The sequence below is a fragment of the Salvelinus namaycush genome, chromosome 27, assembly GCF_016432855.1.
Source record: "Salvelinus namaycush isolate Seneca chromosome 27, SaNama_1.0, whole genome shotgun sequence".
Lineage (NCBI taxonomy): Eukaryota > Metazoa > Chordata > Actinopteri > Salmoniformes > Salmonidae > Salvelinus > Salvelinus namaycush.
Genome location: NC_052333.1, coordinates 16,826,141 through 16,898,229, shown reverse-complemented (window position 1 = coordinate 16,898,229; position 72,089 = coordinate 16,826,141). Strand labels below are relative to the sequence as shown.

The 72,089-nt window shown below is 43.4% G+C and overlaps 1 protein-coding gene across 4 annotated transcripts; it reads left to right on the top strand.

Moving 5' to 3' along the window:
• The first annotated feature begins 15,262 nt into the window (after positions 1–15,262).
• Positions 15,263–64,557, top strand: LOC120022070 (growth factor receptor-bound protein 10-like). 4 transcript variants are annotated; one of them, XM_038965878.1, is made up of 17 exons: positions 15,263–15,311; positions 19,589–19,703; positions 23,561–23,651; positions 33,403–33,646; positions 33,777–33,903; positions 51,587–51,743; positions 53,101–53,216; positions 53,763–53,837; positions 55,184–55,321; positions 55,473–55,583; positions 58,203–58,301; positions 58,411–58,488; positions 58,592–58,708; positions 58,827–58,893; positions 62,893–62,980; positions 63,108–63,201; positions 63,339–64,557. In XM_038965878.1, exons 2-17 carry the CDS (start codon positions 19,653–19,655, stop codon positions 63,483–63,485), a joined length of 1,800 nt encoding a protein of 599 aa, XP_038821806.1. In that variant the 5' UTR covers positions 15,263–15,311; positions 19,589–19,652; the 3' UTR covers positions 63,486–64,557. The 4 variants fall into 4 exon arrangements, with proteins under 4 accessions (XP_038821806.1, XP_038821805.1, XP_038821807.1 ...); XM_038965877.1 differs by lacking the exon at positions 15,263–15,311 and adding an exon at positions 15,728–15,983; XM_038965879.1 differs by lacking the exons at positions 15,263–15,311; positions 19,589–19,703 and adding an exon at positions 20,708–21,221.
• The last annotated feature ends 7,532 nt before the right edge of the window (positions 64,558–72,089 follow it).

Here is a 72,089-nt window from a genome sequence, read left to right as displayed (position 1 = left end):
TTTCAGTGTAGATGAGAGAAGGGCAGGTTCAAATAAAAACATGGCAGCCAGACAAGCCAGTGTATCAAATGGATTTGCATTTGAATGGAGTGGAAATTAGCTGACTTTGTGATCTGTAAGGTAAGTAACTTTAATGTGTCAAGCAGATGACACATTTTCTTTGCCATTTCTGAAACGTAGCAACAGGTAAGACATGGATTTCATGTTGTTATGTTAACAAGGTACCCAAACGTAGTTTGAAGTAATGTTTTCATTTTATTAACTAAACAAAACTTGTTTAAACAGCGAAATTGTCATGGAAATCAACCTTGTTTGCATAGCGATGATGAAAAGAATGTAATTTAGGCTGTAATAATCTCAAAAATTCTAATCATTAGGTCATCACACCGTTGATATAGCAACGGACGCTAATAGTTTATTGAAAACCATTATGATGCAGGGGGACACACTTTTTGGCTGGGGGACATTATTTGGCATGACAGGCCCCCTCGAGGTCAGGGCCCCTGGGCACGTGCCCTGCATGCCCGGCCAGTATTCGGCCATGATTACTACAAGTTTAGATAACTGGCTAGACTACCTTACCAATCTAAACATTGTTAGCTGACATGGCTTATTGAGTTTATTTATTTAACTAGGCAAGTCAGTTAAGAACAAATTCAAATTTACAATGACGGCCTACCTCGGCCAAACCCTAACCCGGACGATGCTGGGCCAATTGTGCACCACCCTATGGGACTCCCAATCACGGCCGGTTGTGATACAGCCTGGAATTGAACCAGGGTCTGTAGTAATGCCTCTAGTACTGAGATGCAGACTGCTGTGCCACTCTGGAGCTTGCACCTTGTGTATTCTACTATTCAAACTCTCAACAGTAAGTTGAGACCCCAACTGAATTTCTAAGTGAACGCTTATGTCCCTAATGCCTGGAGCCGGTCCTGGTCATTGTAACATGTTAAGTAACCTTGACTGAGACCTGAAGACTTGCATTTGCTCCAAAGCTAAGGCTTAGGCTTTAGCTAAGCAGAGGCTAACAGTATTGTGGTGTGCAGGACTAACCCAGTCAGTAACACAAGCTATCATTGGGCTCACTCCCACCAGATTCTTGTGTTATGAATGCGCTATGTATACCCCCTTCATATAAAGTGTTACTTTTTAGGTCTTGATTCACTAAACCAGAGTTAGGCCCCCGCCATCAGGGACTATGAACCCACCTCATTGAGGTTTACTACTATTGATACTTCATTTATAAGCTTCAATGCCATACAACACTCCTTCAGTGGCCTCCAACTGCTCTTAAATGTAAGTAAAACTAAGTGCATGCACTTCAACCGATCGCTGCCCGCACCTGCCGGCCCATCTAGCATCACTACTCTGGACGGTTATGACTTCGAATATATACAAATACCTAGATGTCTGGTTAGACTGTAAACTCTCCTTCCAGACTCACATTAAGCATCTCCAATCCAAAATTAAATCTAGAATCGGCTTCCTATTTCGCAACAAAGCATCCTTCACTCATGCTGCCAAACATACCCTCGTAAAACTGACTATCCTACCGATCCTTGACTTTGGCGATGTCATTTAGAAAATAGCCTCCAACACTCTACTCAGCAAATTGGATGCAGTCTATCACAGTGCCATCCATTTTGTCACCAAAGCCTCATATACTACCCACCATTGCGACCTGTGTGCTCTTGTTGGCTGGCCCTCGCTTCATATTTGTCGCCAAACCCACTGGCTCCAGGTCATCTATAAGTCTTTGCTAGGTAAAGCCCCACCTTATCTCAGCTCACTGGTCACCATAGCAGCACCTACCCGTAGGACGCGCTCCAGCAGGTATATTTCACTGGTAATCCCCAAAGCCAATTCCTCCTTTGGCTGCTTTTCCTTCCAGTTCTCTGCTGCCAATGACTGGAACGAACTGCAAAAATCACTGAAGCTGGAGACTCATATCTCCCTCACTAACTTTAAGCATCAGCTGTCAGAGCAGCTTACAGATCATTGCACCTGTACATAGCCCATCTGTAAATAGCCCACCCAACTACCTCATCCCCATATTGTTATTAATTTGTTTTAATCCTTTGCACCCCAGTATCTCTACTTGCACATTCATCTTCTGCACATCTATCACTCTAGTGTTTAATTGCTAAATTGTAATTATTTCACCATTATAGCCTATTTATTGCCTTACCTCCCTAATCTTACTTCATTTGCACACACTGTATATAGACTTTTCTATTGTGTTATTGACTGTACGTTTGTTTATTCCATGTGTAACTCTGTGTTGTTGTTTGTGTCGCACTGCTTTGCTTTATCTTGGCCAGGTTGCAGTTGTAAATGAGAACTTGTTCTCAACTGGCCTACCTGGTTAAATAAAGGTGAAATAAAAAATGTAACAATAAATTATATCACCTGCGTGTGAAAATATCTCACAGTACACCTGGTACGCGGAAGTTGTGAAAGATGTCTTTGGCAATGCCACCTGATATGGATGGAAATGTATTGTCTAGGCTGCCTAGAACATAAATGATTGTCTGTCAGATAACATAGAGATCTGTGAGTTATTGTCTATAGGTAGGTTTCCATCAGGCCTGTCCTGACATTGGATGGAAGCCTGGCTATTGTAATTCTTTGCAGGGTGCATCCTCAGGTCAGGAAAAAAAAATAGAATGAGGAAATACTGAGTCTATGGGTATAAATTACTGTCTATTCATGCTGCATTAGTGTTCCAAAGAGCACAAACAAAAAAGATGATTCTCCTCACTTCAATACAGTTGACACTGGTAGGTTGTGTCAACTCAATACAGAGAAAGCAGCTGAAACAGGCGTTAATTAAATAAGTGAATGAAAAATATAAACGTGTGTCAGGCCGAACAACGCCATTTCCCTGTGACTGTATTCATGTTACAGCATTGCCTCTTGTGCCTTATATGTCAGACATGTGTTCTCGAAAAATGTGGGTCAGCAAATTCTACGAAAGATTGTGGATTAATCAAAGATTAACTAAGGCCGTTAACCATTGAAAATGTTTTCCATTTCCGGTCTACTTAAGGGGTAGCTCTCCCATAGACACTAATGGGATAGCAGCTGTGCCTGGTCTACTTAGTTTATTGACTGTATATGAACCAGAAAAAAATGAGGGAGAGGGATGTCTCGCTTACTCTTTCGTCTCTGATTCTACAAGATGAAAAGCTGAAATTAGTATGACATCCTGGCAATTAAAGCATACTAAATGTTAGATATTACTCACATGGCCTACTATAAAACTTATTTTTGGGGAATACCCAAAATGCCTAGGCTTCTATTTAGAATGCAAGGACGGGTGTTCGGACATGGCTGTCCCAGGCCACTATTACTCATAATGAATTAGTATGTGATCTCTTCACCTGAGCCAGGCACAGGACTGTTGATGCTGTTCAGTTTGAGTAAAGGTCTAAATAAGATTTTCTTTTCATTGTAAATAAAGAATTTGATCTAAATCTGTTGCATTGCCCTTACTGCCCTTACTGCCCTTACGGCTGCTACAGGGTCCTATTCTACAACAGGCGGGGGACTTTCAGAGACTAGTGCATCCTGACTGATAATCAATCACTCAATCATATCAACACCATACGTATTTCACATTTTTGACCTTCTGTAACATTGCCCCCTTGTGAAAAACTGATTGAACTTCAACCAGGAACTATGAAGCTTGTCTGGTGATTAGGGCCCCTATCCACAAAGCGTATCAGAGTGCTGATCTAAGATCAGTTTTTCCTATTAGATAATAATGAATAAGATTATATGGATCCTAGATCAGCATTCCTACTCAGAGATGCTTTGTGGATACGTGCCCAGTTCATCACCCCAGTCCCTTCACATGGCCATTAGACCACCAGGTGGCGGTGTCACTCCAGGCAATATCCCCTGCAGAATAATGCTCAAACCCTACATGAAGACTGAATTTGTGTGTGCATGTATGTTTAAAAATATATATATTTAACATTTTTATTTAACCTTTATTTAACTAGGGAAGTCAGTTAAGAACAAATTCTTATTTACAATGACGGCCTACCTAGTGTCTGTGTGTGTGTGTGTGTGTGTGTGTGTGTGTGTGTGTGTGTGTGTGTGTGTGTGTGTGTGTGTGTGTGGTGGGGGTGGGGGTGGGGGGGGCAAAGGCTGCGCTGTCCCACAGTGTGTTACTGTAAAGGGAGAAGAACAACAAACGTCACCTCTGTTCTGTCCTGGGGTGTTATCTCCCCACTCTGACAGACTCCCCACCTCCCAACAAAGACAGGAAGCTCCCTGTCTCCCACTTCCTGAAAGGATGACTTCCTGTCCTTGCTGGGGAATGTGGGAAAAACAGAGAGAAACAGGAAGTATCGATAAATCAGACCTGTAGTAGATGCTTATTGTTGCTGATTTCCCCTCTGCCACTCTACTGTAAGAAGTGATGTGCCCAGCCAGCCACCACTTGATAGAGAGATTGGAGAGGTGAGCGGGTTGTTGGTGGAGAGTGCGTGTGTGTGTAGGCATGTGTGTGTGTTTGTGTTATCACTGTGAATCAGTGGGCTTGATTCACCACAAAAAGCCAAGCACTTAGGAGAAGCACTACAGTGTGGTGTGGTGACTGATGCTAAAAGTGGTTTATTTTGGGGGTGTGGAATGGCTGCGTCATTCAGGGCCGTCCTGTCTGTCTTTATCTTCCTTCCTTCCTGTCTCCCTCCTGCCTCTCCATCAACATGTTTGTGTTCAGGGTCGCATCCCAAATGGCATCCTATTCGGTATTTAGTGCACAAATTTTGACCAAGGATAGGGCTCTGGTCAAAAGTAGTGCACTAAATAGGGAGTAGGGTGCCATTTGAGATGCATCCCAGGCCTAGTTGCGACTGTTACCAACCAGGAAATCCTGTGTGACCTCTCACCCCGTTCTCCCCTGAAAACACGGTCTGCCTGTCAGTGACGTTCAGGAGGTGGAATGTTCATCTGTGTTGATGAACTCCTTACGTAACGTACCTCGGCTGCTAATCAGTGTTTGAACAGGCCATCTGAGGAGGTGGTGGAGGTAGTAGAAACATCAGCAGGACTTAGCCAGGGTATTGATGGAATGGAAGCCCTGTGACACAATTCAATACATCAACAGACAGTAACATACAGTGCACACACCCGTTCCATCTCATTCAAGCATGCATGCACGTACACACACATGCGCACACACATGCACAGACTCAAGCACAAGATGGCGCCGACAGAGTGACTTTTATTGTGTTTAACTTTACTTTTTCTTTACAAAAAGGTCACACAATTATCATATATTATGACCGCCAAGCACTTCTGGACATCAGATCCACAGTTACTAACCTCGATTTCAACATCAAATACGACTTCAACTCCAACTCAGCTGTTCCACTGTTCATATGGGCCCTATTCCTTTGTTCCATGGGATACCAAAACGCCGCAGGCATAGACGTGTGAGACGAGGTGGAGTCCTGGTGAAATTGAGGCGAAGAGAAAACTGAAAAGGTGCTCCCCTCCGTTCATTTGGCAAATGTCCACTCACTCAAGAATAAGATGGATGAGCTTCATTCGAAAGTCTCCTATCATAAAGACTTGACAAGCTGTAATATTTTGTCTTACTGAAACGTGTCTGGATGATGACGCTATGCATGTAGTACTCAGTGGTTTCTCCATGCAGCAGCAGGATCAGACGAAGCCTTCGGATAAGTTTAGTTTTTTTTATAAATAGCAACTTGTGTGCTGCTTCAAGTGTGAAAGAAATCTCCAGCTTTTGCTCACCTGATATAGAATACCTCATGGTAAGCTGCAGACCCTTTTATCTACCAAGAGAGTTGGTGGAGACTTTTTAACGCTGGGAGACTTAAAACCATCCTACCTCACTTCTAGCAACACGTCTCCTGCCCCACTAGGGGCCCTAAAACTATAGACCACTATTATTCTACACACAGAAACACATACAAAGCCCTTCCTCATTCTCAAATCTTTTATTCTACACACAGAAACGCATACAAATCCCTCCCTCATTCTCAAATATTTTATTCTACACACAGAAACACATACAAAGCCCTCCCTCATTCTCAAATCTTTTATTCTACACACAGAAACACATACAAAGCCCTCCCTCATTCTCAAATCTTTTATTCTACACACAGAAACACATACAAAGCCCTCCCTCATTCTCAAATCTTTTATTCTACACACAGAAACACATACAAAGCCCTTCCTCATTCTCAAATCTTTTATTCTACACACAGAAACACATACAAAGCCCTTCCTCATTCTCAAATCTTTTATTCTACACACAGAAACACATACAAAGCCTCCCTCATTCTCAAATCTTTTATTCTACACACAGAAACGCATACAAACCCTCCCTCATTCTCAAATATTTTATTCTACACACAGAAACGCATACAAACCCTCCCTCATTCTCAAATCTTGCGCAGACCAGCTGGCAAGTGTCTTCACAGACATTTTCAATCTCTCCTTGTCCCAGTCAGTAATCCCAACATGTTTAAAGCTGACCACCATTGTCCCTGTTCCCAAGAGCTCCAAGGTAACCTGCTGTCACGACTCCCACCAAAGGTGGCTCCTCTTCCTGTTCGGGCGGCACCGGTCTACTAGCTGCCGCTGATCCCTTTTCCCTTTTCTGTTGGTTTTGTCTTATTGGTTACCCCTGTTTCTTGTTTAGGTTTTTGCTCTTTTGCTCTTTGTGCAGGCTTATTTTTCCTCTGTGTATGTGGTAGTGCGTTTCCCTTTGTTTTTCCTCCGGACTGGTTGGGTCCTGGTTTTGGGCCGGTCTTGTATGTGCGCTCGGTATTGGCGTGAACATTTTTTCTCTGTGCCGGAATAAAACATTGTTCTGTACCTTCTGCTTCCTGCGCCTGACTCCGCACCACTACGCCTTAAGTGCTTTACACCTGCCTTAATAATGACTATCGCCCTGTAGCACTCACATCTGTAATTATGAAGTACTTTGCAAGGCTTGTCATGACACACATCAACACCATCATCCCAGACACTCTAGACCCACTCCACTGCACCAACACCATCATCAAGTTGGCTGAAGACACGACAGTGGTAGGCCTGATCACCGACGGCAATGAGTCAGCCTACAGGGAGCAGGTCAGAGACTTAGCAGTGTGGTGCCAGGACAACAACCTCTCCCTTAATGCCAGTAAGACCAAGGAGCTGATCGTGGACTATAGAAAAAAGATGGGAGAGCAGTTCCTTGGCGTCCACATCACTACTAAACGATATCATAACCGCCATCGATAAAAGACAGTACTGTGCAGCCGTCTTCATCGACCTGGCCAAGGCTTTCGACTCTGTCAATCACCGTATTCTTATCGGCAGACTCAATAGCCTTGGTTTTTCTAATGACTGCCTCGCCTGGTTCACCAACTACTTTGCAGACAGAGTTCAGTGTGTCAAATCGGAGGGCATGTTGTCCGGACCTCTGGCAGCCTCTATGGGGGTACCACAGGGTTCAATTCTCGGGCCAACTCTTTTCTCTGTATATATCAATGATGTCGCTCTTGCTGCGGGCGATTCCCTGATCCACCTCTACGCAGACGACACCATTCTGTATACTTCTGGCCCTTCCTTGGACACTGTGCTAACTAACCTCCAAACGAGCTTCAATGCCATACAACACTCCTTCCGTGGCCTCCAACTGCTCTTAAACGCTGGTAAAACCAAATGCATGCTTTTCAACCATTCGCTGCCCGCACCCGCCCGCCCGACTAGCATCACCACCCTGGACGGTTCTGACCTAGAATATGTGGACAACTAAAAATACCTAGGTGTCTAGTTAGACTGTAAACTCTCCATCCAGACTCATATTAAACATTTACAATCCAAAATCAAATCTAGAATCAGCTTTCTATTTCGCAACAAAGCCTCCTTAACTCACGCCGCCAAACTTACCCTAGTAAAACTGACTATCCTACCGATCCTCGACTTCGGCGATGTCATCTACAAAATAGCTTCCAATACTCTACTCAGCAAACTGGATGCAGTCTATCACAGTGCCATCCGTTAACAAATCACCTTATACCACCCACCACTGCGACCTGTATGCTCTAGTCGGCTGGCCCTCGCTACATATTCGTCGCCAGACCCATTGGCTCCAGGTTATCTATAAGTCAATGCTAAGTAAAGCTCCGCCTTATCTCAGTTCACTGGTCACGATAACAACAGCCACCCGTAGCACACGTTCCAGCAGGTATATCTCACTGATCATCCCCAAAGCCAACACCTCATTTGGCCGCCTTTCCTTCCAGTTCTCTGCTGCCAGTGACTGGAACAAATTGCAAAAATCGCTGAAGTTGGAGACTTTTATTTCCCTCACCAACTTTAAACATCAGCTATCTGAGCAGCTAACCGATCGCTGCAGCTGTACATAGTCCATCTGTAAATTGCCCACCCAATCTACCTACCTCATCCCCATACTGTTTTTATTTTATTTACTTTTCTGCTCTTTTGCACACCAGTATCTCTACTTGCACATCATTATCTGCTCATTTATCACTCCAGTGTTAATCTGCTAAATTGTAATTATTCGCTGCTATGGCCTATTTATTGGCTACCTCCTCATGCCTTTTGCACACACTGTATATAGACTTTCTTTTTTCTACTGTGTTATTGGCTTGTTTATTGTTTACTCCATGTGTAACTCTGTGTTGTTGTCTGTGTCACACTGCTTTGCTTTATCTTGGCCAGGTTGCAGTTGTAAAGGAGAACTTGTTCTCAACTAGCCTACCTGGTTAAATAAAGATGAAATAAAAGGACTTAACATGGTCCACACACACCCACAAAGTCGTGCAGAGGGCACAGCAGCACCTCTTCCCTCTCAGGAGGCTGAAAAGATTTGGCATGGGCCATCGGATCCTCAATAAGTTCTACAGCTGCAACACCGAGAGCATCTTGACTGTCTGCATCACCGCTTGGTATGGCAAATGCACCTCCCTTGACTGCAAAGTGCTACAAAGGGTGGTGCGGACAGCCCAGTACCTCATGGGGCCCGAGCTCCCAGCCATCCACGACCTCAATAACAAGTGGTGCCAGAGTTGTCTGTGAACAGGTTATTATACACAATTATACAATTATACACAACATAATGCACATTCACATTCACGCAAGCACACACGCGCACACACAGACTGTGACAGACAGACAGTACCTCCAGCACCTCCAGCACACTCCCTTACCTCATATGCCTCCTACCCCTGCCCCTGATAGGTTCCCCTGCTTTTTCTGTATCGTTCACAGGATGTTTTCTCTTCACTGATTGGGCCACAAGCTTGTCTTCCCTGTTTCTATTGGCTCTTGGCCAGAGTCCCGGTCTATGGCTACGAGATAAGAAAATCAGGGTGGCCTTGTCAATCCTGGGGTTATCAGGACTACTGTTTATTCAACCCTAACTTCAGCTGCCACTCAAACCCTGCTAACTCTTTCTGTGTGCGTGCGTGCATGCGAGCGTGCGTGCGTGCGTGCGTGCGTGCTTGCTTGCTTGCTTACATATATGTGTGTGTGTGTGTGTGTCACTCTACCCTGCCCTTGTTGTTACTATAGGAAACAAACCATCACACTGCAGTGTATCACAGGGTGGACCAGGCTATCAGGCACTGGGCTCACTCTTGCATACTACACTCCAATGAGAACAGTCATACTTCCCTCCTCTTTCTTTCTTTTTTTCTTTCTTGGCTTGCTCAGAACAGATGTGTCAGCGTCTGGACCACTGCTAACTGCTCAGCCCCCCGTTCCCCATTCCCCTTTTACTATTCTCTCTCCCTCCCTCCTCCTCTCCCTCATTCGTTTTGTTCTAGTTGTTCTGAGAAAGGATATGTTTGATGTTTTAAACGGAATGTTCCATAGCTCCTCAGTGGGGGTGTAGGAGTGGGGGTTAAGAGGTTGCAGCGATGCTCTTGTCATGGACATCAGCGTGTTCATGGAAAGCTGAGCCTTTCAGTGGACAGTCTGATATGGAAAGGTACTGTACGTACCATATGCTGAGAGGTGTGTGTGTGTGTGTCCTGATAGCACAGCACATAAGGCAGACAGAGAAAACTAGACACAGGTTATCAACTGATGGGATAGGAAAACAGCATATCCTCTGGAAGCTATACACTCTTAGAAAAAAGGGCTCCAAAATCGTTCTTCGGTTGTCCCCAAAGGAACCCTTTGAAGAACCATTTGGTTCTAGGTAGAACTCTTTTGGGTTCAATGTAGAACCCTCTGTGGAAAGGTTCTATCTGGAACCTAAAAGGGTTCTTCAAAAGGTTCTCCTACGGGGACAGCCAAAGAACCGTTTTAGGATCTAGATAGAAAAAAAGGTGCTAAGTGTAGGGAGGGAGAGACGGAGGGAGAGAAGGAGGGAGAGACGGAGGGAGGCAGGGAGGGAAGGATGGACAGAGGGAGGGGTTTGGGGGAGGGTGAAAGAAAGAGGGAAGAAGAAGGAAGTTATTCTTCTAGTATCATGCTATCCATCCCTGCCACAGCAGGATTCAAACCAATTTAAAACTAGACTAGACTTGCTCAGTATAACAACCGGCCATGACCGGGAGTCCCATAGGGGGATGCACAATTGGCCCAGCATCGTCTGTGTTAGGGGAGGGTTTGGCCAGGGAGGCTTTATTTGGCTCATCGTGCTAAAGCGACTCCTTGTGGCAGGCCGGGCACCTGCAGGCTGACTTCAGCCGTCAGTTGAACATATTTCCTCCGACACATTGGTGCAGATGGCTTCCGGGTTAAGTAGGCGGGTATTAAGGAGCGTGGTTTGGCGGGTCATGTTTCAAACTCTCTTAACATACTGTATCATAACTCAAATCTAAGGGAAATATTGCTACATGTAATTGGGTTTTGGTTTTAAGTTTAAGTTTTAGTTAACAAAGAATGGGTAGCGCCAAAACATGTGTAAAAAAGTCATGTTGATCTCAGAGAACAGACATGACAGCAATTAAGTACTCTTTGCATGTGCTTATAGTCATGGATTGCATTTGCTCCATTCATTGTAAAAATGTTGTTAGTCTGGCTTGATGGTGCACATATTGACTTGTTGCTCTGTTGACTAGGGCGGTTGCCTTTGAGTTGCGTGCCGTGCAGAAAGTTGATAGACCGATTGAAGCAGAATAGAATGCATTTCATTACATCTAGACTAACTTACTGTAAGTTTTCTATACACTCTGTATCGGCAGTTTGGTATTCATAATTTGTTTCACATGACATGAATATGCTTGTTTTCAATCCTAACAAAGCTGTTAGATTCCATCGCCTTTCTCTTGGTGAAAACCCATCTGCATCCAGTGTGTTTCACACATTCCAATTCATTCCGTCTGTCCAGTCGAGGCTATATCTAATTCCTCCACTGATTATTGCTCAATGTATTTTAAGGAGTTGCTGGAAAAAGAGAGGACTTGCAGGTTCAGGAAAAGGAAAATGGGAGAAATGGAAAAAAAGGAGAAAGCAATCCTTTATAGTTCTGTTGAAAGGAGAATGATGTTCTTGTGTTTCTTAGTGTTCTATTCCAGTAGTAGGTATTCCTTGTGCCAGATGGGAGGCTGGTGTTCCAACTCAAACATCTACAGCGGTCTACAGCGCCTCTACACCAGACTCTGGGAGATGGAACACAGGCCAGTTTAGCCTTTTAGAACATAATGAGTAAGATTACATGGTCTAGGTCCCAAATGGCACCCTATTCCCTATGTAATGCACTGCTTTTGACCCTATGGGCCCTGGTTAAAAGAAGTGCACTAAGTAGGAAATAGAGTGCCATTTATGACACAACCACGGACATGGGTAACCTCGTCCTCAGGCTAAATCCTACCACACAATACAGAAGGCTAGACAAAGGGGTATACAGCTGGTGGACGAGACTTTAGAGATAGGGGGAACCTGATCCATGATCAGCAATGCTACTCTAAGACCGTGGAAGGTGGATTGCTGTGTGTGTGTGTGTGTGTGTGTGTGTGTGTGTGTGTGTGTGTGTGTGTGTGTGTGTGTGTGCGTGCGTGCGTGCGTGCGTGCGTGCGTGCGTGCGTGCGTGCGTGCGTGCGTGCGTGCGTGCGTGCGTGCGTGCGTGCGTGCGTGCGTGTGATGTAGCAGCCAGACGTGATCTACTGTATGAGAGGAATGTTGTAGTGAATCAAAGCTTCTGTTCTGTTCTCAGTATTATAATCTACACATCAACCTCTGACCTCATAACTGTTCTGTTCTCAGTATTATAATCTCCACATCAACTTCTGACCTAACTGATTGATTGACTGACTGACTGACTGACTGACTATAGGAGGAAAAAGAGACACAGCACACACATACACATGCACACACACGGGCACACACACACATGCACGGGAATGCATGCACACACACGTACACACACTACAGACCTGTTAACAACCAGCCAAAAAAAGGTCGGATTTGGAGCATATGTGTAAAGTTCATTGCGTAAAGTTTTTAAAAATCTGACTCCCAAATCTGTGTGTTCGGGGGTTTATTATGTTGATACAGTACCTCAGTACAACCAAATCCATGTTAAACCAATGACTGAATCTCTTCACACAAAAACAAGATTAGGCCATTTTCTCTTGCTAATTTAGGCCACAGAGATTACCAGGTGATTTATACAATGATGCATGGTTACATTCGCTTTTCAGAAAACAATAAGCAGAAGTAGTAGATCACTACAGTTCTCAGAGGGTTAAGCCTCCACTTCAAAGAATAAAGGTTCAATGCAGCCGTTTTTATCTAAATATCAAATCATTTCAGAGTAAAAATAAAGTACCTTACTATGATTGTTTTCAGTTAAAATGGTCAAAAAGAAACAAGAAAAACTTTGAAAAATGCAATTTGTCAAGCAAGGATTTTACTAGGACTGGGAGTGGTCTGAGAGAGGGGCCTAATTGGAGGAGCCTAATAGGAGGGATGTGTAACCTGAAAACTAGCTGTTGTCCAACATTTCCTCATCTCCCACCCCTTCTAATGCGACTAGCCCTGATGCTCCTCCCTCTTTTTCCCCTGCCCCGCTACAAAGTTTCTCCCTGCAGGCGGTCACTGAGTCCGATGTGCTAAAGGAGCTCCTTAAACTTAACCCCCAAAAAACATCTGGGTCAGATGGTTTGACCCTTTCTTCTTTAATGTTGCTGCCCCTATCATTGCCAAGCCTATCTCTGACCTTTTTAACATGTCTCTCCTCTCTGGGGAGGTTCTCATTACTTGAAAGGCAGCCATGGTGCATACTTTATTTAAAGGGGGAGATCAAGCTGATCCTAACTGTTATAGGCCAATTTCTATTTTGCCCTGTTTATCAAAAGTGTTGGAAAAACTTGTCAATAATACAGTGACTGGCTTTCTTGATTTTTTATAGTATTCTCTCTGGTATGCAATCTGGTTTCCGCTCAGATTATGGATGTGTCACTGCAACCTTAAAGGTCCTAAATGATGTCACCATTTCCCTTAATTCTAAGCAATGTTGTTCTGCTATTTTTATTGACTTGGCCAAAGCTTTTGAGAGAGTATGGCTAGACGGTACACTGTCCTTCTCTCAGCACATATCAAAGCTGCAGGCTAAGGTTAAATCTAGACTTGGTTTCCTCTATCGTAACCGCTCCTCTTTCACCTCTTTCACCCCAGCTGCCAAACTAACCCTGATTCAGATGACCATCCTACACATGCTAGATTACAGAGACATAATTTATAGATTGCCAGGTAAGGGTGCTCTCAAGCGGCAAGATGTTCTTTGCCATTCGGCCATCAGATTTGCCACCAATGCTCCTTATAGGACACATCACTGCACTCTATACTCCTCTGTAAACTGGTCATCTCTGTATACCCGTCGCAAGAACCACTGGTTGATGCTTATTTATAAAAACCTCTTAGGCATCACTCCCCCCTATCTGAGATACCTACTGCAGCACTCATCCTCCACATACAACACCCGTTCTGCCAGTCACATTCTGTTAGAGGTCCCCAAAGCACACACATTCCTGGGTTGCTCCTCTTTTCAGTTCGCTGCAGCTAGCGACTGGAACGAGCTGTAAAAAAACACTCAAACTGGACAGTTTAATCTCCATCTCTTCATTCAAAGACTCAATCATAGACACTCTTACTAACAGCTGTGGCTGCTTCGCCTGATGTATTGCTGTCTCTGTTGCCTTTGCCCAATAATGTTTGTACCATGTTTTGTGGTGCTACCATGTTGTGCTGCTGCCATGTTGTGTTGCTACTATGCTGTGTTGTCATGTGATGCTGCCATGTTGTGTTGCTTCCATGTTGATGTCATGTTGTGTTGCTACTATGCTGTGTTGTCATGTGATGCTGCCATGTTGTGTTGCTTCCATGTTGATGTCATGTTGTGTTGCTACTATGCTGTGTTGTCATGTGATGCTGCCATGCTATGCTGTTGTCTTAGGTCTTTCTTTACGTAGTGTTGTGGTGTCTCTCTTGTCGTGATGTGTGTTTTGTCCTATATTTTTATTTTATTTTTTATTTTTAATCCCAGCCCCCGTCCCCACAGAGGCCTTTTGGTAGGCCGTCATGGTAAATAAGAATTTGTTGTTAACTGACTCGCCCAGTTAAATAAAGGTTATATATATATATATATATATATATTTTTTTTAATATATTGGCAGAGGAAGGCATACTCTCAGGTGGTCCAAAAACCCCACCCAGCCAAACAAGCTGACATTTCAGGCTGTCTTTTCAAACAAGTCTTAAACTAAAAGTGCATTATCATAATTTTCCCAATTTCACAGTATTGTTCCAACCTCATAGTGTGGAAATATATATAAAACACAGAAAAATCACGTTTTAGACTGCTCTGCCCCTTTGAAGGCACAGTCTGCAATATTGTTTCCTGCTTTTCAACAGTAATTTCAACTAATTAAAGATAAACCCATTGAAAGAGTTTAACTTGGCCTCTCAAGTGGCGCAGCGGTCTAAGGCACTGCATCGCTACAGACCTGGGTTCGATTCCAGGCTGTGTCACAATTGTCCATGACCGGGAGTCCCTTAGGGCGGTGCACAATTGGCCCAGTGTCGTCCGGGTTATGGGAGGGTTTGGCCGGGGGGCTTTACTTGGCTCATTGCGCTATAGCAACTCCTTGTGACGGGCTGGTTCCCCTGCAGGCTGATTTCGGTAGTCAGTTGAATGGTGTTTCCTCCAACACATAGGTCCAGCTGACTTCCAGGTTAAGCGGGCGGGTGTTAAGAAGAGCGGTTTCAGAGGACGCATGACTCAACCTTCGCCTCTCTGGAGCCCGTTGGGAAGTTGCAGTGATGAGACAAGATCGCAATTCGATATGACGAAAAAGGGGGTAAAAAAAATCTATAAATGAGTATAACTTGTAAAAAAAACTTTAAAAAATGAGTATGACTTATAAATGCCTTATGAGCTTGTCTAAACATACTGTATCATATCTCAAATCGAAGGAAATTATTGCTACATGCAATTGGGTTTTTGGTCATTTAAGTTTTAGTTAACAACGGATGGGTAACTTCAAATCATGTTTAAAAAAAGTAATGTTGATCTCAGGGAACAGACATGATAGCAATTAAGTGATCTTTGCATATGCTTATAGTATTGGATTGCATTTGCTCCATTCGTTGTAATAATGTTGTTAGTCTGGTTTGATGGTGCATATATTGAAGACGGTGGCTTTATTAACGAGAGGGATTCCCTGTATGGGGCGGAGTCTGCTGCATATGGAGGCGGTTCAGGGAAGAGTTTTCCTTCTTGTGTGTGTTAAACTTGTGGCAGTCAGCTGTTGGATGTGCAGTGTTAAATGTGTGTGAGTGGATGTTGTGTGTGACTGTGTACCCAGCTCAATAGGACAACGTGAGAGATAACTACAGGAGATTTTCCCATTTGTTTGGTGCTTTTATCTAAAGGAATAGCCTACCGACACCGATTGTCACGCGCCCCGCTCTCTTGGCGCCCTGTGTTTCAGCTCCGTGCGTTTCTGTGTGCTAGTCCAGCAGGTCTCGAGGTGAGTCGTCCTTTCTTTACCTGATCTGATCTGATCCGATCCGTTATGTTTCTGTTTGGAGAAGTACCGCAAAGACTACTTTCTTGGAAAACGTTATGTTGTTTATGCTTACTTTACATATGTCATGCACTCAGATAGAGGGAGAAGGGGGGGGGGTGTACATTGTAAACATGCCCCCTGACAGCCTGGCCTATAGGACCAACTCACACATACTGTTGAGCAGACTAGTCTACCAGTTCCGTAAAGCAGAAGTCGCCTACAACAACAACACACTATGCATCTTTACCTAAGTCACAGACTAAATCATAATAATATGTTTTACATTTTATACAGTGTGTAGAGTGGACCTCAAATCATGGTTGCATCAGGCCAGAGTCTGAGGTTCTGTTAGTTTATGGCAGTAAGTAGTTACTTTTGTTTGTCTGCATGGCTGACTGTCATAAAGACCATGACTTATTATACATAGACATTACATAATGTAATCTGCACCTTTTATGGTCTCAGCTATCTGACTGGCTAAGCTGCACTGTCACTGAGTCATCTGTCAACCCTCCTCTCTTGTGCTCTCTCTCTCTCTACTAATCAGCTGTGCCTCTAGATATTGAATTGCAGGATCAGGTGTGTTAGTGCAGAGAATTTTGCGGAATAAGCAGAATTTACTTGGGATGGGGGCCTTCTCAATAAAACCACACACACACACTAGAGGAGGCTTGTGGGAGGAGCTATAGGAGGACAGGCTCATTGGAATGGAATAAATGGAACAGAGTCAAGCGTGGTTTCCATATGTTTGTTTGATACCATTACATTTATTCCATCCATTACAATGAGCCCATGTTCCTATAGCTCCTCCCACCAGCCTCCACACACACACACACAGACACACAGGGCCCTGACATTATTAAGTTGCTCTTTGTTCCAGTCAGCTCTCTGGTCCTCTCTGTATGGCCAGTTAATCAGTTTCTCTCTCTCTCTCTTGCCCCCCCCCCCTTCTGAAACACAAATGTCAGAAAATGTCAGAAAATGTCAAGTGGGTTGTGTTTCAATACATCAACATGGTTATTAGATGGACATGGCATGTTATTAACACCCATTCCCTGTCCAACTAGAGGCCAAATAACATGAAGCTAGTTAGTCTCTCTCTCACATGAAGCTAGTTAGTCTCTCTGTGTGTGTCTGAATGAATGAAGGGGTCAGTGTGATAAGACAGGAGAATGGGGTAGCTGTTAATAGCTGGCTTCTATTTTCAGCTTATCGAGTTAGTGAGTTGGCCCAGTCATGTTTCTCCTAGCGTTAAAGCTCAGACATACCGGTAGAATTGTCAAACGTTTTTCTGCCGACAGTACTTAGCACCTCTGAACAGAGTGTCGGCAGTCAATCTCTTTTGTGTTCACACAGCAACGACCTTGGACGTCTTCAGCCACTCAGCCTTGTTAACATACTCCAAACCAGAAGGTGGCAGTAGCGTTGCTTGGCAACGCATGTCCATGCGTATAGCTTGGAAGCTAGACCATAAGCAATCTGCGCCAAAGTTGCTTTTTTTGTAGAAAGCCATTGTTGATACTAGCCAGATGCCCACAGCTAAATAACTACCTAGCAAAGTGACAAATAAACAATTTAATTCACTTTCCATAATTACATACTGCCAGTGCTAGCCCATAGCCAAATGTTTAGCTAGCTTGCTGATGTTAGTGTATTCGCTAGCTAGCACAACATAGCTAGCTAGGTAGCTAGGACACTGCACTAACTTGGCAGTTGTTTCAAGGATACTATCCATTGTGATTGAATTATAATATCAGTACTAGCTACAGAGGTTTCCTAGCTTGTAGGAAGTATTTAGTGTTGTGTGCATTGCGTCTGTGCAATTAGCTAGCTACCATCCCATATCCTACATTGCATATGAAGTGTGACTGGCTTATCCGTGGATATATGGATGCTGCCCCATGTGGGGGATATTGCTCTTTGATTAGCTCAAAGTCAAGTTGTTGGCCACTGATGAGCATTGTGATTCTACAAATAGAATCGGTAGGTTCGTCGCTACCGGGTCGGCATACAGCAGGTACTGTTTTTGTTCTAGCAAGATGAGGAACGACCTTCCACTGATAAGAACCGGTGAGATTCTCTATGTGTTCCATGCTTTACAGTGAGTTAGCCCAGTCAGTGTTTCTCCTAGCGTTACAGTGCTGCGGCAGCCCACCGAAGATTGCCTACTAGCAATGTCCAAGGTGAAAATGTTAACTTCCACTTAAATATAATTTTCGCGTGCTCTTGGCCATCAGCAGTTGAAACAATAACAAAGTGCTTTTCCCACCCCTGTTTCTGTAAAAAGCTGAGGGATGGTGCTGGAGAAGTGTAACCAGTCTAATTCATAGACAGCGCTAAGGACTGATTGATCATCCATGATATAAAAAATATAGTTTTAACCATGTTTAAAGTGCTATATAGTGTTTGTTTACATTTCTTTGTTTACAAACATTGGAGTAAAACACGCTTATATTTTGGGTTCTGATGGGGTCTGACAGTTGAACTAAGCTGAGGCATTTATAAGTTATATTCTTTGAGAATCAATGGTTACATATCATTCATTTATAAGTCCAAAAATGGATGTAGCAACTGCAGATTGCCTATTTTTTTTAAAGTGGAAGTTAGGATTTGTCCCAGGGGAGAGGAACTGCCCCCTCTCATTGAACCACAAGTTCAAGGCCGACCGCCCTGTGGGCATTGTTAGCAGGAAACAGGATCCCCATTTATAATGAATGAAAAAATATCAATATTTGTGTAAAAAAAAAAATCAAAGACAATCATGGTACCAATAATTTTATTCTAATACAGCTAGCTAAGGGCATGTATGTCCTTGAACCAATTATTTTAAAATCACACACAGAAGAAGTTTAGTTGCTAATGGCAACCTGCAGTGCCACAGTCAGCCTTCAACTTGAGTTACACAATGAGAGGGGGCAGCACTGAGCTAGCCTGCAACATCACTTCCTGGAGTAGCTCAAACTGCACGTCTCCATAAAATGCCATCTTCACCAACCTAATTTGTCTCCAATGTGCTATTGAGTCTTCACATAGGAATAAATGTATCATGTGATCGATGGCTTTGTCCATTCATATACTGTATATACAGTCATTGATTTGTCCCCAAGCAGGCAAGGTTAGGATAAGCTTCATCATGGTACGGTCAGGAATGTGGCAGTGAGTTATCTGGGACCAGTGTGCTTAGTCAATGCATGTAGACCAATTTAGACACTCTTAAGACTAGCTCATATTAGATAAGAAAGAAGACTTGAGTACTAGACCAAGAAGCACTTTTAATGGAGATTCTCTTTTGAGCATACTTTTTAGTTCAGGACTATAGGCTTACTTTTTGTCTGGGAAACTCGCCCTTAGTCTGTCACTCTCCTCTCTTTTTCTTTCTCTCTCTCTTTCTTTCTTTCTCTCTCTCTGCAAGTGTTAAGTAGTCATGTGATATGGGATAATCCCTTATTTAGTCTGAGGAGTTGCTGTGTTTGAGAAGCATCAGAGCTGTGTGTGTGTGATTTTGTTATTGTCTATCTCTACAGTTAGGGTTCCTTGTTTGATGGTCCGTTGGTCTCTCTGTGTAGGTATCTGGTCAGTGGAGTGAGAAGTAAATGTGATCTCCTGAACCGGAGCCTGCAGAAGGATAACATGGCCTTAGCTGGGTGTCCGGACTACTTCCTCCTCCAATCTAACTTCCAGGTAAAGACTATACACACACACACACACACACACACAACACCTGTGTCTGTGACTATAACCATAGTGACAGGGCTGGGTCTCACATGTTTGCATGCCTGCCGTAACCGTGACAATGCTCAGCTGACACATAGACCCCTTAGAAGTGGTTATAGAAGCAGTAGTATTTAGGGTTTCTTCAACTGGCATTTCTGAAAAACCTGTGCATTTTGGGATAGTTACCCTAGTAGCATTACTATTATTCCACTGTACTAGGTAGCCTAGTGGTTAGAGCATTGGGCCAGTAACCGAAAGGTTACTGGATCGAATCCCCGAGCTGACGAGGTAAAAATCAGTCGTTCTGCCCCTGAACAAGGCAGTTAACCCACTGTTCCCCGGGTGCCGAAGATTTGGATGTCGACTATGGCAGCCCTCCGCACCTCTCTGATTCAGAGGGGTTGGGTTAAATGCGGAAGACACATTTCAGTTGAATGCATTGTTATACAATTGACTAGGTATCCCCCCGTACTGTAGTGAATGAGGCTATTGTGAGTCAAGCAGGCTTTTGTGCTTTAGTCTGAGTCTGAACCGTTGTGTCCTATAGGACTAGACTGGAGGCCCTCAAGGCCTATAAATAGACCAGCAAAACAAACAACTTCACAACATCAGACACACACCACCTTTCCCACCCACCCCAATCAGCATTTTAGTTCATTAGGGTTGAAAGCGTGGAATGTGTGTGTGTGTAAGCTGTCATGCTGTATCATGTTGATGGGCCAACCTTATCCATTATATAATGCATTGTCACACACACACACACACACACACACACACACACACACACACACACACACACACACACACACACACACACACACACACACACCATGCAGCCTCTCAGGGCTGAGACAGTAGGTTGAGTGTGTGTAGATGAGGATGAACCTCTCTTCCACATACTGTACTTACATAACTCTCTGGGTATATTTTGTCCATCTGAGCCATGTTCCAAGACTCTCGGAGCGGAAGAGCTGAGTGCATGTCCAAGTGGGAGAGCTGGATGTGAGCCATGGACACATTAGAGGGAGAAACGCTTTGTGTGAGTGTGTAGCAGAGAACCATGCTAGAAGACTTTTCTCTCCAAACTAGGCTTTAGCTCAGCGGGCTAATTCTGTCTTGTGGCACACTGATAACCTGTGTTCAAACCCAGTGGTCTCCATATGCGTGGATATGGTGTGTACTGTGCAGGCCCGAGTTCTACCATGCTTGCTAAGATGGTCAGACCTGCTCATTTTTACAACACTAGCTTCTCAAACCGCTCTCTTTCACCACCTTTTGTCCTCGACCTGTTCAATACAGTCAGAAAAGACCTTCCGCAAGGTAAGGAAACAAATACCTAAATATGTAAAATTGCTAAAATATCCCTTTATTGTGGTAATATAATACTTAACTCTGTCCTACAGACGTGGGAATGTGGTAGTTACAACCTTCCTGCACAGTTATGTGGTATCACTGCTGCCATGGACCTGTGTGTCTGTGTGAAAGGTCAGTATGGTTGTGGTTATAGGACCGTTCTGGTGTGTGTGTCAAGTTTGTGTATGACTAGCATATTATATGTGTGTTATGGAGTGTTTGTGTTGTGTAGTTCTGGTTTCCACAGACGTATGTATGCAGCAGAGCTGTCCCTAGAAAATCCTTGGCTGCTTCTCGGAGCTGTAAATCTCTCTGGGCGTTTATGGATGTTTTCAGAGGGGAGTGGTGTGTGTGTGTGCATGTAAGTCTGTGCGTGTGTGTGCCGTACCTCTGGCAGCGGGCAGTTCCTGGGAACTGTACTTCCGTGTTCTCCGCTTTCCTGGAAAATTGAAAATGTGTTTTCCTTTTTTTATTTTTATTCTCCTCAGCAGTGCTCCTTATCTGAGGCTGCTTCGTGTGTGTGTGTGTGTGTGTGTGTGTGTGTGTGTGTGTGTGTGTGTGTGTGTGTGTGTGTGTGTGTGTGTGTGTGTGTGTGTGTGTGTGTGTGTGTGTGTGTGTGTGTGTGTGTGTGTGTGTGAAGAGCAGTCTGTGCATCTGTGTGTGCTGGCACATGCAAACGTTTGTGTGCGTTTGTATATATTGGCTGGATGACAGATTCATATCCGTGCAGACAAAACTCTCACAGACGTGTTCCAAACGGTTTCTCTTTCTCAAATGACACCTTAATCCCTGCCACTACTTTGACCAGAGACCTATGGGTACCTATGTTCCATTTGCATAAAAAAAATGATACAATGCTAAGGGAATATGCATGTTGCCCTGTAGTGTATACTACTGTTCAAAAGTTTGGGGTCACTTAAAAATGTCCTTGTTTTTGAAAGAAAAGCACTTTTTTTTAATAAAAAACAAACAAACATCAAATACAGTGTAAACGTTGTTAATGTTGTAAATGACTATTGTAGCTGGAAACGGCTGATTTTTGTAAAAAAAATAATATCTACATAGGCGTCCAGAGGCCCATTATCAGCAACCATCACTCCTGTGTTCCAATGGCATGTTGTGTTAGCTAATCCAAGTTTATCATTTTAAAAGGCTAATTGATCATTAGAAAAGCGTTTTGCAATTATGTTAGCACAGCGGTAAACTGTTGTTCTGATTTAAAGAAGCAATAAAACTGGCCTCCTTTAGACTAGTTGAGTATGTGGAGCATCAGCATTTGTGGGTTCGATCTTATAGGCTCAAAATGGCCAGAAACAAAGACCTTTCTTTTGAAACTCGTCAGTATTCTTGTTCTGAAATGAAGGCTATTCCATGCAAGAAATTGCCAAGAAACTGAAGATCTCATACAACGCTGTGTACTACTCCCTTCACAGAACAGTACAAACTGGCTCTTACCAGAATAGGAGTGGGAGGCCCCGGTGCACATCTGTGCAAGAGGACAGCTTCATTAAATCGTACCCGCAAAACACCAGTCTCAATGTCAACAGTGAAGAGGCGACTCCGGGATGCTGACCTTCTAGGCAGAGTTCCTCTGTCCAGTGTCTGTGTTCTTTTGCCCATCTTAAACTTTTTTTTATTGGCCAGTCTGAGATATGGCTTTTTCTTTGCAACTCTGCCTAGAAGGCCAGCATCCCCGGAGTTGCCTTTTCACTGTTGATGTTGAGACTGGTGTTTTGCGGGTACTATTTAATGAAGCTGCCAGTTGAGGACTTGTGAGGCGTCTGATTCTCAAACAAGACACTCTAATGTACTTGTCCTCTTGCTCAGTTGTGCATCGGGGCCTCCCACTCTTTCTATTCTGATTACAGACAGTTTGTGCTGTTCTGTGAAGGGAGTAATACACAGCGTTGTACGAGATCTTCAGTTTCTTGGCAATTTCTCACATGGAATAGCCTTCATTTCTCAAAACAAGTGTAGACTGACGAGTTTCAGAAGAAATGTCTTTGTTTCTGGCCATTTTGAGCCTGTAATTGAACCCACAAATGCTGATACTCCACATACTCAACTAGTCTAAAGATGGCCAGTTTTATTGCTTCTTTAATCAGAACAACAGTTTTCAGCTGTGCTAACATAATTGCAAAAGGCTTTTCTAATGATTAATTAGCCTTTTAAAATGATAAACTTGGATTAGCGAACACAACATGCCATTGGAACACAGGAGTGATGGTTACTGATAATGGGCCTCTACACCTATTTAGATATTCAATAACAAAATCTGCCGTTTCCAGCTATTATAGTCATTTACAACATTAACGATGTCTACACCGTATTTCGGATCAATTTGATGTTATTTTAATGGACAAAAAATGTGCTTTTCTTTCAAAAACAAGGACATTTGTAAGTGACCCCAAACTTTTGAATGGTAGTGTTTGTCCTGATTTATTGTGCTTTCTGTTTCTCCTTTCACACAGGAAACTGTGGACCGGACTTCCTCCCACAGACCGGACGATTTGAATGGTCAAGGGTTTCAACTCTCTGCCCATCGGAACTCTGACCACCAAGGTGATTGTCCTCTCATCTCATCTAACCTCCCCTTTCTCCTCTGTTGTTCAAATGAAGAGGCTATAATAGTGTTATTTTTTTTGGTGCTCAGCATTTTACTCACTCGCTGGTGGATTGATTTTTCCAGAATATCCAGCAGACTCCTTGGAATTCTGTAGGAATGCTCTTCTAGGAATGCTGTGGGAAGGCAGGCTGTAAATCTTCTTCCTGTTTGACCCGTTACTTCCTGGGGGTGTCGTCAATGCCCGGTCTCCATGGCTATTATTGCTCACAGTCATGTTGTAAATATTGGCTCACTGTAAAGTATGTAGGCCTAAAGGACCATGAAGTACATTGACCTTTTATTTAGTCAAATAAAATTGTATTTGTCACATACACGATTAGCAGATGTTATTGTGGGTGTAGCGAAATGCTTGTGTTTCTAGCTCCAACAGTGCAGTAATATCTAACAATTCACAACAAAACACACAATACACACAACCTAAAAATAAAAGAATGGAATTAAGGAATATATAAATATTAGGATGAGCAATGTTGGAGTGGCATAGACTAAATACAGTAGAATAGAATACAGTATATACATATGAGATGAGTAAAAATATGTAAACATGATTGAAGTGGCCAGTGATTTCAAGTCTATGTATATGAGGCAGCAGCCTTTAAGGTTCAGGGTTATGTAACGGGGTGGAAGCCACCTAGTGATGGCTATTTAACGGTCTGATGGCCTTGAGATAGAAACTGTTTTTGAGTCTCTCGGTCCCAGCTTTGATGCACCTGTACTGACCTCACCTTCTGGATGAATGTGGGGTGAACAGGCAGTGGCTCAGGTGGTTGTTGTCCTTGATTATCTTTTTGACCTTCCTGTGACATCGGGTGCTGTAGGTGTCCTGGAGGGCAGGTAGTTTGCCCTCGATGATGCAATGGGCAGACCGCATCCCCCTCTGGAGAGCCGTGTGGTTGTGGGCGGTGCAGTTACCATACCAGGTGGTGATACAGCCCGACAGGATGCACTCAATTGTGCATTTAAAAGTCTGAGGGTTTAAGGTGCCAGGCCAAATTTCTTCAGCCTCCTGAGGTTGAAGAGATGCTGTTGCTCCTTCACCACACTGTCTGTGTGGGTGGACCATTTCAGGTCATCAGTGATGTGTATGCTGAAGAACTTGAAGCTTTCCACCTGCTCCACTACGGTCTCGTCTATGGATAGGGGCGGGCTCCCTCCATTGTTTCTTGAAGTCCACCATCAGCTCCTTTGGTTTGTCGACATTGAGTGAGAGGTTATTTTCCTGGCACTACACTCCCAGGGCCCTCACCTCCTCTTTGTAGGCTGTCTCATCATTGTTGGTAATCCGGCCTACTACTGTTGTCGTCTACGAACTTGATTGAGTTGGAGGCGTGCGTGGCCACACAGTCATGGGTGAACAGGGAGTACAGGAGGGGACTGAGCATGCGCCCTTGTGGTGCCTCTGTGTTGAGGATCAGCGAAGTGGGGGTGTTGCTTCCTACCTTCGCCGCCTGGGGATGGCCTGTCAGAAAGTCCAGGACCCAATTGCACAGGGCGGGGTTCCGACCTAGCCGATAGTCATTTACTTCAGTTACCATAGCTTTCTTGGGTACAGGAACAATGGTGGACATCTTGAAGCAAGTGGGGACAGCAGACTGGGATAGAGAGAAATTGAATATGTCTGTAAACACACCAGCCAGCTGGTCTGCGCATGCTCTGAGGACACGGCTAGGGATGCCGTCTGGTCGGCAGCCTTGCGAGGGTTAACACGCCTAAATATCTTATTCACGTCGGTCATGGAGAAGGAGTGCTCACAATCCTTGGTAGCGGGCCTCGTCAGTGGCACTGTGTTATCCTCAAAGCAGGCGAAGAAGGTGTTTAGCTTGTCCGGAAGCAAGATGTCAGTGTCCACGACTTGACTGGTTTTCCCTTTGTAGTTCGTGATTGTCTGTAGACCCTGCCACATACGTCTCGTGTCTGAGCCGTTGAATTGCAACTCCACTTTGTCTCTCTACTGACATATTGCCTTAAGGAGGGAATAACTAGACTGTTTGTATTCGTCCATATTCCCAGTCACCTTGCCATGGTTAACTTCTCTAGGGTATGTGGGATGGTAGCGTCCCACCTCGTGGAACTGCAGGGCGCCAAATTCAAAACAACAGAAATCCCATAATTTAAATTCCTCAAACATACAAGTATTTTACACCATTTTAAAGATACACTTGTTGTAAATCCATCCAAAGTGTCCGATTTCAAAAAGGTTTTACGACGAAATCACACCAAACGATTATGTTAGGTATGAGCCAAGTCACAGAAAAAGACAGCCATTTTTCCAGCCAAAGAGAGGAGTAACAAAAAGCAGAAATAGAGATAAAATTAATCACTAACCTTTGATGATCTTCATCAGATGACACTCATAGGACTTCATGTTACACAATACATGTATGTTTTGTTCGGTAAAGTTCATATTTATATCCAAAAATCTGAGTTTAGGCGGGACGCTACTGTCTCACTGAGAAAATGCTGAGCGCCAAATTCAAATTAATTACTATAAAAATCAAACTTTCATTAAATCACACATGAAAGATACCAAATTAAAGCTACACTGGTTGTGAATCCAGCCAACATGTCAGAATTCTAATGGGCTTTTCGGCGAAAGCAAACGATGCTATTATCTGAGGATAGCACCATTGTAAATAAAGAGAGATAAGCATATTTCAACCCTGCAGGCGCGACAAAACGCAGAAAATATTATTCATGCCTTACCTTTGACGAGCTTCTGTTGTTGGCACTCCAATATGTCCCATAAACATCACAAATGGTCCTTTTGTTCGATTAATTCCGTCTATATATCCAAAATGTCCATTTATTTGGCGCGTTTGATCCAGAAAAACACCGGTTCCAACTTGCTCAAATGTGACTACAAAATATCTCAAAGGTTACCTGTAAACTTTGCCAAAAAATTTCAAACTACTTTTGTAATACAACTTTAGGTATTTTTTTTTACATTAATAATCGATAAAATTGAAGACTGGATCTGTGTTCAATACAGGATTACAACCAACTATAGCTAGCTTTCTGGTCTCGCGCCTCTAACAAACAGTACACCTCGAGTGACTCTCGTTCAAGATGGCCGTACTTCTTCATTACACAAAGGAATAACCTCAACCAATTTCTCAAGACTGTTGACATCCAGTGGAAGCGGTAGGAACTGCAGACAGGTCCCTTAGAAATCTGGTTTCCCAATAAACTCTTGAAAAGAGAGTGACCTCAAAAAAACAACAACATCTGAATGGTTTGTCCTCGGGGTTTCGCCTGCTAAATAAGTTCTATTATACTCACAGACATGATTCAAACAGTTTTAGAATCTTCAGTGTTTTCTATCCAAATCTACTAATAATATGCATATCTTGTCTTCTGGGGAAGAGTAGCTGGCAGTTTAATTTGGGCATGCTTTTCATCCAAAATTCCAAATGCTGCCCCCTACCCTAGAGAAGTTAAATGTGGTGGTTCACGCTTTCAGTTTTGCGCGAATGCTGCCATCTATCCACGGTTTCTGGTTAGGGTAGGTTTTAATAGTCACAGTGGGTACAACATCTCCTATACACTTCCTGATAAACTCAGTCACCGTATCCGTGTATTTGTCGATGTTATTCTTAGAGGCTACCCTGAACATATCCCAGTCCACGTGATCAAAACAATCTTGAAGTGTGGATTCTGATTTGGTGAGACCAGCTTTGAATAGTTTTTAGCACAGGTACTTCCTGTTTTTCAGTTTCTGTCTATAGGAAGGGAGGAGCAAAATGGAGTCATGATCAGATTTGCCAACGGGAGGGCGAGGGAGGGCCTTATAGGCACTTTGAAAAGCTGAGTAGCGGTGGTCTGTTTTCCCAGAGCGAGTGCTACCATCAATGTGTTGGTAGAACTTTGGTAGTGTTTTCCTCAAATTTGCTTTGTTAAAATCCCCAGCTACAATAAATGCTACCTCACTATGTGGTTTGCATAAAGTCCAGTGAAGTTCTTTTGAGGGCCGTCATGGTATCGGCTTGAGGGGGAATATACACGGTTGTGACTATAACCGAAGATAATTATCAGCATTTGATTGAGGTATTCTAGGTCGGGTGAATTACTTGAGTTTTTGTATGTTATCACAATCACACCATGAGTGGTTAATCATGAAACATACACCCCTGCCTGCCTTCTTCCCAGAGATTTCTTTATTCCTGTCTAGGCGATCTACTGAGAACCCAACTAGCTGTACAGTCTCAGACAGTATATCCCGAGAGAGCCATGTTTCGGTGAACATTAGCGAGTAATATTCTGGAAATGGTGGGTGGTGTGTGCGCTTCCTGAGTCGGACTAGAAGTCCACTCCGATCACCTCTTCTCAGCCGGCGGTGTTTTGGATCAGCCTCTGGAATCCATTCAATTGCCCTGGGGAGTACGAACAAAGGATCCAATTCGGGAAAGTCCTATTCCCGGTCCTAATGCTGGAGAGTTACTGCCGCTCTGATATCCGAAAGTTCTTTCCGGCTGTATGTAATAACACCAACAATTTCCTGGGCTACTAATGTAAGAAATAACACACACAAAAAAAAAAAAATGCTTAGGAGCTAGAAGTAGAGCTGCCCTATCTATCGACGCCACCAGGCTGTCATGCCAGGCTTTATTATGCTAGGTTATAGGGATGTGCAGATCTCCTTACAAGCACGATTCGATACGCATCTAGATACATGTGCTCCAATATGATACAGTAACAATACTTTTTGTTTGAAACGATTCGGTGCGATTTGATTAGTGGAATGGATCGGCACAATTTATGTTTCTGTCCCCCCCACCTTTTATCTGAAATACTCATCACCCACTGATTTAACTTGTCAGATAGCAGATTTAAAATGTTTTTTTTGAGCTAGTAATATGTAAATATTTATCTTTTAGAAATTAGCTATGACATACATAGCTAATTAATATAACAGTTTTGGATTTCACCCCATCTCAAAAGCAGATGGTTTTGACCAAGAGCTGCTCTCTTCTCCCGTCCTGACCTGTGCGGCTCGCAAACATTATTGCTGTCCTTGTTATGAAATTACACCTTTACCCTGTTCATGTAAAAATGATCAAAATCACTGACTGTTTAAAGCAGAGCTAATATTTTGTACGGTGGACCTGGCAATCGAAAACCACCAATCAGCAGTTAGATGTGCAATCAGCAAAATGTGAGTTGTCCACTCCGGTAGCCCGGTACGTCTCCACCGGTAAAACAACATTTTCGACAGTGCATTTGGTATCAATGACCCAAAAAATGACATTGGTTGTCCCTCATGTAGCCCTTTGCACTTGCACCCATATACATGTTGAAAATGGCAGATTTGGACTCTGATAAGCACTTAAATTGGAATGCTGTACACTTCACATTTCCATATCATAAAACTCATGTCATATACAGTGTTAACATTTATGTTCATTATATTTGAAGTACAGTTACAAGATGACATGGCGTTATTTTCTGGGTCCTCCTGAACAGAATGAGACAATGTTTGTTGTATTGTGAAGGAAATGCACTCATGACTCCATTCTATTGCACCAAAATTACGATCTGCTTCTCTAAATTGCCCAGTGAAAGCCTAAGATCATATTTTATAATTTAGCTTGTCATGTTGGAAATTGAACAAGCTTTCAAATTATACCCATCTGACCCAGATTGTGATTTATAATGGACCGTTTTTGTATTGCTTAACAGTAATTGTGTAAAGGCGGAGATGCAGGGCTGTGTTCCAAACAACACAACTACAAGTGTGCTTGCTCTAGTTCCTCAACGGCACAGCTAGGAGAGCTCAAAAAATCACCTTCTAGTTGTAGACTCTTCTTTGAGTCATAAAAGTGCATTGAAATTGTTTAGGAACTGTGCACACTTTGGAGAGGTGTGTGTGGCCACTTGGAAACACCAGTTAGACCTCTCACTCAAACTCTTGTCATTTTTTTTGTCTTATGTTGCAACTACCCTAAATTTTGTTACTGAATGTATCCAGAGTATTTTCAGACTTCGTTATCAACAAATATAATGAAAAGTACAGTAAGTGTAAAATCAACATTCTAATGTTTGGATTCAGTCTTGTGTCAGGTGAACTGTTGTGTTCTCACCTTTGTCTAATAATTTCCCCATTATCTCCAAACTGGACCCTTTTTTAATGGCTACAGGTATTGCATATACTTTCCATATTTCTTCTGTAAGAAACATTTCAATTTAGCCCTATCCATACAGTATAGGACAATTCCCACGAGTGTAAGGAGTTAATAAAGCCTATGATTTCATATTGCGAAAGCCATTTTACAAACATCTGAATGCTGAAGGTGCCATGCAGATGTAGTCTACCAATATTAGAACAGGGATAGAGAAGGCCTACCTCTCGTGCAGCTGCATCTCTCGCGCTGTGTACACAGTTGTTATCTGACTTGTAAAGCAATGTCATATGCAGCTCCATGCACAAAATTTTGATAGGATGAAGGAGAGGACGCATCAATTCCGTCACAACAAATTAGAGGTATTTGCAGAGTAAGGCAGAAACAATTATGAGTAAAAATGTTGGTAAACCTGCGATTCGTAACATTTGAATCAGTTTTCTTACCGATGTATGCTTCATTTGGATCGGTGTGGGCTCCCGCAGACCAATACACTTGTCTAGAGGCATATTTAGCTGGTTTAGTGACTTGACAGTATGATAACTGTAGAGAATGATCGACTTCGTTATGTTGACTGTAGAGAGTGACAGAGACTTTGGTATGTTGACTGTAGGGGATGATAAAAATGTCATTATGTTTTAAAACTTTAAATGTAACCTTTTATTTAACTAGGCAAGTCAGTTAAGAACAAATTCTTATTTACAATGACAGCCTACCGGGGGAACAGCAACTAGAGTTCAGGGGCAGAACAACAGATTTTTACCTTGTCAGATTGGGGATTCGATCCAGAAACCTTTCGGTTACTGGCCCAACGCTCTAACCACTAGGCTACCTGCCACCCCATGTTGACTGTAGGGGATGATAGAGACTTCGGTATGTTTTTTATTTGAATTTAACCTTTTAAGTATGACTGTAGATGAATGATAGACTTCAGCATGTTGACTGTAGAGGATGATGGTTCCAGTCAGTCAGACAGCAGCTCTAGTTTCACTTCTCTGTCTCTGTAACAGGCCACTATGTTTAGATGCTGTATCACCTTACCTGCATAGTTGTGTGTGTGTGTGAGCTCATTAGGAATGTAAAGCATGTCAATGTCTCATTACACCATAACACCCTATATTAACAGCCATATTTACCCCCTCTCTTTTTATGTAATGTAGGTTCATTCTCTTTTTTCTCCCTCTCCTCCCATTGGTCACCCCTGTCCTATAGATGAACCCCAGCATCACATGGCCTTGTATCCCAGACTGTCCCCAGGGTGTGTGGTTAGAGAACAAACGGTCAGACCCTAAATGTGTATGGTAGGGGGACCCATTTCTTGTCTCCAACTGATCTAAGCCTTTCTGTGTGTGGTTTTGGTGTCCCACTTTCTAGATTTAACATATGCGAGGCAGTGACCGTGTTCCCAGTGCTCCAGAGTCAGCAGACTCAGGCCTACACATGCACACACACTCAGAGCCTAGGGACACCTTAGAACATGGTAGAGGAAACATTTTAGTGGAAGGCTGGAGTCTTCCGTTATATTCCAATGGTTTCTTAGATGTCCCTCTGACATACAGTAGCTCTCTCTCTGCTCTGGACAGCATCCTAACTATCTCTAGTCTACTGTAGCTTGAGGAACTTGAAACTCTCGACCCTGCTTTACTACAGCCCCATTGATGGGAATGGAGGTGTGTTTGGCCCTCCTTTTCCTGTAGTCCACAATCGTTTCTTTTTTGTCTTGCTCACGTTGAGGGAGAGGTTGTTGTCCTGGCACCACACTGCCAGGTCTCTGACCTCCCTATAGGATGTCTCATCGTTGTAGGTGATCAGGCCTACCACTATTGTGTCGTCAGCAAACTTAATGATGGTGTTGGAGTTGTGCTGGCCACGCAGTCGGCGTGGGAACTAAGCACGCACCCCTGAGGGGCCCCTGTGTTGAGGATCAGCGTGGCAGATGTTGTTGCTTACCCATACCACATGGGGGGCGGCCCGTCAGGAAGTCTAGGATCCAGTTGCAGAGGGAGGTGTTTAGTCCCAGGGTCCTTAGCTTAGTGATGAGCTTTGTGGGCACTATGGTGTTGAACACTGAGCTGTAGTCGATGAATAGCATTCTCACATAGGTGTTCCTTTTGTCCAGGTGGGAAAGGGCAGTGCCTGTCTGATAGACTCGCGTCACTGATCACTTCGTGGTTGGGTTTCCCTTTTGTAGTCTGTAATAGTTTGCAAGCCCTGCCACATCCGACGAGCGTCAGAGCTGGTGTAGTAGTTTTCTAGCTTTGTCCTGTATTGAAGCTTTGCCTGTTTGATGGTTCGTCTGAGGGCATAGCGAGATTTCTTATAAGAGCTGTCGCTCCTTGAAAGCGGCAGCTCTAGCCTTTAGCTCGGTGCGGATGTTGCCTGTATTCCATGGCTTCTGGTTGGGATATGTACGTACGGTCACTGTTGGGACGACGTCATCTATGCACGTATTGATGAAGCCGGTGACTGAGGTGGTAAACTCCTCAATGCCATTTAATGAACCCAGAAGCATATTCCAGTCTGTGCTAGCAAAACAGTCCTGTAGCATCCGCATCATCTGACCACTTCCGTATTGAGCGAGTCACTGGTACTTCCTGCTTTAATTTTTGCTTGTATGAAGGAATCAGGAGGATAGAATTATGGTCAGATTTGCCAAATGGAGGGCGAGGGAGAGCTTTGTACGTGTGTCTGTATGTGGAGGGAAGGTGGTCTAGAGTGTTTTTTTTGTTGTTGTTTTTTTTCCTCTGGTTACACATTTAACATTCTGCTAGAAATTAGGTAAAACGGAATTAAGTTTGACTGCATTAAAGTCCCCGGGCCACTAGGAGCGCCGCTTCTGGATGAGCATTTTCTTGTTTGCTTATGGCCTTATACATCTCGTTGAGTGCGGTTTTAGTGCCAGCATCGGTTTGTGGTGGTAAATCGACCGCTTCGAAAAATAGATAGTGTGGTCTACAGTTTATCATGAGGTACTCTACCTCAGGCGAGACAGACCTCAAGACTTCCTTAATATTAGACATTGTGCACCAGCTGTTATTGACAAATAGACACAAACCACCAACCCTCGTCTTACCGGATGCAGCTGTTCTGTCCTGCCGATGCACGGAAAACACAGCTAACTGTATATCCATGTCGTCGTTCAACCACGACTCGGTGAAACATAAGATATGACAGTTTTTAATGTCCTGCTGGTAGGATAGTCTGGAACGGAGCTCATCCCGTTTATTCTCTAGTGATTGCACATTGGCCAATAGAGCGCATGGTAAAGGCGGGTACTCACTCGCTGACAAATTCTCGCAAGGCACCCGGATCTGCACCCCCTGTATCTCCGTCTTCATGCGAATAACGGGGATTTGGGAGTAGCTCTCTCTGTGCTCAGGACAGCATCCTAGTTATCTCTAGTCTACAGTGACATCTATTGGTAAGAGCAAAATTTGCTGCATGTGTCTCCTTTTTGCTGTGTTTTAAATACACCTCTATCTCTCTCCCTCTTTCTCTCCCTCTCCCCACCTCCCTCCCGTCTTTACCCCTGTCTGTCTGTCTCTCTCTGTCGCTCTGTCTCTCTGTGTAGATGATGTGGATCTGGAGGCGTTGGTGAATGACATGAACTCCTCTCTGGAGAGTCTCTACTCCAGCTGCAATACCCACACAGAGACGGCCCCGCTGCTGCACAACAGCCACGTGCACACCCCTCATCACGGGCACGCTCCTCATCGGCGCGGCCCTCGCTCCCAGCGCCCTACGCCCCCTATTCCCCCCTCCTGCCCCCAAGAGAGGCTGTGTCGCTCCCAGCCCGTACACATCAACGCCTTTAGGTAACTATGTCTCTCTCTCACACACACACACGTGCACGCACACACAGTATCTCTATCTTTCTTTAAGTAAATGTAAATCTGTGATTGAGGTGTCTTTTTTATTTTTGTGCAACTCTGTCTCCCTCTACAGGAGGCTCCAGGAGGAGCAGCAGCAGTGTCGTCCCTCCTCTCTCCCTGCCATCATCAACCCCTTCCCTGAACTCTGCACCCCCACTGGCTCTCCCATCCTCAGCCTCATACACACCACAGACAACCATGTAAGCACACACACACACACACACACACACACACACACAGACGGAGTGACTTTTGAGTGCGAGTGTGTGTCTGTTTCTGAATCAGCTGACTGGACTGTAATGTCCTGGCATAATGTTGTGTTTGGCCGTAGACCTGCCTTTCTTATGTTACTCAACAGTTCACTCTGGGTTATCATACTTGTGTGTGTTATTCATTCTGGTATGATGGTCATTAATCACACACACACACACACACACACCCATTTGGCGCCAGACAGGTGACTGGTAAGATTTCAATTGATCTGACATTTGAGAAATACATCCATATGTATTGGGTACGTAACCCATTAGGCCATCCTCCCACGCAGTCAGCTCCATCAATAAACCAGGGATATTGGCCAAATGAGCCACATTTGTGTCCTTAAAGAGCCTATATCTAATTACAAAAACACTATTCCTTGTGTTTTGATCTGTAGCATATGCAAAAATGTATAGCCTATTTTATTGGTTTTTACATTCCTAAAACACATTGTCCACCTCACGGTTCAGCTGTTGGAGATTTGAGCACCAATTGCATAACGGCATTGCATGCATTGGCCTATAGGCTTAAGCGTCCATTGTATGATATTAATATTTAAAAGATAATTGGAAAGAAAGAGAAGCTTAGTCCTAGCCTCAGAGAGAGAGAGAGATGCCGGTGGCATGATACGTCACGGACATGCATCTTTTCATGTCAGACAGGCTGCTGCGTCTGTCAGACAGATTTATAGAAGGTTAATTCATAAATGTTCTATTAGAATTTGTTATGAAGATAAGCGTTAGATTACAGGAGTAACTCTGGTAGGCCTGAAACAGCCTTCCTCATCTCAAGTTCAGCTGTCGGAGTCAGTTGGAGCACCAGTGCGCACAGTCGTCATATCATAGGCCTTCAGTATAGTAGGCTAATAACCACACCAAACCTTCACAAATGTTTCTAAACTTTTATTAAAGTAATATCAAAAGTAAGTCAAGCCATTGTTTATAGGGAAAATATGAGCAGGATATTAAATTGCGGAAAACACAACATTACAGTTAAAACTTAATAAAATGTCTCAACAGAATGAAACAAAACATGCTTTGCATATTTAAAGAACTGGTTTAGATTAATAAAAAGGCCTACAATAATAACAATGACACAACAATAATAATCATAAAACTAATGATAATAAATAAATAAAAACGGCGAGGTGCAAAGTAGCATGCATTTGGCCGCACCATTCTTCTCATCCTTGTCCACTACAATAGTTCAACTCCTCCACACGGAGGACATTCCCCTTGTAGCAGGGCTCCAGACTAACAGACCTGTGCCACTAAGTTTTTCAGTTGGTGGCACCAGCCCATGATTTGGTCGTACCATTTTTTGGGGGGGGGGATCATGCAGTAGAAAGAAATTGTAGGCCTATCAAGGTATTCACAATGCTTTATAAAAAGTGTATTTAGTCTACTGAGATGGTACTAAATAAGTTATTTCATAATCTTGTGATGTTGTGATTCAAAATATTTTAATGTGCAACTTAATCCAGTGATTCTCATGCATTTTGGGTAGACAAATATGCTATTGTTAAATATGGCTCCAGAATTGTCAACAAAAAAAGATATGCATTTGCCTGCATCTTTATGTGTTCTAATATACAGTGCATTCAAAGTATTCATACCCCTTCCCTTTTTTCACATTTTGTTATAGCCTTATTCTAAAATGGGTTAAATGTTTTTTTTTTTTTTTAATCCTCTTCAATCTACACACAATACCCCATAATGACAAAGTGAAAACAGGTTTTTAGAAATTTTTGCAAATTAATAAAATAAATAAATAACAGAAATACCTTATTTACGTAAGTATTCAGATCCTTTGCTATGAGACTTGAAATTGTGTTAAGGTGCATCCTGTTTCCATTGATCATCCTTGAGATGTTTCTATGACTTGGTTTGAGTTCACCTGTGGTAAATTCAATTGATTTGACATTATTTGGAAAGGCACACACCTGACTATATAAGATCCCACATTTTTGACAGTACATGTCGGAGCAAAAACCAAGCCATGAGGTTGAAGGAATTATATGTAGAGCTCGAGACAGGTTTGTGCCGAGGTACAGATCTGGGGAAGGGTACCAAAACATTTCTGCAGCATTGAAGGGCCCCAAGAACACAGTGGCCTCCATTATTAAATGGGAGAAGTTTGAAACTACCAAGATTCTTCCTAGAACTGCCTCTAGGAAGGTCTTATGAAACCAAGAATGAGCTCTTTGGCCTGAATGACAAGTGTCAAGTCTGGAGGAAACCTGACACCATCCCTACGGGGAAGCATGGTGGTGGCAGCATCATGCTGTGGGGCTGTTTTTCAGCGGCAGGGACTGGGAGACTAGTCAGGATCGAGGGAAAGAGGAACGGAGCAAAGTACAGAGAGATCCTTGATGAAAACCTGCTCCAGAGTGCTCAGGTCCTCAGACTGGGGTGAAGGTTCACCTTCCAACAGGACAAAGACCCTAAGCACTCAGCCAAAACAAAGCAGGATTGGTTTCGGGACAAGTCTCTGAATGTCCTTGAGTGGCCCAGCCAGAGCCTGGACTTGAACCTGATCGAACATCTCTGGAGAGGCCTGAAAATATCTGTGCAGCAACACTCCCCATCCAACCGGACAGAAGTTGGATCTGCAGAGAAGAATGGGCGAAACCATTTTAAAAGAAGGCTGTAAAAATCAAGGGGTCTGAATACTTTCCGAAAGAACTGTATTTGGGGGCTAATTCACCCCCTGAGTAAGTGGAAACTCAAAACACATTAGCTAGATTGCTAACTCTAAATATAATACCACTCATAGTAGCCATCTATTCATCTAGAAGTTCATTTCATTTCTAGTTGTAGCTTACTGTTCAATGAGGCCTATGCACTCGCAATGGCCAATGTGCTTTTCGCGCACTCCATATCTGAAAGCCAGATCAAATATCTTTGTAAAATAGTTGCTGTTGAGTTTAGAATTGAGAGCTGAGACATTAAAAGTATACCTTCAGAAAGCTGAGGCAAACAGACACTTTCATTACAGGATTCATGAGGATAATGGATATAGCCTTCAAACTCAACTCTGGACCTCGAAGCCAGTTCCATTGTTCCCCTCTAATCAAGGACTGATTTAGACCTGGGACACCAGGTGGTTACAAATAATTATCAAGTCAAACAGAAAACCAGCAGGCTCCGGGGGTGAATGAATGTGCAGCCCGTACTGACGTGACCAATACATTTCTTAACTCACAACCAAGTCTAAGGGTTGCAAAATGTGGCTACATGGTCACAGTTTGGAGACATGCCTTGTAAGCTTTTCACAATACGCATACTCTAACTTTAATTTTACTTCAATTAAAAAGGCCTTCATCCTCACAATCTACAGTAGCCTCGGCCAAAGCTCCTCTCTTGCTTTCTCTCTCTCTTCAGCAGCAGGGCAGCCGCTGACACACACACACACACACACACACACACACACACACACACACACACACACACACACACACACACACACAGTGTTCTAGGGCTACAGGATGCTCGGTGTCCCTCTTCCTGGAGATGTTGCTGGCAACCTCTCAGTGTCTGGGCTGTGTGAGCCCTGCCTATCCGTCCGGCGTTCCGGCTTCTCCGACAGCGTCTCTGGGAAAGACAGACGCTCATTTCCCGTTCACACGCTTCCACCCCAGCTCGGAGCGTCACGGCTGTGTGTGAGAGAGTTTGTCAGAGTCCAGCCTTTCCTTCCCCCAGTGTGTGTTATTCAGAGAATCCAGTGTCCCAGTCACGCGCACACACTGCTCCTTCTAAGCAACAGGACTGTATCGCTAGTACAGACAGGAAAATGTTCTGGGATCATTGCGATAACATTAAGGAGTTTACCACATCAGTCACCGGCTTCATTAATTAATCTATTGTCCCTCTAACCACTCTGACATCAATGAAATTGAAAATGACATCCAACACTTATCATAACAATATCATGCTTTTAAAACTCATCTCATCTCACTGTGATCGATCAAAAAGTTGAAACTGAGTGGAAAACATGGTCGTTGTGGATGTTTCAAAGCCAAAGAAAAAGGACAGCTCTTTCTAAGGTGATGCTAAAAATGTAACCTATGCATATTAGAGCTTATGTATACGCATAGGCCTATAGGACTGACCTTCATATCTTAAAGTAATGATGAACTGTTTTTTCTCTTTGCTTGTTTGAGCTTTTCTTGCCATAATATGGACTTGGTATTTTACCAAATAGGGCTATCTTCTGTATAACCCCCTACTTTGTCACAACACAACTGATTGGCTCAAACGCATTAAGAGGGGAAAAAATGACACAAATTAACAAGGGCCATCTGTTAATTGAAATGCATTCCTGGTGACTCCTCATGAATGCCAAGTGTGCAAAGCTGTCATCAAGGCAAAGGGTGGCTACTTTGAAGTATCTCATATAAAATATATATTTTTTAATTTGTTTAACACTTTTTTGGTTACTACATGATTCCATATGTGATGTTTCATAGTTTTGATGTCTTCTATTATTCTACCATGTAGAAAATAGTACAAATAAAGAAACCCTGGAATGAGTAGGTGTGTCCAAACTTTGTGTCCTTTATAAGCCCAGACATTTCTATCTGCAATCCTGTTTGAAAGCAGAGTTTTGATGGTTGCCACTGAAAAGAGGAGGATTCCAGGTGCTACTATATTTATTTCTCAGCAGCTAAAATTAAGCACATGCTCCTCTATAAAACTGGAATAGCCTGCCTGGCAGGATTGAAAAACAAACTGAGGCCACACTTTGCTATTAGAGTGCATAGGGATGACGTCTTTTTCCCCCTGCCCCTGTTCCTACCCATTTGATAATGGGCCATTCTAAATCGGAACAAATTGTACATACTAGTAAAGACGAGATTAAGTTGAGAATAGTCAATTAAAATATGATCACTTGAGTGAACAGCTGTGCAACCTGAGACGAGGAATGGAGCCCAAGCTTTTTTCATATTTTTTTCAGCGGCTTGTATTCATGGAGATGCTAAGCGTGTTTATGTTAATTAACAGTCAATTACTGTGAGACCAGCAATCATTTGCATGAAAATAACCAGCTAACAAAATGTCATGACTGCCACAGCCCTACGTATGTACATGTCCCAACCAGAAGCCATGAATTATAGGCAACATCTGCACTGAGCTAAAGGCTAGAGCTGCCACTTTCAAAATGCGGGAAACTAATCCGGATGCATATAATAAATCCCGCTACAACCTCTAAGACTTCAAACAGGCAAAGCATCAATACAGGACTAATACCTAATCCTACTATGCCAACTCGGATGCATGTCAGATGTGGCAGGGCTTTCAAACTATCACGGATTACAAAGGGAAATCCAGCCGCGAGCCTCCCAGTGACACCAGACGAGCTAAATGCCTTCTATGCTCGCTTCAAGGCAAGTAACACTGAACCATGCATGAGAGCACTGGCTGTTCCGGACGACTGTGTGATCTCATTCTCTGTAGTCAATGTGAGTAAGACCTTTAACTTCTTGCGGATCAGTGGGACGCTAGCGTCCCATTTCGACATCTTCCGGTGAAATTGCAAAGCGCCAAATTGAAATTAAATTACTATAAATATTAAACTTTCATGAAATCACAAGTGCAATACATCAAAATAAAGCTTAACTTGTTGTTAATCCAGCCGCCGTGTCAGATTTCAAAAAGGCTTTACGGTGAAAGCAAACCATGCGATTATCTGAGGACAGCGCCCAGCACACAAATGCATAACAAATAATTTTCAACCAGGGAGTTGCGACACGAAAGTCAGAAATAGCGATATAATATATGCCTTACCTTTTGAAGATCTTCTGTTGGCACTCCAAAAGGTCCCAGTTACATTACAAATGGTCCTTTTGTTTGATTAAAGTCCTTTTATATCCATAAAAACTCAGTTTAGCTGGCGCGGTTCAGTCAATAATCCACTCGGTTTCCCTCCTTCAAAATGCATACAAAATTAATCCCAAACGTTACCAATAAACTTATCCAAACAAGTCAATCAACGTTTATAATCAAACCTTAGGTACCCTAATACGCAAATAAACGATAAAATTTAAGACGGAGATTAGTATGTTCATTACCGGAGATAAATAACAAAGAACGTTCTTTTCTTCCAAGCGCATTGGAAACACTACAGCCAAAATGGAAGCCACTTAGAAAAACTACAACTTCTCACTTATTTTCCAAAAAAAACTGCCTGAAACTCTTTCTAAAGACTGACATCTAGTGGAAGCCCTAGGAACTGCAATCGGGGAGGATTTCGCCTTATTATAATAGTGCCATTCATTGAAATCAGTGGTAGGATGAATTTTTTGGGGGGGGGGTGGTTTGTCCTCGGGGTTTCGCCTGCCATTTCAGTTCTGTAATACTCACATACATTATTTTAACAGTTTTAGAAACTTTGGAGTGATTCCTAACCAAATCTACTAATTGCATGCATATCCTAGCTTCTGGACCTGAGTAGCAGGCAGTTTACTTTGGGCACGCTTTTCATCTGGACGTCAAAATACCGCCCCCTAGCCCAAAGAGGATAAACAAGTTAACATTCACAAGGCCGCAGGGCCAGATGGATTACCAGGACGCATACTCCTATTATGCGCTGACCAGCTGGCAAGTGTTTCACTGACATTTTCAACCTCTCCCTGACCCAGTCTGTAATACCTACATGTTTCAAGCAGCCCACCATAGTTCCTGTGCCCAAGAACGCCAATGTAACCTGTCTAAATGACTATCACCCCATAGCACTCATATCTTTAGCCATGAAATGCTTCGAAAAGCTGGGCATGGCTTACATCAACACCATTGCAGACGCACTAGACCGACTCCAATTCGCATACCACCCCAACAGATCCAAAGATGATGCAATCTCCATTGCACTCCACACTGCCCTCTCCCACACCTCCCTCTGCAACTGGATCCTGGACTTCCTGATGTAACAGTATAACTTTAAACCGTCCCCTCGCCCCGACACGGGCGCGAACCAGGGACCCTCTGCACACATCAACAACAGTCACCCACGAAGCGTCGTTACCCATCGCTCCACAAAAGCCGCGGCCCTTGCAGAGCAAGGGGAAACCCTACTTCAGGTCTCAGAGCAAGTGACGTAACCGATTGACACGCTAGTAGCGCGTACCCGCTAACTAGCTAGCCATTTCACATCCGTTACACTGACAGGCCACCCCCATTGGTTAGGGCAGACAACACATCTGCCATGCTGACCCTCAACACAGGGGCCCCTCAGGGGTGCGTGCTTAGTCCCTTCCTGTACTCCCTGTTCACCCATGACTGCGTAGCCGCATGACTCCAACACCATTCTTAAGTTTTCTGACGACACGATGGCGGTAGGCCTGGTCACCGACAACGATGAGACAGCCTATAGGGAAGAGGTCAGAGACCTGGCATTGTGGTGCCAGGACAACAACCTCTCCCTCAACATCAGCAAGACAAATGAGCTGATCGTGGACTACAGGAAACAGAGGGCTGAGTACGCCCCCATTCACATCAGGGCTGTAGAGGAGGGGGTTGAGTTCCTCTGTGTCCACATCACTAAGAATATATCATGGTCCACACACACACATAACAGTCGTGAAAAGTGCACAACAATTCCGCTTCCCCCGCAGGAGGTTGAAAAGATTTGGCATGGGCCCTCAGAGCTTTAAAAAGTTCTACAGCTGCAACATTGAGAGCATCTTTACTGGCTTCATCACTGCTTCGTTTGGCACCTGCTTGGCATCCGACCGTAAGGTGCTACAATGGTTAATGCGTACGGCCCAGTACATCACTGGGGCCAAGCTTCCTGCCATGCAGGACCTCTCTACCAGGCGGTGTCAGAGGAAGGCCCTAAAAATGGTCAAAGTCTCCAGCCACCCAATTCATAGACTGTTCTCTCTACTACCGCACGCCAAGTGGTACCGATGCACCAAATCTGAAACCAACAGGACCCTCAACAGCTTCTACCCCCAAGCCATTAGCTAAATAGTTAGTGCGGGTAGCTATTTGGTTAACAATTCTACTGTTTTATTATCTATCCTGTTTCCTAGTCACTTTATCCCTAACTATATGTACATATCTACCTCAGTTACCTTGTACCCCTGCACATCGACTCGGTATTGATACCCTGTGTATATAGCCAAGTTATCGTTACTCATTGTGTATTTATTAATTTTATTATTACATGTTATTACTTTTCTTTTCTTTCTCTATTTTCTTTCTCTCTGCATTGTTGCGACGGGCCCATAAGTAAGCGTTTCACTGTTAGTCTACACCTGTTGTATACAACCTTATTTATACCTACACACCAAGGTCAAAAGTTATTTATACATGTTACTGACTTCTTCCCGCACACAAACACAGGGTCTTACCAGATGGCATAGCCTCCACAACAATGCAGACAGGAGTCTCAGACATGCCTTGTGGAAAGAGAGAGAGAGTTAGCCTACCATTTAAAACAAAACAAAAAATTTGCCCTACGTGGTCTAAAAAGAAAGGAAAATACTATCACTAGAATCCACTTTTATAGATGAGAGCATACATTACATAGAGAGGGGGTAAATATGAGAAATGAGATCACTGCATACCATTGTAAATACAACTCATGTTTCTGTTTATTTATTTTCCCTTTTGTACTTCAACAATTTGCACATTGTTACAACACTGTAACGCCGTAATATAACATTTGAAATGTCTCTATTCTTTTGAAACATTTCTCAGTGTAATGTTTACTGTTCATTTCTGATTGTTTATTTCACTTGTGTTTATTATCTATTTCACTTGCTTTGGCAACATAAACATATGTTTCCCATGCTAATAAAGCCATGTGAATTAGAGCGAGTGTGTTTGTATACTTAGTTTTCACTGGGACTGTTCTCTTCTAGAATAGACAGGACTTCTCTCTTTCTTACCATATTTTCTGTAATTCTTCCCTCTGTCTTTCTGTGTGTCTATATCTATGTCATTTTCTCTCTCCATCCCTCTTAGTTGCTGTATGATCTGAAACTGAATAGATGTGAAAGTTTAAACGTTCTGACCTACAGTTCCAGTCAAAAGTTTGGACACCTACTCATTCAAGGGTTTTTATTTTTACTATCTTCTACATAGTTTTATGTCTTTGCTATTATTCTACCTATGGAATCATGTAGTAACCAAAAAAGTGTTCAACAAATCAAAATATATTTGAGATTCTACAAAGTAGCCACCCTTTGCCTTGATGATAGCTTGGCACACTCTTGGCATTCTCTCAACCTGCTTCATGGTAGTCATGACTTGTTAATTTGTGGTATTTCTTTCCTTTTAATGTGTTTGAGCCAATCAGTTGTGGTGTGACAAGGTAGGGGTGGTATACAAGTTGTACCAAGTCCATATTATGGCAAGAAAAGCTCAAATAATCAAAGACAAACAACAGTCCATCATGACTTTAAGACATGAATGTCAGTCATTCTGGAACATTTCAAGAACTTTGAAAGTTTCTTCAAGTGCAGTTGCAAAAACCGATAAGCTCTATGATGAAACTGTCTCTCATGAGGACCGCCACAGGAAAGGAAGACCCAGAGTTACCTCTGCTGCAGAGGATAAGTTCATTAGAGTTACCAGCCTCAGATTGCAGCCCAAATAAATGCTTCGCAGAGTTCAAGTAACAGACACATCTCAACATCAACTGTTCAGAGGAGACTACGTGAATCAGGCCTTCATGGTCGAATTGCTGCAAAGAAACCACTACTAAAGGACACCAATAAGAAGAAGAGACTTGCATGTGCCAAGAAACAGGAGCAATGGACATTAGACCGGTGGAAATCTGTCCTTTGGTCTGATGAATCCAAATGTGAGATTTTTTGTTCCAACCGCCGTGTCTTTGTGAGACGCAGAGGAGGTGAACAGATGATCTCCACATGTGTGGTTCCCACCGTGAAGCATGGAGGAGGAGGTTTGATGGTGTGGGGTGCTTTGCTGGTGAAACTGTCAGTGATTTTATTTAGAATTCAAGGCACTTTTAGCCAGCGTGGCTACCACAGCATTCTGCAGCGATACGCCATCCCTTCTGGTTTGCACTTAGTGGGACTGTCATTTGTTTTTCAACAGGACAATGACCAAACACACACCTCCAGGCTGTGTAAGGGCTATTTGACCAAGAAGGAGAGTGGTGGAGTGCTGCCTCAGATGACCTGGCCTCCACAATCACCCGACCTCAACCCAATTCAAATGGTTTGGGATGAGTTGGACTGCAGAGTGAAGGAAAAGCAGCCAACAGGTGCTCAGCATATGTGGGAACTCCTTCAAGACTCTTGGAAAAGCATTCCAGGTGAAGCTGGTTGAGAGAATGCCAAGCGTGTGCAAGCTGTCAAGGCAATGGGTGGCTACTTTGAAGAATCTCAAATTATTTTGATTTGTTTAACACTTTTTTGGTTACTACATGATTCCATACGTGTTATTTCATAGTTTCGATGTTTTCACGCTTATTCTACAATGTAGAAAATAGTAAAAATGAAAAACCCTTGAATGAGTAGGTGCGTCCAAACTTTTGACTCATACTGTAAGCCATGTTCTCATAGACCTCAGCTTTAGACCGCTTTTAGTAAGGACACGTGAAGTCGAGTGTGTGTGTGGGTGCGTGCGCAACTGGCTCTCACAGTCTCACATCCGAATTAGACGTTCATCCATGTTTCTCAAACATCAAATTTGTAAGTATTTAGGCATTAAATCTCAAAAATAACATAGCTGGATTTGAACTTGCACCTTAGGAATCAGAGGCATAAGGTAGACGGTAACAGCACTCACTGTTGCCCCTAGTGGCCAGTTTACACCTCATCTCCCAACGTCCACAGACATGGATGGACGTCAAATACTGACTTGTATCACAGGTGACCTGGCTGGCGTGTGTGTGAGAAGGCAGTTTCCCAGACAATGGGAATGGCCAGTCTTACACAAGTCTCAGTCAGGCCCTCCGGGTTAGCTGCCCTCACCACCACTGTCTGTCTCATTGGCTTGGTTTACTTTGGCGTGTGTGTGTGTGTGATTGATTGAGTCAGTCCATCTGTAATGTAATTCTTGCTTTTAAACGAGCACAGAGGCACAAGTCTTTTTTTAGAACATCAAATAAAAATGTGGAAGACTGTTTCTGTAACCCTTGGCTTTAATCTCTCGATCGCACTCTCCCCCCCCCACCCCCCCCCCCCCCCCTCCCCTTACTACATGTAGAGGTTCGGTGATAAATGCCATAAGATCATTGAGTGTGTGTGTGTTCCGTATTACTTAGCATCATTTATGTGTTTCGCTCTACCTCCCTGAAACCAATAGAGGTTGAAAAACCTTTAAAAACAAAAATGTAAAAACAAAGTTCTGTTTTTTCTTCAAGGGGGGAATCTGTTATCTGTTTATCTGTTAGAGAGCCTGAGTCATGATAAGGGGGTAGACCACAGCATGTGTGTGGTTAAGACAAGGTTAGTTAAGTGGTAAATTGAGTTTGAGGCTGAACTGTGGCCTCTAATCAAGTTAAGACCACGAGTGTGTGAGCGAGCGTCTCGGTGTGACACACACACACACATTGACCCAGACTAACAACCACATCATTCTGCCTGCTCATAATGTCTAGACGCTTCGCTTCCATCTCTCTCTCCATGACATGGTCAGATATCTGAGATGGAGGGAGGAAGAGGGCGGGAAGTGTGAGGAAGTCGGAGTGAGAAGGAAGGAGCTAGGAGGGTCGGGGAGGAAAGGGGATTGATGGAAGGGAAGAGGATGTTAATAGTTAAGATGTAATGTGAAAGAAGAGTTTTACTGACACACACACACATATATATATATATATATATATATATATATATACACACACACACACACACATACATACACACACACACACACACACACACACACACACAGAAATTAATCTCTGTGGATGTAACCTATGACAACCCACAGCTCTCTCTCTTGCTGTGGGGCTACTTAACATAACATTTTATGTTCTGTGTGTGCGTGAATGCTTGCATGCATGTCTGTGTGTGTGTGTGTTCTCATGCAGGCTGTATTAGGGCCAGCTGGCATGCAGCAATCCACACATGAGGCTGATTATGACTCAGTATTACATTACAGACATTCCTCTTTCTGTCTCTCATTCTGCCTCTCTCGCTCTCTATCTTTCTGTCCCTCTGTCTTAGTGCTGAGAGATTAACTAAATGTTTTGTTTGTTTTTTGAACAACCAATTGACCAAAGTCTGTTCATTTATTTGAATTCCATTTCGTTTTTCTTTTCTTTCTGTGAGCTCAATGTGAAGTTTCTGTCAAGATAAATCCGATCAAGCCCGAACTGTGGGATGTAGTAGGGAGTTGTAGTTTCCAACATTCTACATAGTTTTGTGCAGAAAACGTGGTAATTAACTACAACAGTGATCACCAACCTTTCTGAGTCAAGATCAATTTCTGAATCAAAATGCAAGCCAAGATCTACTGCTCAGATTTTTTTTAAACATGACTTAAAAAACTATGCAATTTGAACATTAAAAACAGTACTGTAGCAATGAGGTTTGTAGTAGGCTATACGCCCATTACGTTATCACTTCATATTGGCTATGCTTGAATTGCCCTGTCAATGTTGTTCTTCTCAGAACAACATCAAATCTCAAAATGTGATGTATATGATCACACTGGTAATAGATCAAGGCAAAGGGTGGCTACTTTGAAGAATCTTAAATATAAAATATATTTTGATTTGTTTATCATGATTCCATATGTGTTATTTCATAGTTTTGACGTCTTCCCTGTTATTCTACCATGTAGAAAATAGTAAAAATTAAGAAAAACCCTTGAGTGAGTAGGTGTGTCCAAATATACAGTACCAGTCAATAGTTTGGACACATATACTCATTCAAGGGGGGCTCCCGAGTGACACAGCGGTCTAAGGCACTGCATCTCAGTGCTAGAGGGGCCACTACAGACCCTGGTTCTATTCCAGGCTGTATCACAACAGGCCGTGATTGGAAGTCCCATTGGACGGCGCACAATTGGCCCAGCGTCACCCGGGTTAGGGTTTGGCCGGGGTAGGCTGTCATTGTAAATAAGAATTTGATCTTAACTGACTTGCCTAGTTTAAATAAAAAATAAAAAAGAGGAATTATTTTCCAAGAGTCTTGAAGGAGTTCCCACATATGCTGAGCAATTGTTGGCTGCTTTTCCTTCACTCTGTGGTCCAACTCATCACAAACCATCTCAATTTGGTTGAGGTTGGGTGATTGTGGAGGCCAGGTTATCTGAGGCAGCACTCCATCACTCTCCTTCATGGTCAAATAGCCCTTACACAGCCTGGAGGTGTGTTTTTGGTCATTGTCCTGTTGAATAACAAATGATAGTCCCACTAAGTGCAAACCAGATGGGATGGCGTATCGCTGCAGAATGCTATGGTAGCCACGCTGGCTAAGAGTGGCTTGAATTCTAAATAAATCACCAACAGTGCAACCAGCAAAGCACCATCACATCACCTCCTCCATGCTTCACGGTGGGAACCACACATGCGGAGATCTGTTTGCCTACTCTGTTTCTCACAAAGACACGGCGGTTGGAACAAAAACATCTCACATTTGGACTCCTCAGACCAAAGGACAGATTTCCACCGGTCTAATGTCCATTGTTCATGTTTCTTGGTCCAAACAAGTCTCTTCTTATTGGTGTCCTTTAGTAGTGGTTTCTTTGCAGCAATTTGACCATGAAGGCCTGATTCACGCAGCCTCCTCTGAACAGTTGATGTTGAGATGTGTCTGTTACTTGAACTCTGAAGCATTTATTTGGGCTGCAATCTGAGGCTGGTAACTCTAATGAACTTATCCTCTGCAGCAGAGGTAAATCTGGGTCTTCCTTTCCTGTGGCGGTCCTCATGAGAACCAGTTTCATCACACCCCTTAATTGTTTTTGCAACTGCTCTTGAAGAAACTTTCAAAATTCTTGAAATGTTCTGTATTGACTGACCTTTATGTCTTAAAGTAATGATGGACTGTCATTTCTCTTTGCTTATTTGAGCTGTTCTTGCCATAATATGGACTTGGTCTTTTACCAAATAGGGCTAGCTTCTGTATACCAACCATACCTTGTCACAACATAACTCATTGGCTCAAACGCATTAAGAAGGAAAGAAATTCCACAAATTAACTTTTAACAAGGCACACATGTTAATTGAAACGCATTCCAGGTGACTACCTCATAAAGCTGGTTGAGAGAATGCCAAGAGTTTGCAAAGTTGTCATCAAGGCAAAGGGTGGCTACTTCAAAGAACCTAAAATGTTAAATATATTTTTGTTTTGCAGTCTTCTGGTTACTACATGATTCCATATGTGTTATTTCATAGTTTTGATGTCTTCACTATTATTCTACAATGTAGAAAATAGTAAAAATTAAGAAAAACCCTTGAATGAGTAGGTGTGCCAACTTCTGACTGGATATGTATTTATTTATTTATTTAATCCAGACAGATAAACACTTAACAGCCTATCAACCGCTCGGCGGCGTCCGCATGGTCCTAAAGCACACCGATGCCTCCGTTTTGTATCACATTCCAATGATAAAACTGGAGCGTACAAAAATGCTATTTCAGAATGTGGTGGGGACATGTCCCCAGTGAAAGTTCCACCCCTGGTTTGAGAGGAGGGAGAGAGCGGCTGTGAGGCTGACTCACCATCCCTCCGCTGAGAAAAGGGGACACTGTATTCCAGCTGATGGTGAAATTCAGTTCGCATTATTATAATAACTGCATTATTTCTGTCTCATGCACCAATTCATTGTGTTAATCTGATGTCCAGATGAAGTGAAATATTACTTGATATTTTTTAAAAAGGGACAAGCTGCTAATAATAACTCCATCTAGCTTATTGAAACTCTTTGCTATAGCTATTCATTGTAGCTGCAGTGGTATTCATTGAGTCTCTCTCTAGTCAGGGTTTTAAAAGTTTTGAAATCTCACAGTATCAACTTTACTGTGCGCTCAAGGCTTCTTTTTCCTGTCTATAGGCTCAAGGAAACAGTGCAGAAACTGTGATCTGAGCTATCTGATTGGCCAGTGGTAGGCTTGATTTGCTCTCTGGACTCGTCAACAGCACGAAACAAATAACACATTTTTGAACCGACCTCAAAGCACTAATTGCTCAACACTAGTCTCATTATTATTGTTATTCACAATTTATACACTTGAATAATTGCTAGATTTTATTCAGTTTAAACTAAAATAATAAATGAATGAATAAATGGATAATAAACTAGAATCTAAATAAATATCAAATGATTTGTCACTCACTGTCTCTCTCCCTCTCTTAATCCCCCCTCCCTCTCTCCTCTTTATCTTCCATTTTCCCCCCCTCTCTCCTGTCTGCCAGCCCCTATAGCTGACACGTGATCCCAGTCTAAAACTAAAGAACTCTCTACAGACTCTTCAACTTTAACTAGTGACCAAACTGTTTTTCCCCCACAGCCCCATGAAAGACAACAGATATCTGTTCCTCACACTGCGCCATACCTGACCCTTCATCCCTTCATCTCACACTCATCTGTAGAGGAGAGGAGGGCTGGAATGGAGAGGAGAATAGAGGGGGAGGGAAGAAAACAAAGGGGGAAGGTTGGTCTGATAGGAGAAATTGAAACCGTGAGGCAGCTAGAAAATGTTTGGAGATGCGTGACTATGACTGGGTCTGTGTGTGTGTGTGCATGCATTTGTTTGTACGTCGTGTGTGACATGAAGTGAATTCTCTGCACGCATGACGCACACACACAAACACACACACACCACACTAATCCACTGGCTGAGTCTTAGACAGAGGAACATTCAGGCATTATCCTGCCCAGCATGAGAGGAAGTGCTCTCTCTCTCTTTCTTGCCCTCCTCTCTACTTTTCGTTCCCCCTCTCCTCACTCCCTGTCTCTCTCCCCCACCAATATTCCTTGTTCTATTTCAATGTCCCCTCCATCGCTCCTTCTCCCTCTGCCAATCTCGTGTTCACTTTACCTCTCAGTCCCTCCCTCTCTTCCCCTCCTTCCCCCTATCCCTCCCTCTTTCTCTCACTCCACTCTCTCTCTCTGTCTCAGTAAAGTGAGGCTCAGTGTGAAAATGCCATCGTGCTCTCCTGACTGTTGCCTCTTTCAGGCTGTAGAGGTAAGCATGTTTGTGTGTAGTGGGTAGCTTGTGTGTGGGTAGAGTGAGTGTGTGTGTGTGTATAACTTTAGCGGTGACGACATTCCACATTTAGAAACTTTCTCAAACTACTACGAGACGCAATAAATACTTTTCTTCTTTTGTTTCTGGCGTCTCCTTTCTAGTGCGTACCCTTTGTGTTCTCTGCTGTCCTGTCTCTGTCCTGTCCTGTAATGGTCAAGACACAGCCCGGGCACTGGGCTGGGACGGTGGAAGGAGGAGGCAGAGAGAGCTGTGGCGTCATTTTTGGTTTCCTGTGATTCTCTGTGTTCTACCGTGGAGTTGTTTCTATTGTCGTGTGATTCTTTGTTCTACTCTGGACTTGTTTCTAGTGTCGTGTCTTGATGGGTTTGGGGATAAAACTTAATGATGGAAATTTAGGCACATTTTCTGCGGACACACACAACACGCTCACACCCACACTTACACGCACACACAAACACACTTCCCTGCTGGGAGGAAGAAGCTTAGGATGGAGAGATGGTTAGATAGAGATATCTCTATCAATAGGGTTTTGCTCACAGGTGTATGTGTGTATTTGAGTAAATGTGGGTGTGTTTTTGAGGCGTGAATATTTGTATGTGTATATCGTTAAGTGCGTATGTGTATTTTTAAGTGTGAGTACTGTGTATGTTTATGTGAATGTATGTATATTTTCAGGCATATGTTTAGTGCGTATATGTCAGAGGTATATATGTACTCTACCGGTCAACGTTTTAGAACACCTACTCATTCAAGTGTTTTTCTTAATTTTTTTTACTATTTTCTACATTGTAGAACAATAGTGAAGATCTCAAAACGATGAAATAAAGGGTGGCTATTTGAAGAATATAAAATATATTTAGATTTGTTTAACACTTTTTTTTAGTTACTACATGATTCCATATGTGTTATTTCATAGTTTTGATGTCTTCACTATCATTCTACTATGTAGAAAATAGTAAAAATAAAGACGAACCCTTGAATGAGTAGGTGTTCTAAAACTTTTGACTGGTAGAGTATGTATGGTGTGTGTGTGTATACTGTATCTCAGGCATACTGTTTTATTAACATTTCAACTGACTCAAAATGGCCGTTATTTAGTCTGGATTATTATGACATGAATATTAGGCAGACAGTCATGCTTATGACAAGTCTTACAGTGTGTTATAACTCCATTATAGTTGCAGTGTTACAGTTTGAGCGCAGAAGGAAAGTCTCTAGCAGCTCTATATGCCAATTTCCTGGACACAGATTAAGCCTAGTCATATTGAGCATGCTTTTTAGTCCGTGGGCTAGGCTTAACGGTTAACCGGCCCTTATTGTTTCCACTGCTCTTTACAGTGGCCTGTTTGTAAATGACTGTAAATGTATTTTGTGACCTTTCATTCAAATAACGGTGAACAGTGATGATGGGACAGGGACGGTGTCATATTGTTTTTATATGAATACAATATTTATCTCTCTCGCTGTGTGTGTGTGTGTGTGTGTGTGCAGATCATCAAGGTGTACAGTGAGGATGGAGCAGGGAAGGTGGTGGAGGTGCCGGCTGATATGAGGGCCAGAGACGTGTGTCAGCTCCTGGTCTATAAGAGCCACTGTCTGGACGACAACAGCTGGAGCCTGGTGGAGCATCACCCACTACTGGGCCTCGGTGTGTGTGTGTGTGTGTGTGTGTGTGTGTGTGTGTGTGTGTGTGTGTGTATGTGCGCATTGAGTGTGTTAAGGTTGGGGAAGCATATACTGTAGACTCTAGCTATCTAAAAGCTTCAATCACATAAAATCCACAGTTCTGTTTAACCTTCTGTGACCTTTTTAGTGTCGTTTTATTGCCTCACCTTTTTTGTGGGGTTTTATTGCCTCACCTTTTTAGTGTGGTTTTATTGCCTCCCTCTTATTCTCTATCCTGTTTTCCACCAAGCTTTCCTATCTCTACTGACTGTTACTGGAATAGAAGACTGTTTTATACTTGGTAGATCATTGTAATTTCTGGAAAAACTGTATGGGAGAGATGGAATGTGAGAAGAGCGCAGAGAAAGAGGGGTGGAGAGGGAGAGGGGGAAGGGTGCAGAGGCACGGTGTCAGTATCAGGCCAATGCAGCAAACAGCCAATCCCAGGGCTGCATTGGTCGAGCCCCCAGACAGCTCAGGCAATCAGCTCTGTCTCTCTACTTCAACAGGAAATTCCCCTGCTAGACGCCAGGACAGAGTGGCATAGACACACACACACACACATACACACACACATACACACACACACACACACACACACACCTTGAGCTCTGTGTGTGAGGCACAGTATGGGCTCAATCCTTTTTGAGCAACTGTGGGTTTTAGCGCTGTGTGTGTGTGTGTGCGTCCGTCCGTCCGTCCGACCTGGAACGTGTCAATATGGGTCTCCAACCAGCTGGAGTCATGTGATCTCAAGAGAGAGAGAGAAAGGAGAACACACACTTCTAGCCTATACATCAAAATAGAGAGCGTTAACAATATACGAGGTCTATTACTCTCAATAGTCAGCTTCAGTTTTTATACAAACTACAGTTATTTCTGACTGCTTTGACAGGGTGGATGAGTTAGAGGGAGGGGAGACAGAGTTAGAGAGGGAGGGAGGGACGGAAGAGGAAAAGAGGGAGAGTGAGATGTAGAGAAATGGATGAGAAGAAGAGGGCGAGACAAAGGGAGTGATGGAGCTGAGGGAGGGAGAGAGAGAGGGAGGGAGGGGATTGGGTGGTAGGGTGAAAGGAGAGGGAGAGGACAGGAGAACTGGGCTCGGCTTCTCTGTCCAATCAAGTAAAATATATGACATCATCCTACTGCAATGCCAAACCTGCTTCTCTCTCACGTGTGCGTGCTCACAGCCAACCAATCTCTTCCCTCCTCTCTTTTCCAGTGGCAGTTCAGATACTGGAAACAAGTGTGATGACCAACTGTAACAATGCAAATAAATGGGCTAATGGCTGATCTCTCTATTCTCCCTCTTCCTCCCCTTCTCTCCCTCCCCTCTGCAGAGCGCTGTTTGGAGGACCATGAGTTGGTGGTTCAGGTTCAAGCCTCTATGACCAGCGACAGTAAATTCCTCTTCAGGAAGAACTATGCCAAGTATGAATTCTTCAGGAACCCCCTGGTGAGTCCTCTGTCCACACGTGCACACACTCCGTCGCACACACTGCCTGAGGTGATTCAGTAAGAGGGAGTGACCTCACCTCAGTGCTTTGGTAATGACTACAGTAAAACTACCATGTCGATCACACAAAAGGTAGGGGTGGGGTGGGGGGGTGTATGAGCGCTCGCCAAGGAATTACATCAGGGGGTGAGATCATACTGCATCTACTCTGGATCGCTCTCCTCTCTCCATGTCTCTCTCTCCCCTATCCTTTCTCCCTCTCTCTCCTCTTTCCATCTCTTTCTCTCTCCCCTATCCTCTCTCTCTCTCCTTCTATCGTCTCTCAACTACTCTCACTCCTTCCTTCCTTTCTCTCTCTTCTCTCTTCTCCCCTCTCTCTCTCATTCTCTCACACACCCTCTTAATAGTGGTTCCATCACTAATGTGATACTGAAGTCCCTGAAGTATTTTGCTCTCTGTTCTCTCATTCTTCTGTATTCTCTCCTTTCATTCTCTCTCTTTTCTCATTTGGTCTCTCTCTCTCTTAATCTCTCTATCTCTCTCCAGAACTTCTTTCCGGAGCAGATGGTGGCATGGTGTCAGGTATCTAACGGCTCCATCCCCCAGTCACAGCTCTTACAGGTGGAGTACTGTTACACCACATGCACTAGTGCACGCACACACATCAAATCAAAGTTTATTTGTCACACGCGCCGAATACAACAGGTGTAGACCTTACAGTGAAATGCTTATTTTACAGGCCCTAACCAAAAGTGCGATGTTTAAGTAAAAAATAGGTATTAGGTGAAACAGTAAAAAGACAGTGAAAAATAACAGTAGCGAGGCTATATACAGTAGAGAGGCTATATACAGTAATGAGGCTACATACAGGCACCAGTTAGTCGGGCCAATTGAGGTAGTATGAACATGTAGGTATGGTTAAAGTGACTATGCATATATGATAAACAGAGAGTAGCAGTAGCGTAAAAGAGGGGTTGGTGGGTGGTGGGACACAATGCAGATAGTACAGGTAGCCAATGTGCGGGGGCACCGGTTAGTCGGGCTAGTTGAGGTAGTATGTACATGAATGTATAGTTAAAGTGACTATGCATATATGATAAACAGAGAGTAACAGCAGCATAAAATATGGGTTGGGGGTGTCGGGACAATGCAAATAGTCTGGGTAGCCATTTGATTACTTGTTCAGGAGTCTTATGGCTTGGGGGTTGCCATGCGGTAGTAGAGAGAACAGTCTATGACTGGGGTGGAGTAGAGGAGGAGACTGAGCACGCACCCCTGAGGGACTCCAGTGTTGAGGATCAGCGTGGCAGATGTGTTGCTACCTACCCTCACCACCTGGGGGCGGCCTGTCAGGAAGTCCAGGATCCAGTTGCAGAGGGGGGTGTTTAGTCCCATGATCCTTAGCTTAGTGATGAGCTTTGAGGGCACTATGGTGTTGAACGCTGAGCTGTAGTCAATGAATAGCATTCTCACATACGTAGGTGTTCCTTTTGTCTGGGTGGGAAAGGGCAGTATGGAGTGCAATAGAGATTACATCATCTGTGGATCTGTATGGGTGGTATGCAAATTGGAGTGGCTCTAGGATTTCTGGGATAATGGTGTTAATGTGAGCTATTACCAGCCTTTCAAAGCACTTCATGGCTACGGACGTGAGTGCTACGGGTCTGTAGTCATTTAGGTAGGTTGCCTTAGTGTTCTTGGGCACAGGGACTATGGTGGTCTGCTTGAAACATTTTGGTATTACAGACTTAATCAGGGACATGTCAGTGATGTCAGTGAAGAGACCTGCCAGTTGTTCAGCACATGCCCGGAGCACATGTCCTGGTAATCCGTCTGGCCCCGCGGCCTTGTGAATGTTGACCTGTGCATGTACACATATGCACACCTCTATCCCCACCTCCACATCCACAAGCACACGCACACATTCCAGAGAGTCCTTACTCACTCCCGTGTGTGTTTTGGTACAGAACTTCCTGAACTCCAGCAGCTGTCCGGAGGTGCAGGGGTTCCTCTATCTGAAGGAGTCTGGCAGGAAGTCCTGGAAGAGACTCTCCATGTTCCTCAGACGCTCTGGACTCTACTACTCCACTAAAGGATCCTCCAAGGTAGGAAGAAGATCAGGAATGTGTCCAAAATGACTTCTCATTCCCTGTGTAGTGCCCTAGTGCCCAATTATCTGTATAGTCCACTACACTAAAGAAACTACTCCAAGGAAGGACTGTTCAAACCTCCTCCCTCCCTCCATCCTCTCTCTAGGAGCCCAGACACCTCCAGTTGTTGTCAGACCTGGATGACAGTAGTGTGTTCACAGTGACCACAGGGAGGAAGCTGCACAACGCCCCCACTGACTACCAGTTCTGTATCAAGGTGAGGGACACACTCACACACACTGGCCCCAGGTAGCAGACAGACAGTCCTGTAATGTGTGTACCTCTGCGGGGGTTATCCCTGGAGGTAACCAGGTTATACTGGCTCAGCCTAGTGGGATAGGCTGGGACAGGGCCTGCTAGGACACACTGAGCCTGACAAACAATCAATTGTTATTTGTCACATGCTTCATAAACAACCTGTGTCAACTAACAGGGAAATGCTTACTTACCAACAATGAAGAGAGAAAGAAAATAGAGACAATTAAGTAATAATAAATACACAATGAGTAACGATATCTTGGCCTTTAGAAACTATTCATTCCCCTTGACTTATTACACAGTTTGTGTTACAGCCAAAATTCTAAACGGATTAAATATATATATATTTTTAGACACAGTACCCCATAATGACAAAGGGAAAATGTATTCTTATTTTTTTTTGTGCAAATGTATGGATAATGAAATACAGATATTTCTCATTTACATAAGTATTCACACCACTGAGTCAATACTTTGTAGAAGCACCTTTGGCAGCGATAACAGCAGTGAGTCTTTCTGGGTAAATCTCTTTCCACACCTGGATTGTGCAACATTTGCACATAATTGTTTTCAAAATTCTTCAATCTCTGTCATTGGTGGTTGATCATTGCTAGACAACCATTTTCAAGTAGATTTAAGTCAAAACTGTAACTTGGCCACTCAGGAATGTTAACTGTCTTCTTGGTAAGCAACTCCAGTGTAGATTTGTGTTTTAGGTTATTGTCCTGCTGGAAGGTGAATCCATCTCCCAGTGTCTGGTGTAAAGCAGACTGAACCAGGTTTTTATCTAGGATTTTGCCTGTACTTAGCGCTGTTCCATTTATTTTTTATCCTGAAAAACTCCCCAGTCCTTAATGATTACAAGCATACCCATAACATGATGCGGCCAACACTATGCTCGAAAATATGGAGAATCGTACACCGTGTGTGTTGTATTGGATTTGCCCCAAACATAATACTTTGTATTCAGGACAAAAAAGTGAATTGCTTTGCCAAAATGTTTTTGCATTATTACTTAGTGCCTTGTTGCAAACAGGATACATGTTTTGGAGTATGTTATTCGGTCCAGTCTTCCTTCTTTTCACTCCGTCAATTAGGTTAGTATTGTGGATTAACTACAATGTTGTTGATCCATCCTCAGTTTTCTCCTGTCACAGCCATTAAGCTCTGTAACTTTTAAAGTCTTTATTGGCCTCATGGTGAAATCCCTGACCGGTTTCCTTTCTCTCTGACAACTGAGTTAGGAAGGATGCTTGTATCTTAGGCTGTCATTGTAAATAAGAATCTGTTCTTAACTGACTTGACTAGTTAAAAAGGTTAAATAAAAATAAATAAATAAATCATATTTGTAGTGACTGGGTGTATTGATATACCATCTAACGTGTAATTAATAACTTCACCATGTTCAAAGGAGTATTCAGTGTCTTCCGAGTGGTGCAGCGGACTAAGGCACTGCATTGCAGTGCTAGAGGCGTCACTAAAGACCCTGGTTCATTCCCCGGCTGTGTCACAACCGGCTGTGATCGAGAGTCCCATAGGGCGGCGCACAATTGGCCCAGCGTCGTCCGGGTTAGGGGAGGGTTTGGCCGGGGGGGGTAGGCTGTCATTGTAAGTAAGAATTTGTTCTTAACTGACTTACCTAGTTAAACATATATATATATTTTTTTACAAATAGGTGCTCTTCTTTGCGAGGCATTGTTAAACCTCCCTGGTCTTTGTGGTTGAATCTGTGTTTGAAATTCACTGCTAGACTGAGGGACCTTACAGATAATTGCTTGTGTGGGGTACAGAGATGAGGTAGTCATTCAAAAATGCCCACCAGAATGAGTCCATGCAACTTATTTATGGGACTTGTTAAGCAAATTTGTACTCCTTAACTTATTTAGGCTTGCCATTACAAAGGGGTTTAATACTTTACCTGTTCATTTGTAATTCATTTGTAAAAATGTCAAAAAACATAATTCCACTTTGACATTATGTTATTGTGTTTAGGTGTCCACATAGTGTATGTACATATAACTAGGAATAAAGTGACAGATAATAAACAGTAGCAGCAGCGTATGTGATGAGTCAAAGTTAGTGCAAAAAGGGTCAATGCAGATAGTCTGGGTAGCTATTTGGTTAACTATTTAACTCACTATTTACCAGTCTTATGGCTTGGGGGTAGAAGCTGTTCAGGTTCCTGTTGATTCCAGACTTCCAGACTTGATTCCAGATCAGTACCGCTTGCTGTGCAGTAGCAGAGAGAACAGTCTATGGCTTGGGTGGCTGGAGTCTTTGGCGATTTTTAGGTCCTTCATCTGACACCGACTGGTATAGAGGTCCTGGATGGCAGGGAGCTTGGCCCCAATGATGTACTACGCTGTATGCACTACCCTCTGTAGCACCTTTCGATCGGATGCCAAGCAGTTGCCATAACCGGGCAGTGATCTTAGTTGGAGAGAATATTCAAGAGCTTCAAGCAATATCTAGTTTTAGATTTGGTGAATACTGACTGATGGGTTGTCTAACTGAACATCTGATTGTTTGACTGACAGCCCAGTAAGGTTCAATGATTGGCTGATTGTTTGATTGACAGCCCAGTAAGGTGAGGAGTGAGTGTAAGGAGCTGAGGATGCTGTGCGCCGAAGATGAACAGAGCAGAACCTGCTGGATGACTGCCTTCAGACTGTTAAAGGTACACACACACACACTCACAGAATCTTCTGTATAACTGATGTTTCATTTATATGTATTACTTGAAAATGTATTTTGTTGTGCGCTACATATATGTTCTGTTTTGACAGTATGGGATATTACTGTATCAGAACTACAAGAGTCCCCAGCAGCGGAAGTCTCCTGTCTCACACTTCTCTACTCCTGTGGTAAGACTCCTATTCACATGTTTCTATTCCCGACTCTATTTAAGCAAACTAGGATCTATTGGAGAGCGGTAGCGTGGCTCAGACAAGTTCTCTGTCTCTGTAGAGGAGTGTGTCTGAGAACTCTCTGGTGGCCATGGACTTCTCTGGCAGGACGGGACGCGTCATAGAGAACCCTCTGGAAGCACAGAGCGCCGCGGTGGAGGAGGGACAGACGTGGAGGGTGAGGAGGAGAGGAAGTGGATGGGATGGAAGATTGGGAAACTCAGACTAAGAAGAAGGTGTACTTCTGTCATTCTGAATCTAAAATTGTTTTGTTTGTTTATCTTTCCTGCCGTCAGAAACGGGGTCACCGTATGAATGCTCTGGGCAGCCCCAGCCTCCTCCACCCATCTTCTCTCAGCTCAGGTACCCTACACTTTACATTACTTTGCTCTTATACCTGGATAGTAGTACTGTAATAATTACACAGTAACAACATTTAACAGTAACTTCATAAATACTTAGTAATGCTAGATGGCGCCGGAGGAGATGGCTGCCGTTTTACGGACTCCTAACCAATTGTGCTATTGTTATTTGTGACTTATTTTGTACATAACGTTTATGCCACTGTCTCTTATGACCAAAAATAGCTTCTGTATATCAGGACAGCGATTACTCACCTCGTACTGGACAAAGATTTTTTCTTCAACGAGTTGGACGCAAAGAATTTCATTCTTTCATTCGCATGTGAAAGAGACGGAGATATCTGGGATATCGGACGCTTATAAGAAATCCCGCTATGCCCTCCGATTAACCATCAAACAGGCAAAGCATCAATACAGGACTAAGATTGAATCATACTACACCGTCTCCAACACTCGTCGGATGTGGCAGGGCTTGCAAACTATTACAGACTACAAAGGAAAGCACAGCCACGAGCTGCCCAGTGACACGAGCCTACCAGATGAGCTAAATAACTTCTATGCTCGCAAGCAACACTGAAGCATGCATCAGCCGTTCCGGACGACTGTGTGATCACGCTCTCCGTAGCCGATGTGAGTAAGACCTTTAAACAGGTCAACATTCACAAGACCGCAGGGCCAGACGGATTACCAGGATGTGTACTCCGAGCATGCACTGACCAACTGGCAAGTGTCTTCACTGACATTTTCAACCTCTCCCTGACAGCATATTTCAAGCAGACCACCATAGTTCCTGTGCCCAAGAACACTAAGGTAACCTGCCTAAATGACTGCTGACCCGAAGCTCTCACATCTGTAGCCATGAAGTGCTTTGAAAGGTTGATCATGGGTCACATGAACACCATTATCCCAGATACCCTAGACCCACTCCAATTTGCATACCGCCCCAACAGATCCACAGATGATGCAATCTCTATTGCACTCCACCCTGCGACTAAACACCTCCCTCTGCAACTGGATGCTGGACTTGCTGATGGGCCACTCCCAGGTGGTAAGGGTAGGTAACAACACATCTGCCACGCTGATCCACAACACGGGGGCCCCTCAGGGGTGCGTGCTCAGTCCCCTCCTTTACTCTTTGTTCACCCATGACTGCATGTCCAGACACGACTCCAACACCATCATTAAGTTTGCCGACGACACAACAGTGGTAGGCCTGATCACTGACAACGATGAGACAGCCCATAAGGAGGAATAAGGCCTGTTTTTCTTTTGAAGCCAGAAGGAGGCTAGTATCAGCTACATTTATGCCTTTACTAGACTATGGGGATATTTTATATATGAATGCTTCCGCTCAGTGTTTGAGATCAATTGACGCTCTTTACCATGGCACTTTGAGATTTATTTTAAACTGCAAAACCCTTACGCACCACTGCACTTTGTATACCAGGGTTGGCTGGCCTTCTCTAGTCACTCGTAGGCTCAGTCACTGGTATACTTTTATTTACAAAGCCATTTTGGGTTTACTACCTTTTTATTTGGGCATTTTTATTGTTCAGAAATGTGGTGGGTACTCTCTTCGTTTGCTAGACTTTATCCTGCTGACTGTTCCAAATGTCCGAACTGAATTTGGTAAAAGGTCTTTTATGTACTCTGCGCCATCGTCTTGGAACACCTTACAAAATAATTTTAAACTGGAAGAACTTGTCCCGATTGGTGTTTTTAAATCACTGATGAAGGATTTTGAGGCTGATTCCCTGACCTGTCAATGTTTTTAATTGGCTGTTTTTGATTTTGTTATACTCTTGTAAATTCAATGGTTTTTACTAGATTACTTGTAGTTTTTCATGTTGTCTGTCTGTAATTTTTGTAATGACTTGGTGCTGCCTATCTTGGCCTGGACGCTCTTGAAAAAGAGATTTTAAATCTCAATGAGCCCTTCCTGGTTAAATAAAGGTTACATTTAAAAAATTAAAAAATTAAAATAAAAAAAAGAAGAAAAGTGGAGCAGGTTGAGAGCTTCAAGTTCCTTGGTGTCCACATCACCAACAGACTATCATGGTCCAAACACACCAAGACAGTCATGAAGATGGCACGACAAATTCCCCTTCAGGAGACTGAAAAGATTTGGCATGGGTCCTCAGATCCTAAAAAGGTTCTACAGCTGCACCACCGAGAGCATCCTGACTGGTTGCATCACTGCCTGGTATGGCGACTGCTCGGCCTCTGACCGCAAGGCACTACAGAGGGTAGTGTGTACAGCCAAGTACATCACTGGGGCCAAGCTTCCTGCCATCCAGGACCTCTATACCAGGCGGTGTCAGATGAAGGCCCTAAAAATTGTCAAAGATTCCAGCCATCCTAGTCATAGACTCTTCTCTCTGCTACCGCACAGCATGCAGTACCGGAGCGCCAAGTCTAGGTCCAAAAGGCTTCTTAACAGCTTCTACCCCGAAGTCATAAGACTCCTGAACAGCTAATCAAATGGCTAGCAAGACTATTTGCATTGTCCCTCCCCTCTTTTACGCTGCTTCTACTCTCTGTTTAGTCAATTTAACTCTACCTACATGTACATATTACCTCAATTACCTCTACTAACCTGTACCCCAGCACATTGACTCGGTACCGGTACCCCCTGTATATAGCCTCGCTACTGTTATTTTACTACTGCTCTTTAATTGTGTTATTTTTATTTTATTTTTTAACTTCTCTGCGCTACGGATCCCTTTTACGGGATCATTTTCCTAAACAACCACTGAATTGCAGGGCGCAAAATATTACTAAAAATATTTATAATCATGCAATCACAAGTGAAATATACCAAAACACAGCTTAGCTTGTTGTTAATCCACCTATTGTGTCAGATTTTGAAAATATGCTTTACAGAGAAAGAAATCCAAGCTTTTGTGAGTGTATCAATCAATGCTAGAACAGCTAGCCCCAAATTAGCATGGTCACGAAAGTCAGAAAAGCAATAAAATGAATCGCTTACCTTTGATAATCTTCGGATGTTTGCACTCACGAGACTCCCAGTTACACAACAAATGTTATTTTTGTTCGATAAATATTATTTTTATAACAAAAAAACGCCATTTCGGTTGCGCGTTATGTTCAGAAAACCAAAGCCTCGTTCCGTTCGGCGAAAATTCCAAAAAGTATCCGTAATGGTCGTAGAAACATGTCAAATGTTTTTTGGAATCAATCCTCAGGTTGTTTTTAACAAACATAATCGATAATATTTCAACCGGACCGTAACCTACTCAATAAGAGAGAAAAAGAAAATGGAGCGCTACCCTCTCGCGCGCAGGAACTGATCTGAGGACACCTGACTACTTTTGAAAAATCTCGCTAATTTTTCAAAATAAAAGCCTGAAACTATGTCTAAAGCCTGGTCACAGCCTGAGGAAGCCATTGGAAAAGGAATCTGGTTGATACCCCTTTAAATGGAAGAAAGACGGGCCAGGAAACACAGATTTCTTTTTTTATCACTTCCGGGTTAGATTTTCTCAGGTTTTCGCCTGCAGAATCAGTTTTGTTATACTCACAGACAATATTTTGACAGTTTTGGAAACTTTGGAGAGTTTTCTATCCTAATCTGTAAATTATATGCATATTCTACGATCTGGACCTGAGAAATAGTCCGTTTACCTTGGGAACGTTATTTTAAAAAAAAAATCTGACCCCTAGCGTCAAGAGGTTAACCTCTGTAAGGTTACCTGTTTTGTTCGGCGCATGTGACAAATAACATTTGATTTAATGGAGTGTATTGTTACACAAGTGGAATATGAAGCAGTTCCTACATCTGTGGTTACATCCCAAATGGCACCCTATTTCCTTCATTGTGCACTACTTATGGGCCCTGGTCATAAGTAGAACACTATATACGGAAAGGGTGCCATTTTTGATGCAGACTGCTTGTATCTCTGCATGTGTAAAGCTGTATAGTGCACGTCTTGAAAGCCGAAAATAGCTTTGACACCTGAAACCTGATGTTGTCTTTCAGTGATCCACAGAACACAGCTATGGTTCCATGGTCGCATCATTAGAGAAGAGTCGCACAAGATGATCATGCAACAAGGACAAGTAGACGGGTAAGACTTAGAAGCTGTATTATCCTTCTTAGGCCACCCTCCCATCCATCCATCCTAGTACCCACAGACTATCCCTATGTATAGATGTACAGCATAAGTGAAAATGTTTTATGTGTGCGTGTGTCAGGTTGTTCCTGCTGAGAGACAGTCAAAGTAACCCCAAGGCGTTTGTCCTGACCTTGTGCCACCACCAGAAGATCAGACACTTCCAGATCCTACCGGTCAGTTCTTTATACTCATCTACCTCTATTCGGTTCCACTTCCTTCTTGTTCATCCAATTTGGCTCCATCTCAGTTTGCTCTCACATCCTGCCTCCATCTCAACCGTATTGTATATTGTCTCCTCTCTCTCTCACAGTGTGAAGAGGAAGGTCAGATGTTGTTCAGTTTGGATGATGGCTCCACCAAGTTCACAGACCTGATCCACCTGGTGGAGTTCTACCAGCTCAACAGAGGGGTGCTGCCCTGCAAGCTCAAACACCCCTGTACCGCCGTGGCCTTGTGACCCTTCACCCCTGACCTCTGACCCGTGTACCATACGCCTGCCCTCTGGTCTCACTACACTACCCTCTGTCTGCAGTTCAATTCTCTACCCTTTGTTCACTAGGTCGTCAAGTGTGCACTTATTCACTCATTCCTTGTGGATTTAAAAGGAAAGGAGTGTTGGAAGCTGATGGTACATGCTTAGTTACACCAATGCTTTTAAAATGCATGAGGGGTAGTGAACAATTGCACACTTTGGGGGGAGGGGTGGGGAATTGGAAAGTGGCCACAGATAGATAAATCGACAGACAAACAGACATGTGGTGTACTATAGTGATCTGTGGAAATCTGTGGATCCAACCAAGCCCCTGTTTCCTCCTCCTTTACCCACCTCAGACAGACGATAGACATGGGGCTTGTTTTCCCGCACTTCTTTATTGATCATCAGGGATCGAATCGATCACAACGATTGACCATATGTAAAAATCAACCTGTGCAGTCCAGTCTTTATAAGCTGATCACCTGATGCTTCATGCTGCCTACTGGCTGACGTTGCCTTGGGGGCATCCTGAAGCGTGACGTTGCCTGGGGGGCATCCTGAAGCGTGACGTTGCCTTGGGGGCATCCTGAAGCGTGACGTTGCCTGGGGGGGCATCCTGAAGCGTGACGTTGCCTGGGGGGCATCCTGAAACGTGACGTTGCCTGGGGGCATCATGCCCTTCCTCTGCTTTCCTTATTGGACCAACCATCTCACTCTATCTACGATACTTTATACACGGCCACTAGGAAGAGAAAAAGCTAACAACAAAAAGAACACAGAACAAAGACAAACTGTGTTGGCCGTTTGTTTGAAATGGCAGATGATTGTTTGAGATGTGGACTTCCCTGTCAGAGCTGATGACGTTGCGATGATGTGGTAATACTGTTGTAGAACTATTTGCACTTCTGAACAGACAGCCTACAGTTCTCTTGTAAACTGAATGAAGCTGAATGCTCCTTCTCAACCTGCTCTTCCTCCTCTCTTTCTGCTCCTCATGTCCTACTCTTCCTCCTCTTTCTTGTCCTGCTCTTCCTCCTCTTTCTTCTCCTCTTGTCCTGCTCTTCCTCCTCTCTTTCTTCTCCTCTTGTCCTGCTCTTCCTCCTCTCTTTCTTCTCCTCTTGTCCTGCTCTTCCTCCTCTCTTTCTGCTCCTCTTGTCCTGCTCTTCCTTCTCTTTCTTGTCCTGCTCTGCCTCCTCTTTCTTCTCATCTTGTCCTGCTCTTCCTCCTCTCTTTCTTCTCCTCTTGTCCTGCTCTTCCTCCTCTTTCTTCTCCTCTTGTCCCGCTCTTCCTCTTCACTTTCTTTTCCTCTTGTCCTGCTCTTCCTCCTCTCTTTCTTCTCCTCTTGTCCTGCTCTTCCTCCTCTCTTTCTTCTCCTCTTGTCCTGCTCTTCCTCCTCTCTTTCTTCTCCTCTTGTCCTGCTCTTCCTCTTCACTTTCTTCTCCTCTTGTCCTGCTCTTCCTCCTCTTTCTGCTCCTCTTGTCCTGCTCTTCCTCCTCTCTTTCTGCTCCTCTTGTCCTGCTCTTCCTCCTCTCTTTCTGCTCCTCTTGTCCTGCTCTTCCTCCTCTCTTTCTTCTCCTCTTGTCCTGCTCTTCCTCCTCTCTTCTCCTCTTGTCCTGCTCTTCCTCCTCTCTTTCTTCTCCTCTTGTCCTGCTCTTCCTCCTCTCTTTCTTCTCCTCTTGTCCTGCTCTTCCTCCTCTTTCTGCTCCTCTTGTCCTGCTCGTCCTCTTATCTTTCTGCTCCTCCTTTCTGCGTAAGAAATCCCAGCCTGCTGATTGGATTAGATTGGATTAGAGGCTGTAGAGCCTTTCAGGACTGAGAGCCGTGCCTCTCAGTCTTGAAAGGCTCTCCAGCCTCTCTGTTCCTGCTACGTCCGGCTCCACCTGATCCCATCAGAACATTTGGAAAATCTAGAACATTCCCTGCAATCAACCCTAAAATTCAGAGAGATGAGAACGGAACGGAAGGAAGAGAAGTCTCACAAACCTGCCCCCTGCACCTTCAATTTGGACTGTCAAGAGTTCAATCTTTCAGGCTACGTTCCAATACCCACACCAATATTGCACTTAGAACGTATGCCCAATGCATTTTTTTCACTGTAAGTGAACAAACCTCATCACCGCCAGTCAGTATTGTATGAATGTCAATTAGTGTTCTCCAAGTCAGTTGTTAGCTTCCTACTGCAGTCAGCATGATGCTGTGGTCAAATACTATTTGAAATCATTTCAAATACTTTCTGTGCTTGATTGAGCTTGCCTGGCTTAATAGACTAATATAACAGTCCCAAAACTTCAACCCCCACCCCTCTGGCACTCAAGGCAATCTAGAGCAATCTCCCAAGTATTTGATACATTTCAAGGAGTATTTGAACCTAGGTTTGGCTGTATTGTCCCTGACCCACACCTTGATGTTGTAGACCAGGGGTGTCAAACTCATTCCATGAAGGACCTATTGTCTGCTGGTTTTTGGTTTATCCTTTCAATTTGTGTCCAATTAAGACCTAGACAACCAGGTGAGGGGAGTTCCTAACTGATCAGTGACCAATAGATGTGAGAGGGTATTCATTCTCAGAATGCAGGGATCCATTTAAAGCACTCCCCAACATGCCTGTATTTATGTTGAAATGTATGCTAGGTTGACTTTGCTGCAGCCATAGTTAAATTAGTTTCTCTCGACTTAAAGTGAATATTGTGTGTGCGTGCGTGTGTGTGTGCGCGTGCGTGTGTGTGTGTGAAGTCATACTATTATAATGCACATAGTCAACCTATCCTTTTATCTAAAATGTATTATGTTCCAAATCCTCCTCTCCTGTTTAGGAATGGAAAAAAGGGTCTAGTAGGAAGATTTCTGTGAGTATTGGGACTTAGCCAGCCCCTGTTTGGTCCTGTACAGTCCCGTCCTGTTTTGTCTGATCTTGTTCTGTCCCACCCTATTCTGTCCTGAACTGTTCTGTCCTAAACTGTTCTGTCCCGACCCATTCTGGCCTGTCCCGTCTTATCCTGTCTCGTCCTTCTCAGTCTTCTAGCGTGAGGCAGCAGAGCTGTTGGCCTAGCAAGTGTGTGACATAATACCTGCTCAAAGCTTCCACCAGATTTACTAGACGCACGCGCAAACACATACACCGTCCCGTGCCAGATTGACAATTAATAGCAAGGGGCTACCAGGCACTCTGCCAGGCCAGCTCTCTGAATAACGTCACTGTTGTCACTCCCGTCCCATCACTCCTGAACCATACCTGACTCTACAGCTCTACAGGAGTCTGCACTACCAACCAATCACATACTTCACCTCACTCAGAAGCTCTGGCTAGACGTCTTAGTCAGTTAGGGCAGGCTAAAATTTTAACCACCCCTCTGTCTCTCTCTGTCTCTCTGTCTCACACTCTCTCTCAATCTTTGCCTCTTAATCACTGTGTTATAATGCAATCCTTCACAGAAGTCCAATCATATGGATGTACAGTATATATAAATTCAGCATATGAATATCTATTTTATAGAATGTGAAACTATGGAAAAGCTGTAGATCTAACACTGTATCTAGGTTTCAGATCACTATGAGCGTGTTCCAAATGGCACCCTATTCCCTATATAGTGCAGTATTAAAGGGAATAGGGTGCCATTTAGGACATTACCTATGTATTGTGCGTTATGCTTTTGCTCATCACTCCGTCTCAAATGAAGATGAAGATTTTTTTTTTCATTATTTGATTTTATCACAAATTGAACTTTTATATATATATAAAAATAATATACCAGAACATAAACAGTATTAAATTAAGCTTTCAAACTGGACTCTTAGCATGCATTGAATTCTGCAGGATGTATAAGCTGACTGGCTCAGAATGTTAACTGTCTATGTAAGGACTTTCGATGCTGTCAAAGTCGTGAGTCGCTGTCCTGAACATGACTTAGGCCAGGATTCAATCAAAGGCGCGTTGTCGACAAGCCCACTGCACTGTCGACAATGCGCCTTTCAAATGCAATTTCCCTGACGTTTGTGAGGAATACATTTATGGTAAACGCTGCAGATGTCGGCACAAGCGTAAATTACCTTAAAAAGTGCAATGCACTTGTCGACAAAGCATCTTTTGATTGATTCCGGGCCATGCAGCTTTCCCTACACCGGTGTTTCCAAAGCTTGGTCCTGGGGACCCCAAAGGGTGCATGTTTTGGTTTTTGCCCTAACACTACACAGCTGATTAAAATAATAAAAATTAGATGAAAGTTGATTATTTGAATCAGTTGTGTAGTGTTAGGGCAAAAACCAAAATGTGCACCCATGGGGGCCCAGGACCCAGTTTGGGAATGGTGAGTCATATTGCTTACGTCACCCATCGACGTTTTCTGATCTAGGCCTACATCATAAAAAGGGCATGATCAATAGTCTAGGGCAGGGGTATTCAACTCTTACCATACGAGGTCCGGAGCCTGCTAGTTTTCTGTTCTACCTGATAATTAATTGCACTCACCTGGTGTCCCAGGTCTAAATCAGTCCCTGATTAGATGGGAACAATGAAAAAAAGCAGTTAACTGGCTTCGAGGTCCAGACTTGAGTTTGAGGGGGCTAGGGACTAGAGACTGAAACGGAACCAGCTAAGGATATCTCTCTCATACATTTATCAAATAAGCCAGGAAAAAAAAAAAAAGTCAATGTAAGGTTGGACGAAAGTTTCTTCTGTGCCAGTCTAGACTATATACCTTCCCTGTCTCTGCCCTTAACTCCATGTACCGTATCCAGGGTCCTGTTCCATAACGCAAACCCTAGCAGAACCTTTTTGCAAGGTGAAACTATAATCTTGTTTGTTTCAATTGGATATGTTCAGGTAGTTTCTTTGTTACACTTTGGTTTAATACATTTTTTCACTACTGAACACAAACCATCTGTTCTGCACCACTCAAGCCCATGGGCAAGGATTCAAACAAACCCACAATCCACAACAACCGACATCGCACTGCACTTGGCTTTTGAGGGTAATTGATGTTTTAGCCGATACCCGCTGCATTTACCCGAATAGGATCTCCGCGAATGTCAGCAAAATGACCTTTTAATAGTCGAATGCAGTGTGCTGTCGGTGGGCGGCGCATTGGGGTTTGTTTTAATCCCGGCTCATGTCTTTTAACGGAGGTGTCTGTCCACTCCTGTTCTCTCTGAGAGCTAAATGTCAGGAAGACATCTGAATCAACCACGTTGTATATCCTGTTCAGGTATTTTTGTACAAAGGGATTGATATATTCTCTGATTATTGGAAAATAGATTAAAAGGTGACATTGTTATGAACCAAAAATGCTGATCTGGTCATTATTATAACGTTGTGTAATCATCCTGTGGCTCTGGTGAGGTGGTGTGATCACTGAGAAGGTGTTATGGATGCACTCTCTCTGTGTTGGCTGTGTGTTGAGGTGTCAGACGCCTTGTTTGCTCTTCCTCATAAGCCTACATCATGTGTGGGGGGGGGGGGGGGGGGGGGCTGCACTCTATCAAGCATCACACAAGTAGACTATCACTTTGACCAAGGTCAAAGTACACTTTTTATTTACACACACATTCCACTATATAACTTCCTTCCTCTTTTTAGTACGAGTCAAACTGCTCCTAGTCCAATCCTCATGCAACTCAGGAGTGTGTGTGTGTTCTGATTCCCACACTGCCTCAGCGCTCCTCTTAGAGAGGCGTGACGTGCTTGTCCTGCCCGGGTGGCACGTGTGGATTATAACGTGTTTAGAGAGTGGTGGAGTAGTCAGGGCTCGGTTTCCCAAAAAGCATCGGAAGGCTAAGTTCATTTTAGAACAATAGGATGATGGGAAACCGGGCCCTGGGCTGTTCAGAAGTACTGTTAATCCCACAGGATGACAGAGCGACTCTAACGCTAACACACACGCAGGCACACACACAGACACAAAGACCAGTTTAATGTGTCTCTCACTGCTCTGTGCTACAGCCACTTCAGCAGGTGGCTCTATCCTAAACCACTTACACTTAACACACACAGTAAATGTAGCCAATGTGGGAATTGAACCCACAACCTTGGTGTTGCGCTCCATAACTCATAATAACAATAACTCATGCAGGTTGTTAACATTGTTTTCATTCATCCGAGGACATTTACTCTTCCCAAACTCATTCACTCACTAAGGGGCCTATGAGTACTGTACATTGCTACAATTTACTCTGTGCCATTACCCCTGTAAATCTAAGACGTCGGGGCTGCTTTAAGTATCATACACATAATATTTCAACAAAATGTTTTTTCGGACGCTACAGACATTTCGTGAGAAGATTGATTTTCGGGATGTCTCATGGTCTGACAAACATGGCTGCAGCTCGGTCCCCTACCACCGCAGGTGCGGTGAGTTGAGATGCAGCCCATGCAAAAAAACATATCTATAGCTTTAACTGACACATTTTGATGTGGATTTTTTTTGTATGTTACTTAGATTGATGCGCCGGTGCGTCAATAGACTCCTAAAGTCCTGGGAATTAGATGGGTGTCTGTGGGCACTGGAACCCTGTTCATGTATCTGAAATATCACATTTACCAGCATAGCAGGCCACAGTGACCCTACTAGACTAGAGGGATCTTCCCTAAGAGGATAACGCCATCTGGTGGTTTAATACGGATGATGTAGCAAGCAGGAGTTTATCTTCAAACTCTGAGAATTTCCCTGTGTGTGATCAACAATCAGGAAAAAAGTCTGTCCTCTGTCCTCGACTCGATTCCTCCGTCCTTGACCCGTAAACCGATAAGTGGTCGAGTGGCCCGAGGAATGTGTAAATTTGTTAGTAGGTGAACGGAGCAGTATTCTCCCCTCCTCGATTACCCACTTCAGCAGAGGATGCACAAGAATATCCTCCTGGCGGCTACTGCGGAAGTGTTGTAATATCCGCCACACCCTCTTTGAATCAGCTGTTGTTTTCTCGAAGGAGAAGACTATGCACACATTTAAAAACGATATGGTACTTATCATTTCATCTATATAATGTCTTGCACAACTAGCTACATTTGTTTTGATCACTTGACGCCGTTATGTTTGGAGGAAAAAGGGGGAGGCTTGCAAGCTGAAGAACACCATCCCAACCGTGAAGAATCCGGGTGGCAGCATCATGTTGTGGGGGTGCTTTGGTGCAGGAGGGACTGGTGCACTTCACAAAATAGATGGCATCATGAGGCAGGAAAATTATGTGGATATATTGAAGCAACATCTCAAGACATCAGTCAGGAAGTTACAGCTTGGTCGCAAATGGGTCTTCCAAATGGACAGCATACTTCCAAAGTTGTGGCAAAATGGATTAAGGACTACAAAGTCAAGGTATTGGAGTGGCCATCACAAAGCGCTGACCTCACACCTATTGAAAATTTGTGGGCAGAACATTCTCTCAACTATTATTCTGACATTTCACATTCTTAAAATAAAGTGGTGATCCTAGATGACCTAAAACAGGTAATTTTTACTTGGATTAAATGTCAGGAATTGTGAAAAACTGAGTTTAAATGTATTTGGCTAAGGTGTATGTAAACTTCCAACTTCAACTGTAGATACATTATTTCACTTGCTTTGGGAATGTAAAATATGTTTCCCATGCCAATAATGCCCCTTAAATTGAAATTGAATTACATGTAATATAATTTGAGTGGAATCAAAGCCTATGTTTAAACCCGTTCTCATGCTTGGAGTCTTCACAGAGAATTCAAGCCCCTTGGGTGCTGCCATAGATTTACATTAGAGGTGCCCATCCAAGAAGGCTCAAGGTCATTGGCCACAGATAAAATGACATCAAATCATGTTATATCTACCATAGCTTTGATTGGACTGATCATGTCAACACCGTACTTTCAAAATCTTAGCTAGCAAGCTAGGCAAGCAGTCATCATCATGAATCAAGTCGACAATCTACTGGCAAATCCTTTTCACTCCTTGTCATATGAAGAGAAATTAATTCTAAAACGTATCAGTGCTCATCGGCCATTGGACATGAACATTACACAATAAGTTGGAAATCGCAAACTCAGCAATGAGTGGTTTGGAAGGAATCAGTGGCTAACTGCAAGTGCTGCAAAGAAATCACTAGCCTGCTATTCAAATCCAATTTTATTTGTCACATACACATGGTTAGCAGATGTTAATGCGAGTGTAGCGAAATGCTTGTGCTTCTAGTTCCGACAATGCAGTAATAACCACCAAGTAATCTAACCTAACAATTCCACAACTACTACCTTATACACACAAGTGTAAAGGGATAAAGAATATGTACATAAAGATATATGAATGAGTGATGGTACAGAACGGCATAGGCAAGATGCAGTAGATGGTATAGTGTACAGTATATACATATACATATGAGATGAGTAATGTAGGGTATGTAAACATTATATTAAGTGGCATTGTTTAAAGTGGCTAGTGATACATTTTTACATAATTTCCATCAATTCCCATTATTAAAGTGGCTGGAGTTGAGTCAGTATGTTGGCAGCGGCCACTAAATGTTAGTGGTGGCTGTTTAACAGTCTGATGGCCTTGAGATAGAAGCTGTTTTTCAGTCTCTCGGTCCCTGCTTTGATGCACCTGTACTGAGTGGGAGTGGGAAGGTGTG

Coding starts and splice junctions, on each gene's coding strand:
- LOC120022070 (XM_038965878.1), top strand. CDS start 19,653: ATGGCCTTAGCTGGGTGTCCGGACTACTTCCTCCTCCAATCTAACTTC. Junction 19,704..23,560: donor TCCTCCAATCTAACTTCCAG/GTAAAGACTATA, acceptor CCTTTCACACAG/GAAACTGTGGACCGGACTTC. Junction 55,322..55,472: donor CCACTAAAGGATCCTCCAAG/GTAGGAAGAAGA, acceptor TCCTCTCTCTAG/GAGCCCAGACACCTCCAGTT.